This window comes from Neltuma alba, unplaced genomic scaffold, assembly GCF_004799145.2.
Source record: "Neltuma alba isolate B1F8T4 unplaced genomic scaffold, ASM479914v2 tig00012957_pilon, whole genome shotgun sequence".
Lineage (NCBI taxonomy): Eukaryota > Viridiplantae > Streptophyta > Magnoliopsida > Fabales > Fabaceae > Neltuma > Neltuma alba.
The window spans coordinates 303,533-374,630 of NW_021637317.1; the positions used below are offsets into that span (position 1 = coordinate 303,533).

The window sequence follows — 71,098 nt, forward strand, 5'->3', positions numbered from 1 at the left end:
AAACTTTTAAAAAATAAAAATATATATTAAATTTGGACTGCTCAATTTTGAGGTGGACAGTTCAAAATTTTATATTCTTCACAGGAATGAAAGGCACGCAAACTAAATTCATGCATATATGTTAACCCATTTGATTATTGTTAATTGTCAACAAGTATACTATTAATCATATAAATAAATTGATTTATCTATAAAATTTTATGCAATATACACAATAAGTTAGATGCAGGTCAGTTCAGAATGTTGTGAATTTGTGATGGGAATGAAAATGGAATCCCCGGCCATAGTATCTTGAACACGAAAATATAAAAAATCGATACTTTAAAACTATTGAAAGTAAAAGGAGGAAAATGTAATTACACCTTAATGATCATCTTAAGTAAGATACAATGACGAGGATAGAATAACTACTCCCTCCGTTATGAATCAAATGCAAGAAACAATTTAGGAAGAATCTTTAATATCGAGTGTTTTAAAAAATAAACTACGATATTTAATATAAAAATTAGTTTAACTTTTATTTTAGTTTTAAATATAACTCAAATTCATTTTGTCTTTTAAATTTATTTATTTTTTTCAAACCAACCCTTATAGTAATGGTTGTTTAAGCTAATATATCTAATTAGTAAAAATATTTTAAGAAAGACAACACTAATTTATAATATTTTTAATATACTTGAATTAGTCAATAAACTCTTATATTAAGGACCGAAGGTAACACTAATTAAGAGTCTTGCAACTCAATGACAGAAAACATTTTTTAGAGTATTTTTAAGCGTAATTTATGCGTTCGAATTCTTCATAGAGAGCATAATGCGTGAGTTATAAAAAAGAAATAATTAAGAAAAATAATGGACCGTGGGCTGGAAAAAAAAAGTACGAGAAATAATGGGGAGTTTTATGAAAAGTTACACTACTATCTTGTAACAAAAGAAAAAAAAGTTACACTACTATCATCTTTTAAATAAATAAATACTAGACTTCATTTTCTCATGGAGAGTAAACATTGATGGTGGCTTTGTTTAATAGGACAATTACAATTAAGTCCTAAAAAAATTATTAAAAGATCCCAATAATAATCTGAAACTGAATGGTAACTTTTAAAACTTGTTTTGTAATTTTTTTTTCTCTCGGAACCTAACCTAATTGTAATTCTGTCTTGTTTAATACTCCCAATACATCCAAACGTACACAAAGGCTCAAGGTCAACGAAAAAAGGAAAACACGTACAAAAGGTTGAAATATTACGCGCAAAAAAAAGCGAGGATGCCACTGGGCAAGCTGCTTGGTCTGCGTTTCACTTCAAATAAAGAATCTGATTCAGATAAAAAGTGAGGAGCAAGAATCTTTGGTCTCCTCATTTGGCGTTATGTTTAAAATGACTTGCAACGTAAGCTGCGTTTAATATAACTTTTATAATTTATACGTATTAATTTTTTGACCAGAATTTTAATATATTAATTAATAATCAATTAGTAGAAACAATGAAATAATTTGTCGTAATAATTATTAATAATAGAAATACTTGTATTGCAAAATCCATTTTTTTTCTACTTAATTTTTTAAAATTACCCCCCAGAAGATACGTAGTTAATTAAGATAAACAAATCTTCCTTCGGTCAAAATAATAATATTATTATTAATAATAATGATAGGTTTCAGTCCATGCCGCGCTCTCTCGCCGCTCTTTGGTCGCTCGCTCTTCTTTCGCCGCTGCTCTCCGGGCTCGCTCTAACTCTCAGCTTGTGCTCCAGCTTGTTCATCATCTTCGGTTAGGTTTCTCTCCTTCACTCTTGCTCACTCTCAGCTTTGTCTTTGTTACGTGTTAGATTGTTGTAATTAGTCTGTACTGTTAGCTAGGAGGGAAGATATAGGTATTTCTGTTAATAATGAGAAACAGAACAGGCTACTTACAACTGAGAGTATCGGGTTATAATAAATGCCCGACTTGTACTGATATTAAATGTCTTAGTGGATCATCACCTTCTTTTATTCCTCTTTCACGTTATGGTCTTTACCTCGCAGACTTGAGTTTGGTTCTGCTTGTTCATCTGATTTGGTGGATGGAAATGTTCACCTGAATTAAGTCCTATGCATTCAAATTTTAAATGGGTCTTTGAGCGATTTTCTTTTGCAAATCTAAAACTATGGTGAGTACTTTGCATATAAATTTGATATGTTTTTTGATTTTTCGTTTAAGCAAGTCTTTCTTATAGCTGTACGGCAATTGAAGTAGTCTTTAGATTCGAACCCGTTCTTAAATTGATGAACTGTGTCACTGTACGGCAATTTAATAGCACCAGTTTGGCTCCGTAGTGGAAAAAGGACCCAATTCAACTGCCTTAGTTTAATGGGGATGTGTAAATACTCTGTATATCATCTTATATTGCTACCTCTGTTTCTGTTTGGGAGTTTGGTGCATAATGATATTCAATGATTTTGTAATTGCATACGGGGGTCAGGGACGGAAATCAAAAGATAATTATGATTAGTTTCACGTATACTTTAATTAAGTAGGACGAAAGATATAGCCCTAGCATGAAAATTGAAACTATTTGGCTGGGAAAGAGGAAGTGCTAATTCATTGTAATGTTGTTGATTAATACCTTTCAAAGTGAGCAACTGATAGTTGGAGTCAGATATGATTTGTTCAGCTTTACTCAATCTTGCAAAACCTTTTCATATTTTTGGTCCTTTGGTATAGATTTTTATGAAGTGATCTGCACTTCTTTAGTTCTAAATTTACTATCCATGTCTATGCTGTATTTAGGTTGAAAAAAAAAATTTAGAAAGAGATTGTGCTATATTTGGTTCTGTCATGCTGATGTAGATGGGAAGTGATTCAAACTTCAAAATTGTGATATGATGCAATAGTTAAAGCTTTCACCCCAGGATGTGAAATTCCATCGCTTTGAGGTTAAATACCTTGTGGGCTATGCATCATGAATTTTCTTTACTCTTGCAAAATACTGGAAATGGCAGAATGCAAAAGTGCCATTATCACGGCAAGTGAAGAAGCTTGTAATTTGATTACCTTTAATTTTATTTATAACCTTTTATTAAATATTTCTTGGTTCCTTAGTTCAAGAAATTCATTTGAAAAAAAAGGGTTCTTTGTTTTTTGGTTCTCAAATGTGTTTAAAATTTATCATATCCTATATCTGATTTTGATAGCTTTGCAAGTTGTAATATACATTTTTCTTGGAGTTTTTGGAGACTTTATTGAGTGCATATTGAGGGTAAGAGTATTACCTGTGTTGTTTGTGATCTTTCATTGATGGTAGTTACGTAAATTTCACAAAACCCAATTAGTCTTCCTTCTCATCATCTTGTGCGACTCTCTCTTCCCAGTTGTACAAGGCTAAAGCTTTGAAACAGAGCAAAGAGACACATGGAATAAGACAGTGTTTCTACATGGCTCCTCACTATCAGCTTTGAAGCAGAGTTAAAAGACACACGAAAGAAGACTGTTTTCAACATAGCTCCTTATCCCTGGTTTGTTTTTCTTGATTATGCTGAAATGGGCTGCTAGATTTTTCTAATTGGTTTTGGTCCTGTATGTCTTGTTTGATTGTGGCTGTTCTGTGAACTCAGATACTTGGTTTTGGGTTTAGGATTCTTTGTTTATGGTATTGACCTCCTTTCACCTTTTCAGAACTCATTTGCAAATTGAATTTTTCCAAATGATTTTTTTATTTTTTTTTTGTTTTTAAATATGTTTTTAAAACTATTTAATATTTTGTTTGAAAACTTATCTTGGAAAACAATTTGTCAAATCTGTTTCAAGACCGTAAAAATGAAAAGTAGAGTCAAACGTGTTCGAAGTTTCTATACGCCTTATGTTTATTATGCACTATATCTGACTTTGATGAGCTCTACATTTTTTTACATATCTTTTTTCTTCTTGGAGTTTTTGGAGGTTCTCTGACTGCATGTTAAGGAGCTAGAATATTACCTTGTTCCTTTCAGATTGCTCTTCTTAAGAACATGGCTGCTGCTGGGGAAATTGGGGCTGCCGAATTCCTTCAGGTTTGCTTTTGTGTTCTTTATTTGAATTCACACAATGCCAGTGTTTCATATCACCATACAATACACATCTGTTTTGTTGGGACCTTCTAAAACATTGTACGGCTGTAAAAAATTGTGGGCTGGTTTGTAAATTTCAGTTTCACTTGCGTTTCTCAATGGCCAATTGAATAACATTCTGTGAGTCTTGTTTCTGTTTTATGTTTAATCATGAAATATTCTAATGCTATTATGGTTATTTGTTTTATGTATCAATGGTTTCAGGGTACATGTAGACAAAGTCTGTTTTTTGTGAAGAAATCTTATTGGCAGAGAACTAATGTGCTTTGGAGTACGGTTTGGAGTAGAAATCAAGTACGGGGTTTCACTAGGAGAGCCTTATCTTTGAGGTGCCATGCTCAAACAAATCCCCAAGCTGTGGTTGCTGGGGGTGTCAGTAGTGCTGTAGATGATCAGTCTAGCTTGGTTGAGAAGCCTGCCTTGGAAGTTATTCATTTTTACCGGGTTCCATTGATCCAAGAAAGTGCAACTACTGAACTACTCAAGGAGATTAAAACTAAAATCTCTGATCAGGTAGTATCCTTGCAAACAGAGCAATGTTTCAATATTGGATCGATGCAAAACTTCAAGTCAAAAACTTTCTGTACTTAAATGGCTTCTTCAAGAAACTTATGAACCTGAAGCATTGCAAAGTGAGAGCTTTCTTGAGAAAAGAAAAAAGGAAGGTTTGAGTACTTTTATAACAGAGGTTGGCCCTAGGTTGTCATTCACCACAGCTTGGTCAACTAATGCTGTTGCAATTTGCCGTGCATGTGGATTGACAGAGGTGACACGTTTGGAGCGTTCAAGGAGGTACTTGTTATATACTCAGGGTGACTTAGAAGATTTTCAGATTAATGAATTTGCAGCAACGGTGCATGATAGAATGACTGAATGTGTTTACATCCAAAAGCTAACATCTTTTGAGACTAGTGTCGTTCCAGAGGAAGTCTATTATATACCCATCATGGAGAAGGGGCAAAAGGCATTAGAAGAAATTAACCAACAAATGGGTTTAGCCTTTGATGAGCAAGATATAGAATACTATACTAAACTTTTTAGAGAGGACATTAAGCGTGATCCAACTAATGTTGAATTGTTTGATATTGCACAATCCAACAGTGAGCACAGCAGGCACTGGTTTTTTGCTGGAAACATTATCATTGACGGGCAACTCATGGATAAGTCACTAATGCAGATTGTGAAAAGAACTTTACAAGTAAATCCTAATAACTCAGTTATTGGATTTAAGGATAACTCCAGTGCAATTAGGGGTTTCCCAGTGAAGCAGTTGCGACCAGTGCAGCCTGGTTCAGCCTGTCCATTGAACTTGATGGCACGGGATCTAGATATCTTATTTACAGCTGAAACTCATAATTTTCCATGTGCAGTTGCTCCTTATCCTGGCGCAGAGACAGGTGCAGGAGGTCGCATTAGGGATACACATGCCACAGGAAGGGGTTCTTTTGTTCAGGCAGCTACAGCAGGTTATTGTGTTGGGAATCTCAACATGCCTGGGTCTTATGCTCCATGGGAAGACTCATCATTTACTTATCCTTCAAATCTAGCATCACCTTTGCAGATCCTCCTAGATTCTAGCAATGGTGCATCTGACTATGGCAACAAATTTGGAGAGCCTTTGATTCAAGGCTTTTGCCGAACTTTTGGAGTGAGACTTCCTAGCAAGGAAAGGCGAGAATGGCTGAAACCAATTATGTTTAGTGGAGGCATTGGACAGATTGACCATATTCATATATCAAAGGGAGAGCCTGACATTGGAATGTTAGTTGTTAAGATTGGAGGCCCTGCTTATCGTATTGGTATGGGAGGTGGGGCAGCCTCGAGCATGGTCAGTGGCCAGAATGATGCAGAGCTTGATTTCAATGCTGTACAGCGTGGGGATGCTGAGATGGCTCAGAAATTGTACCGTGTTGTTCGTGCTTGTATAGAAATGGGAGAGAAAAATCCAATTATCAGCATTCATGATCAGGGGGCTGGTGGGAATTGCAATGTTGTAAAGGAAATTATATACCCGAAGGGTGCTGAGATAGACATCAGAGCAGTTGTGGTTGGTGATCACACAATGTCTGTTCTTGAAATTTGGGGTGCAGAATATCAAGAGCAAGATGCAATCTTGGTGAGGCCTGAAAGTCGTAACCTTTTACAATCAATCTGTGATAGGGAAAAGTTATCGATGGCCGTGATTGGTGCTATTAATGGTAGTGGACGTGTTGTTTTAGTTGACACCTTAGCAACTCAGAAGTGTCTATCAAATGGACTTCCTCCTCCTTCCCCTGCTGTGGATCTTGAATTGGAGAAGGTACTTGGTGACATGCCTAAAAAATCTTTTAATTTTTCCCGAGTTGTTTATGAGCAAGATCCATTAGATCTAGCTCCGGCAGTTACAGTAATGGATTCTTTGAAGAGGGTATTGCATTTGCCATCTGTTTGCTCAAAGCGTTTCTTGACAACAAAAGTTGATAGGTGTGTTACTGGTCTCGTTGCACAGCAGCAAACTGTAGGTCCTTTGCAAATTCCTCTTGCTGATGTTGCAGTTATTGCTCAGACTTTTAGTGATGTGACTGGAGGTGCATGTGCCATTGGGGAGCAACCAATCAAAGGTTTGCTAGACCCCAAAGCAATGGCAAGGTTAGCTGTTGGAGAAGCACTTACAAATCTTGTATGGGCAAAGGTCACTTCCCTATCTGATGTTAAGGCAAGTGGTAATTGGATGTATGCTGCTAAGCTTGATGGGGAAGGAGCCGCCATGTATGATGCTGCTCTATCTTTGTCAGAAGCAATGATTGAACTTGGTATTGCTATTGATGGTGGGAAAGACAGCCTTTCTATGGCGGCCCATGCTGGAGGTGAAGTTGTTAAGGCTCCAGGAAACCTTGTAATTAGTGTTTATGTCACTTGTCCTGATATTACAAAAACAGTTACACCTGATTTGAAACTTGAGGATGATGGTATTTTGCTTCATATTGATTTGGCAAAAGGAAAGCGACGGTTAGGTGGGTCTGCTCTTGCCCAGGTGTTTGACCAAATAGGGGATCAATGTCCTGATCTTGATGATGTTCCTTACTTTAAAAGTGTCTTTGAGACTGTCCAAGATCTTCTTACAGATGGGTTGATTTCCGCTGGACATGACATAAGTGATGGTGGGTTGCTAGTTTGTGCTTTAGAGATGGCATTTGCTGGAAATTGTGGGTTTACTTTGGACTTGACATCTAAAGGAAATAGTCTATTTGAAACCCTCTATGCAGAAGAACTTGGGTTAATTGTTGAGGTAAGCAAGAAAAATTTAGATACTGTGCTAAATAAGTTGAACAATGCTAGTGTTACTGGTGAGATTGTAGGACATGTAACTGCTACTTCACTGATAGAAGTAAAGGTTGATGGTGTGACTTATTTAAAAGAAAGTACTTCTATCCTAAGGGATATGTGGGAAGAAACCAGTTTTCAACTGGAAAAGTTCCAAAGGTTGGCATCTTGTGTTGAAATGGAAAGAGAAGGATTAAAACACAGATATGCACCTTCATGGAAACTGTCCTTTTCTCCTTCCTTCACTGACAAAAAGTACATGCTTGCAACTACAAAACCAAGGGTTGCTGTGATCAGAGAAGAAGGCAGCAATGGAGACAGAGAAATGGCTGCTGCATTTTACGCTGCTGGTTTTGAACCATGGGACGTTACAATGTCAGACCTTCTTAATGGGGTGATCTCTCTGCAAGATTTTCGTGGGGTTGTTTTTGTTGGTGGATTTAGTTATGCAGACGTGCTTGATTCTGCCAAAGGATGGTCTGCTTGTATAAGATTTAATGAGCCTCTCATAAAGCAGTTTCAGGAGTTTTACAACCGTTCAGATACTTTCAGCCTTGGAGTTTGCAATGGGTGTCAACTAATGGCTCTGTTGGGATGGGTACCAGGCCCACAGGTTGGAGGTGTTCTTGGTGTTGGTGGGGACCTTTCACAACCAAGATTCATTCACAATGAGTCTGGGCGATTTGAGTGCCGCTTTACAAGCGTGACAGTAAAGGACTCACCTGCAATAATGTTTAAAGGGATGGAGGGTAGTACTCTTGGGGTGTGGGCTGCACACGGTGAGGGAAAGGCATATTTCCCAGATGAGGGTGTGCTAGATCGTATTGTTCATTCTGAGCTAGCTCCTGTAAGATATTGTGATGACGGTGGCAATCCAACTGAGAAATATCCTTTTAATGCAAACGGCTCTCCTCTAGGGGTCGCAGCTATTTGTTCTCCAGACGGACGACATCTTGCCATGATGCCTCATCCAGAGCGTTGCTTCTTGATGTGGCAGTTTCCATGGTATCCAAAGCAGTGGGATGTGGACAAAAAAGGGCCTAGTCCGTGGCTGCGCATGTTCCAAAATGCTAGAGAGTGGTGTTCTTTAAATGGTTAGTTTTTTTTTTAGATTTTTTTTTTTGAAATATTCCCTTGCTTTAGTTCTTGACTAATTCCTTTTGTCCTTTATCTTTTTGACAGATTGCTCAGCTGCCAAAAAGTGAGATTGAGATTGCTCAGTTTTGGAGATATATAAAGTCTACTGTAGACTAGCTGATTTTATGGACTTTTCTATTTATGAAACATATTGCTGGATGTTTCAGTCTTCTTCCATGGGAAAGTGAAAATAATATCTAATATGATATTTTTATCTTGTTTCAACAATTTTGAGTTGCACAGTTTTCAAATATCTTACAGGCATCTTTGAGAGAGAAGCATTTTGCCTCTTTTTTTTTTTTTTTTTTACTTTTTTGAAATAATATCTGAGCCAGTGTGGAAAGGCTCCCCCACCCCCTCCCAAAACTAAATAATCTGTAATTTTTGTTGGCAAGTGTTCCCCATGTGAGAAAGTGTCATCCATTTTTTTCGCTCAATGAGCTATTCAAATTTCTTGGCAGCAGAAGCTACAAGCAAAACAGATTGGTGCCCTTTCAAGTGGTGTTAAAAAAGTTTTCCCTTGAAGGTTCACAATGCAACTTAGCTGATGGAAAGGAAGGGCATCCATTTGGACTGAGACAGATTATCATTGTTGCTTTTTGAGTAATGGCATTCTACTAGTGATGAACTGAGACAACCTCTTGATTCATACAGCGAAAGCCACATGACTTGTTACGAGGAAATTTCTTCCCTTTGTAGAGTAGGAGGAAGGCCTTTTCCCTTCCAAATGCAAAAGTAGTTACTGTTTCCGTTGGATGTGTCGTCATTTTCCTTCGAGTGCAATTTTACTAATGTCTTAATTTATATTTTAAGCAAACAATTTCAACACATTTTGTCTTATAGTTCATGTTTTGCGACCAATATTGAGTATTTCTTATCTTATGTTTATTCTATTTCGTTCTATACGTGTAGCTCTGTTTCTCTTTCCGTTTTTTCAAATAGAATGAATTTTGTTTTAGTAATTGTGATTTATAATCTCTTGAAGGGAATAGTCCCGGAAGGAGGGGGGGGGGGGCTCTTGAAGGGATGAAAATCTATTATCAATCGTCATTGGCCCCAATTTATCTGATTACGTAACTGGACAGATCTAAAGCTGAAGCCTAGCATGACATTTGGTTGGGCACAGTGAATATGAATCAACGTTGAATCTTACGCACAAATGTCATGGAACTGAATTTTATTTTATTTTATTTTTCTCTGAGTCTTGATTCTGGCATCGTTATTAATGGGATATCTTTCTCTTCCCCCCCCCCCTATTCTGGCATCTTTATTGATAGAGGATTATACGATGTTGATGCTTCATTTACTTAAACAGAAAGAAGTAACATCTCCCCACTAGTATTAACACAGGATGAAAGGATTGATCTCGACTTAAAATATTTAATTTCCTATCTATTTTTGTAAATTGACTTGATTTATTTGCCTTCCTATCGGTATTATATATTTTTTGCATTGTATATATATTATCATTATTATTACATCTACCAACAAGGGCTTGGTCAAAACTAGTAAGGGGTTTGTCCAACTTAACTGGTGGTCTCATGTTCAAGTCCTGGGTATGCAACTGCTTTAAAACTAGTTGACTACCGCAAAAAACATCAGGGGTGGCCCAAAAGGTTAAGGAAAAAAAAAAGAGAGGAAAAATTTCACTTAGCCCCATATTGTAGAGATTTAATATCCAAATGCTCGTATGAAAGTCTGAAAAATGAAATTAATTTGTTAAGTTAAAAGACAAAAATAACCTGCAAAAAGAAATATCAATAATTTTTAGACGATGATGATAAAACTAACGTTCGTTATTGAAAATGATTTTAAAAAAATTACTCTCGGGTCGGAAACGAGCCTCTTCTCTCCAGCCTACCAAATACCCAATGCTGCAAATGTCAGCTTTTTCCGTAGACAAGACCCAAACTATAGCTTTGTTTCCATCGGTTCTATGAAACGCTCCGTAACTCATTGTCCCCTTCTGGAGGCGGCCATGCACTCCAAAAGACTCCTACTTGCTCTTTTTCTGCAAATATCACGGGGGAATTTCTTTGGTTGGGGTGGGATGTAGGCAGTGATTAATTCAAACCCTATGATGTGAGGGGGAAAAAAAAAATCAATTTGTACTTCGTACAGGTTTATTAGAATTTTATCGTTCTCAGAGCAATGATTGATGATGGCTTAGATTAGCTAAATTTGATCTCATTCAAACTGTATCAAGGACACGGGCATCACACTTTATATGTTGCTCTTGTTCATTTTATTTTCTGGGCATTTGGGTCGGGTTCTTTTTCGTTATTTGATGCATTTGTGCTCAAAAGAAAAGTATTTGTTGCTTGCTGGTGCATCTCATCTAGAAAAGGATGAGATAACTTTGAATAGATTCAGTTGTAGAGATAAGGCAAGGGTCTCCAGAACCTACCATTGTTCCTTGTCACTAAATCTCCGGTTCTAATTATAAGATTTTGTTTGTAGGACCGGACGTAGTACATCTTATAGTCGGGTACCAGAATTAGTTGCCTCTCCACATATGAGGTCTTGTATTCCTTTAGATATCAATAGAAAATTTGATTTAAGCTAGTTCGTGATATATATAGAAGCTTGTATTAAGGCATTTCGATTTGGAGTACTTTTTTATTTATTTTGGTGATTTGGAGCAGTTTGTGTACAAGAAATTTTTGACATCTTAATTTTATATGCACATTCACAACTAGAATACAAATATTTACAACAAACATTGACTGATTCACAATAAAGATAAGTTACCTTACAACTAAATATAAGTATTGACAACTAAAGTAATCAAATTCACAATTGATGATTCACAAGAGAGATACAAGAATTTACAATCATTGGCAATAAATGAATTAGCATTCGCAAATAGAATACAATAATTTAGAACCAAGATGAGAAATCCGCAAGAGGGATATAGGAATTTACAACCATTGGCAATAAGTGAAAGAATTAGTATTCACTAGTGCGGAAGGCTTGGGAGTCTCTAACAAAACCTAAGAGTATTGGAGGATTGGGGTTTAAGGATTTTCAGAATTATAATTTGGCTTTGATTGGAAAACAGCGTTGGCGCTTACTAGCTGAACCTGAAGCTTTCTGGGCTCGTATAATCAAAGGAATTTATTATCCCAATTGTTCTTTTATAGAGGCTAAAAAAGGAGGAAGGGCTTCTTGGGCTTGGAATAGTTTACTTGAAGGTAGAACTCTCTTTCAAGATAGTGTTTATTAGAGGATTGGTAAAGGTGATAGGGTTAATATGTGGCAAGATCCTTGGATACCCTCCTTGGATAAATTCTATCTAAAAGTAGACAATGTCCCTGATGAATGGAAAAATGTGAAAGTAGGGAGTCTTATCAACCAAGGAAAATGGTCCCTTGAGAATTTTGATTGCCCTCATCATACTGTGGATTCTATTCTCATTGTTAAGCTCCCTAGATTGGACCTACAGGATAAGCTAATCTGGATTAGATGCTCTAATGGTCAGTATTCGGTGAAAGAGGGCTATAAATGGCTCCAAGCTCATAAAATTAAAAAGAAGAAGGTAGGTCCTACCTGTTCCTATTATACTAAACCTCAAATTTGGAAGCTCATTTGGGGCTTGAAGATTTAGCCTAAACTGAAACATTTCTTGTGGAAGGCTTGCTCTCAAGCTTTTCCTACCAAAGAGGCCCTTTTAAAAAGAAAATGCGTAATTTCTCCCCTTGTGTGCATTGTGACAGCAGTACTGAAACCGTTGAGCACTGTTTGCTTTTGTGTGAGTGGGTTAAAAAAGTTTGGTTCGCTTCTCCTCTTGCTTTGGTTATTAATGATTTTACCATTACTCACTTTGAGGATTGGTTACTGGATATCTTGCTGGAACTTAAAGATGATTCTTATTTGCAAGCTTTAGTAGCTTATATTTGTTGGTATCTATGGAAAGCTATGTGCAGTGAAATTTTTGAACATAAGCCTGTTGAGTGTGATTGGATTCTGCAATCTGCTGTTACTGCTATACATGAACTTTAGAGGTCAAGGAAGTGGGTCAATGATACTACTGCCTCTCCCCATCAAAGTCATGTGCACAAGAACTGGTGTCCACCTGATTTTGCTTTACTTAAACTTAATGTGGATGGATCTTTTCATGCAGATACAGGATGCTGTGGTTGGGGTTTCGTGCTACGAAATTCTCAAGGTGAAGTGATTGATCTGTTCTGTCAAAAAGGAGCTGCATTTTCTGCCTTTTATAGTGAAGATGAGGCCTTGCATAGAGCTGTGTTTCTTTGCAAGGAGAGGGACCTTGGTTAGTTAGTGGTGGAATCTGATTGTCTCCCGCTTGTGCAAGCTGTTTTGGGTCATGCTTCTTGTCCAGATTGGAAGGCAGAGGTGTTAGTTGCTGAGTTGCAATTTTTCTTTGCTTCTTGTCCTGTTTATCAACTTTCTTATGTTCTTAGATCTTGTAATTTGGTGGCCGACTGGCTTGCCAAATCAGGTTGTAAGGGGATGAGCTCCTCTGGTTGGATTTTTTGTCCCCCATCCCCTCTTTTTACTCTTCTTGAACATGATAGGACTGGTTGTAAAGAGGGAATAGGCTAATTCCCTTTTTCAGGTTTAATGAATTTTCTTTTTGACCAAAAGAAAAAAGGCATTCACCAGTGCAATATGAGAATTTACAACCAAAATAAGGAGATTTACAAGAGAAACAGGAGAATTTATAACTGGAGTTAGACTATTTATAAGTGAAGTTATATTGGCAATAAGTGAAGTCTTTGTGTGTTTCCGTCCCACATAAGATGCAAAATAATTACTTCATATATTACTAGTCATATATCATCTGTTGCTTCGCATCGTTAATATGTCAATTTCAATTAGTTACCAAAAATTAAATTGAGTATAAATTTATAACCGGAGTTTGCAAATTTACTACACAAATAAGAATTTTCACAACATAAAATTACCATTTCCCTAGGTAACTAGATAACTTATTTTAATATCCCTCATTTCTTTTTCAGGTCATTTTGGTCTTTTAACTTAATAAATTAATTTCACTTTATCCTCACAGGAGTGCAATGAATAAGAGATAAGTAACATTTTCCCGAAAAAATCATTATTATTCCATCTACCTAACATGTCGACTTGCCTGTGCATAGTGAACGCTCCATAACTATAACTTCGTATTATTTCGGCGAGGTATGCCATATTGGTATAGAATTAAGGCGAACCAACGCGTAACGTGATAAGAAGCCTGAACGTTTGAGCATGCATATCTATATCTCAAGTGCTCTCTGATTTTGCATTATAATTTCTCCAGATCTGTTCTTGTTTACAATTTAATCAGCATATACTGGATCCGGAGGTCTAGTTTTTATAAACACCTCACCTGATTCATTATGCTTGCTTTTTATGCATTTATCATTTTTTTTTTGTCGTAATATATTTAACACATTACATTTGTCAAATATATGTGGCAATTAAACTTTTTTTTTTTTACCAGAAGGCAACTAAACTTATGGGTACCAATTATTTCGACTAAACCTTGTTGGAATGATTAAGACTTCTGAGGTGAGATTTGATGCTTCTACTCAAGGATGTGTATATGGGGGCACATAACTAGACAGGATTAGCACATTTCAAGTAAATACACAGTGCAACTGAAACTTTTGGGATGAGACTAAAATATTTCTGCAAATAATGGGTGATTTGGAGCACAAAAGTGGGATAAAGCTAGCTAAAACGAGAGGCGGCTGTCAAAACTCAAAACAGAGCTCGATTTTAAGCAGTCCTATCATGTAAAGTACTGCACGTGATAAGCTGATGTTCTATTGATATTTTAACCTTCTGAAGTGGTTGGATTTAGGATCAAGGATGATTGATGAAAACCTGTTGGTCAATTCCTGATAGGAGCTTCTCTAATGAATTAGGGTCGGACTCATCAAATACATGGTCTTCAAATTGAAGAGTATCTGGAAAACCCAGATTCACCTGTCCTTCCAAGCCTTGGTAGGCTACACCACTTTCTTGGTGAGAAAACAGAGTAGATAATTGATTATGATAAAGTTGTGTATTTGATGCATCTTGCTGCCAAGTAAAATCTATCCCATCTGTGTTTCTGCTTGTTGAGGCTTGAGAACTGCCACCAGAAATGGCAGCACCAACAGGAGAGTTGGCCATCATATTACTAAGTTTATCTATTTCATCTTGTAAGCTTGCAACCTGCACATAGCAGAATTGAGAATTATTTCTACACAATATTATGGTATGATGCAATGATTGGTACCTAAATCGGATGGGGAACTGTATCCCAGAAGCTAACTAGCTGTTGAGATGAGAGAACCAACTTATTTAGATAGCCATCGAGCATCCAATTCTACCCAATATGAAACTTGGTATTCCATACTACTAAGTCTCCATCATATAATAAATTCTGAGGATGTACCTGTTGCTGTAGGGCAAAGATTTGAGCAACACAACCATATACGGGATCATGCATCCGAGCGAGTGCCTCGTAGGACACAGTGATGGCTGCATCACTTCTGCTCTGCACTGGTAGGTGTAGCAGAAGCCTAGAGACATTACTAGCACCAAAAACCTTGTGAACTGCTGCAAAATGGGTTGCAGCCTGATCATAGGAGAAGTAAGGAGCAAATATGCAATCAGCAGTACACTTTCTCCTGAGGAACTTGCATGCTCCACATGAAGAGCCAAGCCCTGTCGCTGTCCTAACCATGTACTTTTGCATGTCAGTGCTTGTTTTTTCAGTAGTTTGTCTTGAGAACCCAAAGTTTACTCACTTTATAGTGATCACTTAGGAGGGCGAGTTCTGTCTTTTTTTTTTTTTTTTGGGGTTGTCTCCACGGGACATTTTTAGTTTTAAAAGTGTGCTATTGGATAGGTCTATTTTTTAGCCTACCTTGTCATTGTCATTTAGGGAAACCTTTCCTCTTTTACGCCTCGAAATGACTATTCTCCATTATGTTCAACTGTTACAGAATGACAATTTGGGATCAGAAACATGAGAAAAGGTGGGGAACAGACGTTGACATACACTTGACAGGTATGATCATGAAGAAATATTTCAGCTTCTTACCTTAACTGGGGAATATGTATCTTTCCACGGAACTAGATTTATATGAACACATCTTGAAGATACTCACGTGTACTTAGCAGAAAAAAACCTCAGAATGATGAAATTTTCGAAGTTCTTTTGTTTCCTCCGATCTTGTTTTTTTGGACTAATTATATGGCTGCTGAGCCAATCCAAGTTGTTTAATAAACGGGTCCAGTGAAAGTTAACAATCCATTCCATGAATTTATTAATATATTCGTATACTCTGAACCTAAATAAAGTGGCATGGTCGGTCCATGGGCTTGAATTATCGTGCATGCTTTATTTAAACTAATTTTCTAACACAGAGTGCATGACTCATTGCGGCCTTTTGTCTGTATATTGATGTTCATTACTCGGTCAATCATTTGTGTGTTACTCTCTCTCTCTCTCTCTCTCTCTCTCTACACTCGCACACATGTTCATATCATTCTACGCTAATTCAGGTTTGGCTGTTGGCCACTTAACTTTGGTCTTTAGTGGTAAAATAACCATTGATATTTTCAAAGTGTTAAATTTCTGACTCTTTCTGGCCACTAGCTCATAAACACGTCCATCAGCAACAGTTCCAGATTGCTGAACTTATTCTCAGAGCTCCAATGCGGTGCAAGAACAGATACAAAAGGTTTATTATTATTCGAAAGGTGAAAGGAGTTCATTAGAGACAGTGCCTGTCACACTTGATGAATTTCAGGTTTCTGTCACGGTCAAGAATGAGAAACATTTCCCTTTTTGTGATTCGTTGTGTTTGACACATGGAAGAGAAGGGGAAGGGTTTTATGGGATGGTGGATTTGAACTTTCGGCTTTCGAGTTTAACGATGAAAGTGTCTTTCTCTGTCATGCAACAATTCATCATCATCATCATCGTTATCTCTAGAAGCAGTGCTCGTTATTATAGCTTGCTTGCCAGCTTCCATCCATCAATACTCACACTCCCATTTATACTCATGGACCTTATTTCATGGTTTTGTTTTGTCATCTTCCATAGCTAGCTATGCCGGTAAGGCAAGAAGGTGCACAATTCCTTTTTCTACGTGTTGAATAAGAGACTTTCTTAACCTACTTTTACCCTCTTTTTGTTGGTTGTCACCCTGTGTCTGCTCCATATTCAAGGACTTTGTCTCTTTTTTTTGTCATAACACACTTACCTATTATATTTAAATAGAGGATTCGAACTCACAGTTGCAATCTTACGTTTGAGAAAGATTTAGGAGAGAATTTGATGTCGTTAATTAAGCTATAAGACCTATATTATATTCGTGAACTCTTTGCTTCTAAAGATGTGAGAATTAGGAACTTCTTGCATTCTCAATTTACATGATGATATTTCCAAAGCTGCAATCTAGAGAGTCTATGTGGCCCCCTCGCTTGTCTGCATTTATAAGGACTTCGTCCATTTCGATTTTTTATTTTTTGGGAAAGAGAGACGGGGTTTATAGTGAGATGAAGAAAAGTATCAGAAGTGGCAGCCGATTTGTACTTGTTTGGTCAAAAAAATGTAAGTAAAGATGAAGACACTACCGTTTGTTGTCTAAGTGTACTGGTGGTATAGCAGCCTCTGTTGTCATATTTACAAAAATTATTAACTAAGTTAATTATTTATAAAATATATTCTTTAATAATTTGCATTGTAGCTTTGATAGAAATCCTTTTAATACATGCAATGAAATTATTTTTAAGCATGAAAATCTTGGTTATGATAATCTTTGGGAAAATTACTATGTAATCCCACATGAATAATCTAATAACCAAAAAGTCTTTGAGAGAATTGCAATCAGATCTTAAGAAAGGGATTTAATTACCCTAAAATTCATCGACAAGTGAAGAGTAAGTAATGACAAGTTTTAGAATATAGAATGACAACATATTCAATTTGGTTACTTGTCATTGGGATTTTTTGGTAATTAGATTTGTTTCTTGGAATCTCTTGATAATTCTCTCAAAGTCTTTTGAGTTGTCAATATATCATACTACTCATTTATTGTAAGCCTTTTAAATGAAATTGTTTATATGGGGGTTGCACAATAATTTTTGGGTTAATATCGTCTTTAGTTGCTTTCAGTCTCTAGAATGACCTCATTTTCATTTAGTTCCTTAAATTTAAAACTGGTGATTTAGGTCCTTAAAACCTTGTTTTAGGCCAAAAACACTATTATGGGAATTAAAAATCTTTAGGCAGACCAAAATGAAATTAAATTTCAGGACCAAAACCACTAATTTTAAACTTCAGGAACAAAGACCAAAATGATGTCAAACTTTAGGGACTAAAGATATTATTAACCCATAAATGTTTTCATAATCTTTTGTTTTATTGTAATTAATCAACTTAAGATTAGAATGAAGTACTTAATTATTAGTAAATAGAAATAGGCATACTAAAGTCATAGAACTTATATTTAATATTTTTCTATGCCTTCAAATTTTCCTGATATGTATAAGGAATTTCTACCTGCTTTTGATTTAAATTACGTTTGAATTCGAAGTTGAATATATGTTCTTTGCATTTTGTTTAAAAAAATCTTTATTTTAGTCCTGCCTATGTGTTAAAATATCATTATCATGTTAGATTTATTGTAGTTAAATCTGTCTGTTGTGGCTGTAAATGTGCATAAAGGACATTGATTGTATGAAAAGAAATGAAATTGACCCTCCTTGCAAGTTGCAACTTGCAACTATGGATGAGTAAATTGATCAAACTTTTGACAGTGTCCACGACAAAAAGTGTACAATGAGCTGGCCTGGAAGTAATTCTTTCTAGCTGTGCAATTTATATCATGACAGTTATTTGTATGATTCGATCATGTCAAAAAAATTCAAAATTGTTTGTAAGTCCTTTTCGTATATCTTTATTATAAAACCTTTCTCGTGATTCTTAATATATTAGTAAGATTCCAACTAAAAGCATATAAGTAATGTAATGTGACTCTCCAGAAAATTTGAAAATCATATATGTCAATGTAACTAACTAGACGTTCACCAAAAAAAAAAATGTAACTAACTAGACGTGACTTCTTTTGGGTTTTGATGGTAAGCTTAGAGCTTGAAAAGCCATGAGGACGATCGAATCTTAATGTCAAAAAGGCATATCTTATGCCATTAAATTCAACGGTCTTTGGCACCAGGCATGACTTCTATAGGCTGTTTAGAGTTTAAATAAGAATTAGATAATTAATTTAGAAATATTAAAAAAATTAGTTAAAATGATTATTTGTACAAATATGTGTTGGTCTCCTCAGCTAAACTATTTTCTTCAATAAAGTGTATTGGATGATTGGAGTTGTTCTTTGATTAGAATTCTTTACAATCAATAGGAATCTTTTGAAAAATAAAAAATAAAAGAAAAAATAGACTAAGATCTTATATCTTAGATTAAATTTAAACCCGATTCAGTTCTTATATTAAAGAACAAAATAGTATTTTTTGTTAATGGTTTTATGACCTACTGGAAAGAAGGTGAGATGTTATGAATTTGATCTTACAATAAGTAAGATGAGTTTTCTATAAAATTTATAATGATGAGAGACAGAATAGATAAAGATCTTATATTTAAGATCAAATTTGAACTCCAATCAGCTTTTATACTAAGGAACAAATTAGTATTATTTATTAATGGTTTTATGACCTACAGGTATGAAAGTGAGATGTTATGAATTTGGTCTTATGATAAGTAAGATGAGTGTTTTTTTATAAAATTTATTTAAATGTAACTAATTTTTAATATATATATATATATATCTATCATACACTTACTGATTAAGGAAAAAAATTTATTTAATTTAATAAAAAAAATCTTTGTTATAGTTAAGTCTCACGGCGGTAAAAGTTACGGGGCTCAAGCATCCAAAACTTGGTAGGTGCGTGTGAGAACGAGAGAGAGGGCGTTAAACTGCTAATTTTAATGAGAAAAAAATCATTCTTATGTGCCACACAAAAATAAAAACTAATGAAAAAGTCCCTTGAAATTTATTTGTAGACAAGTTTTAATGATGCTTGAAACAAGGGTATTTTGCTAAGCATATGCTAAAACTTATTTACAAACAAGGGACAGGAATTCAGAATATTTTGATAATTTTGAGAAACTTTTGGGTAGTTTGTATTCTCTTGTGTGAAAGCTGAGAGTAATTTTCTCATTTTATCGGCACTCGGAGAACGTGTTAACAAATTCTCCCCCTCACTTTCGTTTTCCAGTTTCACGGACGAAATGAAAGGAATTTGAGGTCGGATTTTTTTCTCTCTCTCCATTTTATATTTATTGCTTTTGAACGAAGATAAATACAGAATATATGTGATGCTCACTTAACTGATAACTCCACCCTTTTTGTAGTTATGCCTTTTTAAGTTGACAAGAAATAATAAAAATAAATAAATTCAGACTCATGAAAAATTCCAAAAACTCATATTGTAGTGTGGGATCTATGATGTTGGAGAGACAGCATTCTATAGCCAGAGAATGAAGAAGCTCATCAAAAGTTGTGGTAAACATTAGCTTTCTATAATAGAACAGAAAATTAATGTTGGATGAATAAAACAACCTCTGAAATTTGAGTGCAGGAAAAAAAATGTTGTCTGCATCGTAAGGGGCTGAAATGATGGGGATGAACTCACTTTTGTGAAGCCATCTCAGTCACCAAATTTCTAATTTCTGTTAAATGAAATGATAATGTTGTTGAATTGAAATTTTTGAAAGCTATGTTTGTGGGGTACTCACTACTTATGCACCTCATAAATGATCACTCCAATATTTATGTAAATGACCACTAAAATTAGTAAATGGTAAATGTAATAATAATAAAAATACTAACATCAAAATAAATATAATATTCTAGTGTTGAAAGCGACATAACATATATTAGTCGTTAATATAATTTTCAAGTCTTGGCTGAAGAGATTTCTTTTATGATTCTTTCATAGTATTAAGGTGTTTTGTTCTCTCAATCAAATTATGATTAGTAGATTTTTCTTATGACTTATCCGGTGTGGTTAATTAGTTTTTTCATTGACACTTTTAACTTATTTTTAAATTTAAAATGCTCTTCTTGAAATTTGATTAGGAAAAAAAATAAGAGAAATTAATCTTTTAATCCATTTAGAACCATTTAAAGTATTAGTCCTTATGTGTTAAATATATTTATGAAGTTTAGAAACTAAAGTTTTAAATGGTTATAATTATAGGGACTGAATATAAAGACTGGGTTTTAATTGAATCAAAACTATAAGAACTAAATAGCAAGCACCGAATCAAAGTTTAAGGACTAAATTACAATTAAGTCAAATCTATAAAAAGCAAAAGATCAATTTTAGAGGATATGATTAAAAAAAATTGAGAAGATCAGTGAGAATTAAGGAATGGAAGTATATCATTAATCCCTCATGAATAAATGATATGTAAAAGCTTTTTGAAGAATTCATTCCAAATTTGGTAGGGGACATTAAAAAAGGTGCTTAATTTTTCTTCTTTTAATTACTTAAACTTGGGTCCGCGGCAGGATATAACAGAGCACAATTATATCATGTCATGTATGGGCTATTAATTATTATTATTAAGGAATTTGACCTTCTAATTTAACAAAACTACAAAAGCAACCGATGGGTGATTAAGTTGCCCAAAAGAATGGTAACCATAACCAATGGTTTAAATGAAGCAAGTCCTCACGGCTTCTCTAATTGTGTGGTAACAAAGTGGCTCCGCATTGGTGGAGCAGGATAAAGCTGCAACCACAACCCCAAGGTCAAGCTTCAAAGGGTGATGTGAGAATTTCCATGCACCTGCGTGCTTGCCACGTGGCATCCAGGGCAATCTTCATTGTGTGGATGTTAAGGATCCTACCACTAATCCGCTGGATATGCATTTTTGTACACTCGTTTACACCAACCCAACTATAAGTCCTTCCCTCCTCTCTTCACCCATCCCTGAATTCGCCATTCTTCCTTCCCCCAGCAACAACAACAACCACCCCTCTGCCTTCCCTCACCAGAAGAAAGGAACAGTACAGCCATGGCTGCCTCCCTCTACACTGTCGGAGCAGTCAACAGAACTCCTGTACGTGTCCCCACCTCTCCAACCTTAATTTTCTGTATACGCATGTTTTTTATATATGTGGTCTCAGATGCTGTGTTTTTGGATTTAATTAGAGAGTAAGAACTAATAATTGAGTGGTGATGATGTTGTTGCAGTTGAGCATTAATGGGTCTGGAGCTGGAGCTTCGGTTCCGAGCTCAGCTTTCATGGGCACGAGCTTGAAGAAGGTGTTTGCTTCGAGGCTTCCCAACAACAAGGTTTCATGTGGGAACTTTAAGGTGGTTGCTACTGCAGAGAAAGAGATTGATGAGGAGCAGCAGACAGACAAAGACAAATGGAAGGGTCTGGCTTACGACATGTCAGATGACCAGCAAGACATCACCAGAGGGAAGGGAATGGTGGACACTCTCTTCCAAGCTCCCATGCAGAGTGGAACTCACTATGCTGTCATGAGCTCTTATGAGTACATCAGTGCCGGTCTTCGCCAGTAAGGCACACTTTACTCTTGGGAATTCAATTAAATCTATCTGTATCACATATTGATGAGTCTTTTTTAATATCTGAATTTGGTACATGTTATTTTGTGATGTCTTAGGTACAACCTTGACAACAACATGGACGGCTTTTACATTGCTCCTGCCTTCATGGACAAGCTTGTTGTTCACATCACCAAGAACTTCATGACCCTGCCTAACATCAAGGTACGCGTCTTACAGACATATACAAGATAACTAGTTGAATTGGGAGATATATAGAGATTCAATATGAACTAGTGCTTTTCATTATGATTCGCTCACAGATTCCTCTCATCCTTGGTATCTGGGGAGGCAAAGGTCAAGGAAAATCTTTCCAATGTGAGCTTGTCTTTGCCAAGATGGGAATCAAGTAAGTTCTTGACTATATATACCATACTAGTACAAAATTCATCAGAACCTGAACTGCACAAAATCCTTAACAACCTCATTTACATGCTTTTCTAAGACTATATTAGACACTTCTTTTTAATAGGCACATGTTTCCTTCTATCAGAAGTAATCCCATTTGAGGTACTGCCGAACACTAAACACAGTTACCTCTTTTAGTGAAGATTTAAACTTTGGTTTATCATATTTTAAGAAATCAGTACCTTTTACTAGACACAGTGTCCCTTACTCTTTTCAAGCTCTTTTCAAATGCCATATATCACTCTTAAAATACCAACATATTCCTATATTCCACACTAAGCTGAACCAAGTAGTCGGGATTTCAATTGACAACCCCAAATTGCAATATTAGAATCTTCCAACACTTTAGAAGATCCACTTGAGAATCTTCTGCCTCAAATTGCATATATCACTTGAGAAGATTCGTACATGTATCAAACACTTCTATATTAGATTCTTCCAAATATCATGTCTCAATGCCAATGTTGTGGCTTTTATCTTTCTCTGCTTCCAAGCTATGCTCTGATACACACAAATACTCTGTTTCTTGACACGTCTAGATGTTATATATTTGCAGCCCCATCATGATGAGTGCCGGAGAGCTGGAGAGTGGGAACGCCGGAGAGCCAGCAAAACTGATCAGACAAAGATATCGTGAAGCAGCGGACATAATCAAGAAGGGAAAGATGTGCTGTCTGTTCATCAACGATCTCGACGCCGGAGCTGGTCGTATGGGCGGAACCACCCAATACACAGTGAACAACCAGATGGTGAACGCCACCCTCATGAACATCGCCGACAACCCCACCAACGTGCAACTCCCAGGTATGTACAACAAGGAAGACAACCCACGTGTCCCCATCATCGTCACCGGTAACGACTTCTCCACCCTCTACGCTCCCCTCATCCGTGACGGTCGTATGGAGAAATTCTACTGGGCCCCCACCAGGGACGACCGTATCGGTGTCTGCAAGGGAATCTTCCGAACCGACGGCGTCGCCGACGAAGACATCGTCAAGATCGTCGACACCTTCCCCGGCCAATCCATTGGTATATATAAATGCGTTTATCATTCACATATATACACATTAATTCTCTTGAGTATACACATATATATACATATAACATACTGATATATGTGTGTGGGTTTATTGTGTAGATTTCTTCGGAGCATTGAGGGCGAGAGTGTATGATGATGAAGTGAGGAAGTGGATTTCTGGGATTGGAGTGGAGAGCGTGGGAAAGAAGCTGGTGAACTCAAAGGAAGGGCCGCCGACATTTGAGCAGCCAAGGATGACAGTGGAAAAGCTGCTGGAGTACGGAAACATGTTGGTGCAAGAACAAGAGAATGTGAAGAGAGTCCAATTGGCTGACAAGTACCTCAGCGAGGCTGCCCTTGGTGAAGCCAACCAAGATTCTATTTCAAGAGGAACTTTCTATGGTTAGCTCCCCCTCCCTCGTGCTGGCCCTCACATGGGGAGGTTTGCCCATTTGTTCCTTCTTATATTTATCCTCCGCACCTACATTTTGATTAACGAAGAAAGCCAAATAAATTAGCTCATTATTAAAAAAAAAATACGGTTAGATATGAGGGAAAAAAATGAGTTAAGGTATGGGAAAATAATAAAAAAAAGAAACTGAAAAATACAAAATCTCAAATTAGGTTTAATAACAACACTTTATTTGGTATTTACAACACTGAATTTGTAAATAATAACAAATTTTTATTGATATTTCTTATTTGGTATTTAATAATTTTTAACTTCTTTTTTTATCATTTTTTCTTAAGGTATTATATTTAAGATTCAGAACTAATTTTCTATCTAATTCGAGTTTATCTTTAGGACCAGGGGAGTAACAAAATGTGTTATGAAAGAAATCAAAATTAAGAAAGATGGTGATTAGAGGATGGAATTTGAGGAGGTTGTGTTATTTGTGATGCAGGCCAAGCAGCACAGCAAGTAAACTTACCAGTTCCAGAAGGATGTACTGATCCAACTGCCTCAAACTTTGACCCAACTGCAAGGAGTGATGATGGAAGCTGTTTATATCAATTCTAAGCATTCTCTCGTTCGTGTTAGCTGGAAAAGTCGTCCAAGTTGCTGTTTTTATATTTGAGACAATATCAAAATAATATTTTTATATTTTACTTTTTCATATTTGGATGAGTATCCTTCATGGTTTTTGTGTAATATTGTAAGTTGACCATGTCTCCTTGAAATCGTCATCTTCTCTTTGCTTCCTATATACATGTGTCTCAGCTCTTGATTTAATCCTTTTTATTATGCCTTGCATCATAGGATGTGCTTCTGAGAATCAATTAGTTGTCCAAAAGAAAAATCCATATTTTTTTTATAAATATTCTTTTTTACCTCTGCCCAAACAATCATATATGCTAATTAAGGGAAGACTTCACTAATTATTTTATTTAGCCCGGTTAATGAAAAACATGATTGAATAAAATTTTAAGAAAAATAAAGAAATGGAAAAAAATAGCAATATGGTAATTTTCTTGATATTTGACTTCTGAGTCGTTTGAAAAATTTGAAAGGAAAATTTATTCAATACATTGAATGATCTCAACAATAATATATAAAAGAATTGTGTAGACTGTAGAACTGAGAATTGTGTAGCCTGTAGAACTGAGAATCGTTACAGCACAAGATGAACATAAACTGTTATCGTATCCGATACAACTATTCTCCGTTTTTTTTTTTTTTTTGCCCCAGCACGTATTCATATACATAAACTAAGATAAGAACATGATAATGATAGGGCAGCCAGCCAGCAAGCAAGCAAACAAACAAACAAACATATCTTTTACAGATAATTTCATCGGAAATTATCCGATTCATGAGGATTACTGCCAATAAATAAGAAATTTGAAAAACTAAAGCAAACGAGTTATTTAAATAAAAAAAACGACCATGACTATAATAATTAGTAATAAAACAATAATACCTACTTTTTAATTTTCATTTTATCTTGATTACAAAAAAATTCGATAAACTGAAGATAAAGTCGACACTGACGAAATCATCTTCGTAATTCCCAGAATGATTACGAAAAATGTCAAAATTAAGCCCTTGGCCTCATGAGTCATGACTGAGTCATTGAAATTAAATCTGGAAATCTCAATTCCGGGTTTCTGCTTTTATTCAATTTTATTTCTCGAGGCAAATACCATGCCAATACTTTACATATTAAGTCTCTTTATTTTTTACCATCAATTCATTTTATCATTAATTCCAGTAGTAGTGTAATATAATTCTATCTCTTGCCTGATAATTAATTTGCTTAAAATTTTCTTGTTAGATGCAGATAACTATGATCTACTCAGATACTGACTACATCTATACGTGCTTATCAGAAAGAATTACAGATAGGTCTTAGAAACAGACACTCAAAAACAGTTTCGCCATTATATATATATACATATTTATATTTTTATAGACACACACACGCACACCATTTTAAATTGCAAACATCATATTCCAATCTCGATCTAATTAATCATGGGATCAAGCTCAATTAGTGAAGAAAGGACGAGGACGGGGAAGAACATGAGAGAAAAGACATCATCGTCATGGACATGGAAACAGAACAAGTTATTTGAAACTGCGCTTGCCAATGTTGAAGAAGACAGACCAGATCGTTGGCAAGCCATAGCTCGATATCTGGGAGACAAGTCAGTGGATGAAGTGGTACTGCATTATCAGATTCTTTTGGAAGATCTTGCCAACATAGAATCTGGCCTCGTCCTCATTCCTGATTATGATCATTTCAGTTTCCATGAACAAGACAGTTAATGATGAGGTTATATATTTATATATAATCTCAAACATGCTTTCCACCAGTTTTCATCTCATTTCTGCGTATAGGTTTTTTTTTTTTTTTGGTTACTGTTTATTTTGTTTCGATGGAATAATTTTGTTATATTGTTATTATTCTTTCTCTTTACCGCCGATAGGATAATTTTGTTTCACTGCATTATATCATCATTTCTGCTACTTTTAATTTTAGCACTAATTAATTACAAGCTAGAAGTGTTAAATATGTTGATAGTACATTATAAATAAAATCAATAAAATAATTAATTAAATAAGAAGTTCATTAATAATTATAAAGCTACAATATACATTTGGTCTTTTAACTTTACATAAAGTTTCAATTTGGATCCTTAACTTTAAAAAGTATACTCTTAGTTCTTTAACCCTAAAATTGTTAGTTTTAAGTGATGATTTTTGTAACAATCATGATTATTTTGAAAATTAAACTTAATATTATAGCATTTAGTAATGTTTTACCAACAATTAAGAGTTCAATATTATTATTTTTTGTTAACAGTTCTAGGATTAGAAGACTAAAAGTTTACTTTTTAAAGTTAAGGGATCAAAATAAAACCTTGCATGAAATTAAAATACAAAAAATATACTTTAGCCTAATTATAAAAAAACACTTTGGTACAAATAGATTAATTGGCCCACGGTTTGAAACAAAAACTTTTGAACTCTTCCATGAGAAGCTAAAAAAAAAAAAATACAACGGCACGTTATATCATTGTCATAATTTTTTTAATCAAAACTAAGTACAAAAATATATAATTAATTAAAAACTATTAAAAAAAAAAAACACTCTTGGTCCAGTGCCCGGCTCAATACATCAATTTGATGACCTCAAGAGGGCTTCATTAAAAATTGTACACTTATTATTGGAACCTTAAACACCAACAAGTGATCCCAAAAGGAAAGCCGGCCGCGGAACATACAAAGTCAAGGAGGAAGCAAAGAAAACCAAGTTTTTTTTTTTTTTGGGTAACTTCGCTTTACAGATTCATACAAAATGTCTTTTTAATATAAAAATAAATTATGCGAACTTCTCTTAAGCTTAGTGGAAGTTTTTTAATTGTGAAAATAGAGAAAAAAAACTGTTATAAAATTGAAGATATTTACATTTGATGAGTCTATTTTATGCCCTTCATTTTTTGGCTTTAAAGCGTGGGGGGGGGGGGCTAAAGACATCATAAAAAGGCCGGTCGGCTGAGTATTCCAAGGAAGAGGAGTTCATCCGTACATCGCCTTGATGGATAAAACCACGAGAAATGCTTGAGTTTGATGCAAACAAAGCAACAAAAGAGCGACAATGGAAATGAAATCTGAAAGCAACATAGAGAAAGATGGTGGCTTAGGCTGGGGAAAATCCTTACCAGTGCCCAGTGTGCAAGAGGTGGTCCAGAATGACTCTCACACTATTCCTCGCAGATACATCAGAGACCCCAAAGACAGACCAGTATTGGATGAGCTTTCTCCGACTTCTGCAGAAATTCCCATCATAGATTTCTCATTGCTCGCCAAAAGAGACCAACATGAACAACAAAAGCTCCATTTCGCCTGCAAGGATTGGGGTTTCTTCCAGGTACTCCCATTTATGGTTCAGTTGTCGTTTAAGAATAAGATTCTTTGATTACTTATAAAGCTATTTGTGCAGATAATAAATCATGGGGTTGCAGAAGAGTTGATGCAGAAGATGAAGGATGCAGGAACAGGATTCTTTGATCTGGAAATGGAGGAAAAGCAGAAATATACAATGGCAGAAAATGACATACAGGGATATGGGCATGCCTTTGTGGTTTCGGAAGATCAGAAATTGGATTGGGCTGATCTCATGTTTCTCGTGACCCACCCTCCTCAATACAGAAACCTTAAATACTGGCCACTCACAGTACCAGGTTTCAAGTATGTAACTGATCACTGACCTTGTACTCCTACACTAATTGTTCTCTCATGTTTCATGTTACATATCAATGTCTTTCCCCTTTTCTTGTTCAAAACCTGTGTGGTCAGGGAGACAGTGGAAGAATACACAATCGAAATAAGTAGGGTATGTGAAGAGATATTTGGGAATCTCTCAGTATTGATGGGACTGAAAGAGGAAGGCCTCAAAGAGTTGCACCAAGATATCAAGCTAGCAATGCGTATCAACTATTATCCACCATGCCCTAAACCTGACCTTGTTCTTGGTATCAGTCCTCATTCTGATGGTGGCTCCATAACCATTCTTCTGCAAGATGACCACATTACTGCTCTTCAGATTCATCACCATGGCCATTGGATTCCTGTCAAACCTCTTCCCGGTGCTCTCGTTGTTAACGTTGGCGATGCTCTTGAGGTAAGCCCCAGCAAATTTCAATTCGTCCAAGACTGGCACAGACCATGACCCCACAAGTTTTCAATCTTATGCTACACACACACACTCACACTTACACACACTTTTCACTGAACCTATACAAACTTCATACTACCTCTAGTCCCTAATACTATTACCAGTTCTAAATATAAGAGTTATATTGTAGTGTAAATTACACTACAAATTAGTTCTTATATTTAAGACCGGAGGTATAAGAGCTAGTAAAGAGTTGAACTTACTTCTAAATATATGACTCAAATTTATTTTGCCCATCTTATTTATCCAAACTAACCCTATTGATTGTACATATAAAGAGAGTTTGCATTAAAGATAATTTCAATTCAAATGATTTAAGAAGGTATTTTAAAAAAGCTAACATATTTTTAATAAATAACTAATTTAAATAATTTTCTTAATCTATCTAAATTAGTTAAACAGATCTTATATTAATGATTGGAGATAATATATTAGTTAATCCTAGTTCTATCCTATGAGATTGAGAAATGCAGGTTTGGAGCAATGGGAGGTACAAGAGTGTTGAGCACAGAGCGGTGACAAATGAAAGCAGAGGAAGAATGTCAATAGCAATGTTTGTGGCTCCACATGATGAGGCAGAAATGGGTCCATTGGAACCAATGCTGCGTCATGGTCCTGCCTTGTACACAACAATTAAGTGCATTGATTATGCCAGGCACTACTTGAGCAGGAAACTTGATGGCAAAGCCCTTGACTTTCTTAAGATTCACGCCAACTCCTAAATACCATCAATTTGAAAAACACACGCCCAATACAAGTTCTAATCATGTTGCATCTCTTTTTCCACGCTCTTTCGTCAATATACCGTCTCAGTGCCTCTACTTTTTAATATAAAAGTTTGTTTAACTTTTATTTTGATTCTAAATATAAGACTGTAATCTATTTTATCTATCATATTTGTTTATTTATTTATTTTCTAAGTCAATTCTTATAATAAAAGTAGTTCTAGCTAATATATTTAACTAACAAAGATATTTTTAAAAAAACATCTCTTTATTATAAATAATTAACTTAACTAGATTTTTTTAATCTATTTATCAATTAGCTCTTATATTAAAGATCGGGAGTAGTATTATAAAAATATTTTCTTGAATTGGTCTGGAGTACCGAAATAATGTGAAATTAAGCTTATCTCAAAAGTTGCAAGTTGAAGGCTCATTTGTAATGGCTTTCCAAATATGGCCTAATCATACACCCAATCCCTATATTTTATTGACAAATTAGTTATTAAAACCTATGAATATATTTAACCCGAGAGTATCACAGTATAGTTACTATAAAGCAAGGCGGCAATATCAACATGAGAGACACAAGGAAAAAATGGATAAAGAGAAGAACAAAAATGAAATCTCATGCACCGCCAGCCTCCAAAAGTGAAAATTAACTGAAGTATCATATTTTTTGACCGAAAACTAAAATAATACGTTCTGTCTTTAATATAAGAGTTAGTTGGACATTCAATTTGGTCCTACATGTAAGACTTCAATTCACTTTGTCTCTTATATTTATCTATTTTTTTCAAGCTAGTCCTTGTAATAGTTATATATGTTAAATGTTTCATTAAATGGTAGTTCTAACTAATATACATGATTAACAAAAGTATTTTAGAAAAGACAACACCTATTTATCACAAATAACTAACATAACTAATTTTCTTAATCTATTCAAATTAATCAACTAGCTCTTATATCAAGGATTGGAGGTAGTGTCATATCCAGTTAGTCATTTTTATATTCAGAAAGTATTAATATTTTGTAAATTTTGTACAAATAAAGTATTGGTATTTTAATTTTGGTACCTTCTCGCTAATAAAATTCTTGATGGAGGATTTTTCTCCCAATTTCTTCTTATATTGTTAACAATTAGAAGGGTTTGAGTCCTACATTCTTTCAAATTTCACTGAACATTCAATTTTAATTAGCCAAAACCTACCAGTGGTGAGACTGATTTTGCTTTTTGCGTAACATCCAATGCAAAAATTTTATTAAAAAAAAGTACAAACATAATCAAGTAACTAGAATCGTTAAAATTGTCTATATGAGTTAAACAGGCCACCCACCTTGAATCGTAGATTGAATGAATTAGCCAATTTAACTCGATTTGATAAGTTGAAAATCATAACCCAATCAATCCACATAACAGTTAAAAAAACAAAAAAAAAAAGGTAAAATGTGCAATTTTTATGAGCACATGCTTCAATATTTAAATTTAAACACTATTTCCATATATCATTATCATAAACCTTTTTTAATTAAAATATAATAAGTATTTACTTTCATTAAAAAGTATACACTTGCTTATTGTTGGCACGTCATACATTGGATTCTTTAAAATGTTTTCAATTTTCAAATATGCATCGCTGTCTCTAAATCCATGTGACCACCTTCATTCCCTCACTTGAGAAACAATATAGTATCACCCAGCTTGGGCACATTTGACGATTTTTAATGAGGAATCTGATCACTAAAATGTTTCCAAATTACACACAGATGCCTCTTTTATTTATTTATTTTTTTTATTTAGAACCTCGAAGAAGAAGGTCGGCTGACAAACCAATGAAAAAGGGTCCAATCCTAACACCAGATGGTACTATAAAACAACAAGGCAAAGCTTTATTTTGAAGGTGAGAAAAGGAACCAGAGAGCAATGGAAATGAAATCAGAAAGCAAAAGCTGCAAGGAAAAAGACGAGGGTTTAGGGTGCGCAAAATCCTTACCAGTGCCACGTGTGCAAGAGATAGTGAAGAATGATGCTCACAATGTTCCTCACAGATACATAAGAGACCAAGAAGAGAGACCAGTTTTGGATCAACTTCTTCCAATTTCTTCTGAAATTCCTGTTTTAGATTTCTCATTGCTGGCCAAAAGAGATCAACATGAACAAAAGAAGCTCGATTCTGCCTGCAAGGAATGGGGTTTCTTCCAGGTATACCCAGTGAAAATTTTTATTCGGAGTTTGTAAGATTATTTGATACCTCATGCATTCCAAAATTCTAAGCACAGCCTCTGAAAATACATATATAGATAATAAATCATGGGGTGGGAGAAGATTTAATGCAGAAGATGAAGAAAGCAGGGAGAGGATTCTTTGATCTGGGAATGGAGGAAAAGCAGAAATGTTCAATGGCAGAAAATGACATCCAAGGATACGGACAGGCCTTTGTAGTGTCAGAAGATCAGAAATTGGACTGGTCTGACATTATGATCCTCATGACCAACCCTCCTCAATATAGAAATCTCAAGTACTGGCCACTTACAGTAATAGGTTTCAAGTATGTGTTACAATGCTCATGTTCTTTACTTTTTCAGCCATTGTTGCTATTTGTAGAAATTGTTTCTTCTTTACTTTTTCAGCCATTGTAGCTATTTGTAGAAATTGTTTCCAAAGTTTCACTTTTTAAGAAAAAAGAAACCCACATGAACAGGGAGACATCGGAAGAGTACACTAGAGAAATAAGCAGGGTAAGTGAAGGGATACTTGGGAACTTATCAGTGTTGATGGGAATGGAAGAGGAAGATCTAAAAGAGTTGCCCCAAGTGGTAAAACTAGGAGTGCGTATGAACTACTATCCACCATGTCCCAACCTGATCTTGTTCTTGGTATCAGTCCCCATTCTGATAGTGGCACCATAACCATTCTTCTGCAAGATGATCACATCACTGCTCTTCGGATTCATCACCATGGCCATTGGATTCCTGTCAAACCTCTTCCTGGTGCTTTTGTTGTTAATGTTGGTGATACTCTTGAGGTACCCACAATTTCAATTTATGGTCTTCTAATTCAAACATGGTATATTAGCTATGAGATAATGATTTGGATACAATAATGCAGGTTTGGAGCAATGGGAGGTACAAGAGCGTTCAGCACAGAGCAGTGACAAATGAAAGCAGAGCAAGAATTTCGATAGCTATGTTGGTGAGTCCACATGATGAAGCAGAAATGGGTCCAGCGGAGCCAATGTTGCGCAATAGTCCTGCCATGTACAGAAGCATCAAGTGTATTGACTATATGAGGCATTTCATGGGCAGGAAACTTGATGGGAAAGCCCTTGATTTTCTTAAGCTACAAGCCAACTCATAATACCAATTTAGAGTAGGCCAACTAAAATTATGTTACCCCTTTTTACCTCTAGTTCTTTCATATTCGAGAAGTTAACAAGAGATTTAGCTATGCCAGCTCAACATACATGGGCTCGAGTTTATAAGCCTTACCTTGAATATTTTCTAGGTACGCTCCTAATTGATCAGGCTTAGAGCCGAGCTGAAAGCTCAAATAACTTTTTTATTTAAAAACAAAACAAAACAAAGCTTATCGTTGTTCATTATAATTATAACAAATATATAGATTCCAATAAACAAAAAATCAATGTATACATTAAAGGACCAAAATAAGTGCTAAGCTGAGTGATACAGGTACAAGACTCTCAAGTCCCGTTTAATACAAAGCATTAACAATGAGGGATAAGGATTGAAATAGAAAATGCAAAACTATAGTAAAAAAGTGTTTAGCATGAATAATTGTATGATATTTGAGATTAGACAAACCTATATATGTGGGATTGGCGAATATCATGAGGGGAGGTGGTATTCTCCAATCCTATCTATATGGGATCGCCTAATCCTATGTGATCAGAAATCATTCATGTCAAGCATCCTTTTAACATATTTTTAACCCCAATCTCAATCTTTACCCCTCATTTTTAATACTTCATACCAAACGTAACCTTAAAGATCACGCCGAAAAGCCAATTTACACTAAAAATCCCCAATTTACAAAGGCTTGCCCTTAAAAAAAAAAAAAATTGAAGCTAAAGGTCCAACAAGTCAGACCCAATTGATAAGTCTAACTTTTAGCCTATATTGTATCAAATAATTCAATCCTCAATACTTATAATCAAGCTTAAATATTAGACTAATATTAGCATCTTTCATTTTCCAACTAGAAAGTACTGATCTTAAGTTCATTTTCTAACTATGTGCTTCTTTCTTCAAAGCGTTTAGTATTGTTCCCACATATAATTATCATAAGCTTTTTCAATTGAGAGAAATTAATAAAATTAGTAAAACTGTTTATTTGTAACAAACATATATTGACTTTTCTACATTACCATCTCATGTACATTAGAACTATTTTTTTGTGGAAATTTCTTATAATCAATAAAAATATTTTAGAGGGAAAAAATATGTATTTGAGAGACAAAATAAACTAAGGTCTTATATTTAGGATCATATCTAACCCCAAACTAATTCTTATATCAAGGACCAGAGATAGTAATTTATTTTAAAAATGTTGGCATGTTTCAACGAGGAATCTGATCACAACAATTTAGACATTACACATGGATTCCTCTTCTGTTCTTAACTAGAATATCCAAACTGAAGGCCGGCTAAGCAAACCAATGAGACGGGTTCGATCCACCACTAGATTGAACTATAAAACAAAAAGGAAAAGCTTGATTTTCCAGGTGAGCAAGGATTTAGGAACAGGGTAGCAACAATTGATGTCAGAAAGCAAAAGCAACGGGGAAAAAGATGGTGGTTTGGGGTAGGGAAAATCCCTACCAGTGCCACGTGTACAAGAGATGGTGAAGATGACCCCCACAATGTTCCTCACAGATATATGAGACCAAGAAAGAGACCAGTTTTTAATCAACTTCCTCATATTTCTTCTGAAATTCCGGCGATAGATTTCTCATTGCTGGCCAACGTGAACAAAAGAAGCTCGATTTTGCCTGCAAAGAATGGGTTCTCTTCTACGTGCATCCACTCAATATATCACTTGATGTTTGTAAGATTCTTTGCTTCCCATTGTGCTGGAGAATTCTAAATGCGGTCTCTGAAATTATTTATATAGATAATAAATCATGCAGTGGGAGAAGAGTTGATGCACGAGGAGGAGGATGCAGGGACAGGATTTTTTGATCTGGAAATTGAAAAGCAGAAATATTCGATGGCAGAGAATGACATACAGGGATACGGACAAGCCTTTGTTTTGTCTCAAGATCAGAAATTGGATTGGCCAGACATTATGATCCTCATGACCAACCCTCCTCGAGATAGAAATCTCGAAGTACCGGCCACTTACGGTACCATGTTTCAGGTATATATTATGTCCAAAGTCTATTCTTTACATTTTCATTGTTGCTATTTGCTCTCATTTTTTTAACAATAAAGAAACTATCATGGGCAGGGAGACATTAGAATACAATGCGAGAGAAGCAAGCAGGGTAAGTGAAGAGATACTTGGGAATTTTATCAGTGTTGTTGGGAATGAAGACGAAGTAAAAACAGCTGCACCAAGTGGCAAGACTTGGCATGCGTATGAATTATTATCCACCATGCCCCAAACCTGACCTTGTTCTTGGTATCAGTCCTCACTTCGATGGGAGCACCATAACCATTCTCCTGCATGATCATATCACTGTTCTTCCAATTGCCATTGGATTCCTATCAACCCCCTTCCCAACGCTTTTGTTGTTAATGTTGGCGAGCATCGGGCAAAAAAATACCAACAATTTCAATTCATCCATCTCCATCCTTCAGAACTCATTTGGTCTGTGAGATCATGAATTGGACCCAAAAATGCAGCTTTGGAGCAATGGAAGGTGCAAGAGCGTTCAGCAGAGAGTAATTACAAATGAAAGCAGCAGAAGAATTTCAATAGCAACGTGTGTTCCCACATGATGAAGCAGAAATGGATCCAGTGGACCTAATGCTGCTTGATGCTTCTGCCGTGTACAGGAGCATCAAGTACATCGACTATGTAAGGCACTTCGTAAGCAGGAAGCTCGATGGAAAAGCCCTTGATTCTCTCACATTCGAGCAGTGATCAAGTTAAATATTCTGCCGCACCTTTTCCTCCTCAATTCTCTCACATTCGAGCAGTGCTCAAGTTAACAAGAGACTTAGCCGTACTACCAACCTCCATATCAAATGAATTAACCCTTAATCCTTATAATCAACCTTAGTATAGTGACATCTTTCAGATTTTAACTTAGTAGTGTACATACAATCTCCAGTCATGTAAAGGCCAAGAAAACAGCGCTAATGACAGAATGAAAAACTACTGAGAGAAGGAAAAGTAGATTAACTGAAGGGCAAAATGGAAATCTCATGCACCACAAAAAATTGTGGGTCTCAAACACAAGGGATCTCGCAACTTAGTAGAACATTCTTTTTACAGTCACAATCGTGAAGGAAAAAACCACCTACCTTTACAACCTGATAAAAAGCTAGGGAACAAATTTATCTCTTCTTGGGCATCAGGCGTCATCATTCACAGCCCCGGCGTCAGCTAACGTGATTCTCATTCTAGACATAAATATATACCCTCAAACTAGCAAATATACAGTTTTGAGTACACCCCATGATTCCTTATTCTCGATCAGCTCCCACCAGTCAGAACCAAACTGACAGATGGAAGCCGCCAGATGCGAAAATTAACAAGAGAAGGAGCTTGTATTATACTCAGTTAGCCATACAATAATTTTACTTCCTATACGACCTGTGCAGGATGAAGAGTCAGACTAATCCTCCTTTCTGCATACATTCAAATGCAAAAATCATGTGTTAATACGTGAGAGGAAGCAATTGAGAGGTTTTCCAATGAATATTTGACAGACTGATATTTTTCAGGACTAAATGATAAGTGAACAGACACCATAAAACTTCCGTTCTGTTCTTTGAAAAAAATTCATTACACAGAAATAGAAGTGATCAGAATGCACTGGATAGTCTACTCTGCATATTCTTTAGGATGGAAGAAACGGATTTCATCGAGCATAATATTAACGAAAATGATTAATGAATAGCCCAAGCATTAACAGAGCGTGTTCAGATTCATGATACTCAATTCATAAGTTTGACCCAAAATGAGAGGAGGGAAATTAGAAAAATGACTCGTACCTCCAGCAGCAACCAGTTTCTCTACACGTGCAACTATGTGCTTCCCATAAGTATACTTCTTTAACGCATTCAGGTGAACCTTTATTCGATTAAGGATGAGCTCAAGCTGCTGGTCATCACAAGTTTCCAGCACCTTCTGTACAACATAGTTCGCAAACTGATCTTTCATCATCACCTACAACCAACAGACCAAGCAAAAGATGAGAAAATCTGATATACAACGAAATTACACAAAATCTTAACCTTAAGTAAGAACATAATATAATTACAGCACCAAAATCAAGAAAGAGTTTCTGTGAGTAAGAGTTAACCTTCCCATCCTGTTCCCCATGTTAAAGCTTGTCTCTTGCTAACAGATTTCAAAAGAAATACACATGATGCAACTAAATTGTTATATTATGAATATTATGCCAGCATGAATGCAGAACTTCTAACCATGACAAAACAAATTCAGTTCCCCTATAACCATGATCAACCATCTCAACACTTGATCGATTATCAAAACCTCTCATTGAGCACACTCAATGATCTGGAATGCTGTTTTATCTCCCCTTGTAGCATCACATGTATACTTTCAATATTGGGAAATTAAGAGATCATAAAAACCACTCTGAAAGGCACATAAGTGCCCATTTGGTTTCACAACAAATAATTATATTTGCATTTAATGAGATAAAACTCCTCTCACGAGTTTACCTCGTAAAACATAAAATCACTTTTTCTTGGCCAATAGTGTAAAATCACTTAAAATAAGCAAATCCAAACTAGCACTAAGTGGGATATGAGAATTAAATGAAAGCATTGGACATCATAAAGATTCTAAACCTCAGAGAAACATGATACAAACAAGAAAAGAGCTTCACTTCCCCAGTGATAGGGACCACAAACCTGTAAGGGCTCATTTTCATCAGTGGAACCAAGCATCTCATTCACTAGGGTCTGGCGTTCTGTTGGCGTTCCAAAAGTTAGACACTTCTCTATAACATTAGAGGCAAACTTCTGCTGGCTCATCTGCACAATTTGCCCAGTTAATTGCTTCACAATAGCTGAACGTTCATGTGGCTTCCCATGCTCCAGCACGTGCTGAATTTTATGCAATAATCAGAATAACCCAAATGAGCTCAAAGAAAGTCTGAATTCCATGCCGAGCAACTAGAAACTTTAGAAAAGAGTATAGATATTTTAAAGCTAGTTCAGTCTAAAAAGACAAAAGAAATTCAACTCTGAAATAAGCACGCATTCACCAACTATTCCATCAAACACTCTGATCAAATTATTAAGCATCAAATTTGGGCCATCTATCTGACTTACATCAATTCGTAGTCTCCCTCCCTAACTACCTTAATTCACACTTCAGAAAGTAGTCAGAAATTGTTCTATTATAAGAACAATGACCCTAACGTTTTAACAGTATTCAGTCGATCAATCCATGTCCTTGCTTCTTCAATAGCCATCAAACCAAGGCAAACATCATTGCTACCAAGTTTGATCCCTTTGTAGCTTGCACAATTATGAATAGACCTTTTATTCTTGTAAATAGGAATTAAAGTGCTTGTCATTCATTCATCAAGCATTTTCTTGGACCATAAAATCTCATTAAATAATTTAGTTAGCTACGACACACCCTTTTGGCCTTAACACTTCAGTGGGGATTTCATCAAGTCGTTGGTTGAGTATGGGCAATCCATATAGCCGACATCACCTAGTAGGATAAGGCTTTTTTGGTTATTGTGCAAAAGGATAAAACTTATGGGCCATACAATGAAATTGTGGAAAAGAGTAATTGAACACTCGTATTTTTGAGAACCAATTTGGAAATAAGGTCTACAATAGAAGTGGTCTCTTTACTAAAGACATAAATGGAAAAGTTCCAAAGCAAAGAGACTTGGATATGGTTTCCATCGACTTGGAAAAAGCTTATCATCATGTACCAAGAGAAGTGCTTTGCAAAGCTTTAGAAAAGAGAAGTGTGTTGCATGTATCAAAGTTACATAAGATATGTACGAGGGGGCAACAACTAATGAAAGAATGTGTAGAGGTGAGACAAGACTTTTCTATAAGGATTGGCTTGCATCAAGGATCAATTATACAAGCTGCATTTTCTTGATTCTTCAAGAGTAAGACAAAATATATGCATTGCAAATTTAATAAGAGGCAAGGTAAAGGTTATTTGAAGGTTAAAATAGGAGATCAAGTCATATCACAAATGACAAAGTTCAAATATCTTGGATCAATTATACAAGATGACAATGAAATTAATGAAGATATTGCACATAAAATGCAAACTAGGTGGTTCAAGTGCAGAAAGGCTACAAGAGTTATTTGTAACTGAAAAGCACCTAATAAGCTTAAAAGAAAGTTTTGTTAAGCAATTATAAGATCAACAATGTTATATGGCAATAAATGTTGGACTTTAAAGGAACAACAAGAACATAAAGCTGAGGTAGCAAAAATGAAGATGTTGAGATGGAAAAAAAAAAAAAAGATTCATAATGAACATACGAGAGAGAGTTAGCGTGGCATCTATTGAAGAGTAAATGATAGAAAATTGTTCAAGGTCATTCAGACATGTACACATAACACCGTTGAAGGCACTAGTGAAGAGTATAGAACAAACAGTTTTGAATCTCGTAAAGAGAGGTAAAAGACTACCAAAGAGAACACTCAATGAAATTCCTAAATAGGACCTGCTAGCTAACAATATATCCAACAATTTGGTCATCGATAAAGCTAACAGGCTTGTGCAATCTATGTAATCGACTCCACCTAGTGAGATAAGGCTTCCCATTATTTTGTTATTGTAATAAAGACTTTAATTTAATAGCCACCATAATTCAAGATAAACTATAATCACTTGCTCAAAAGGAAACTTTAATCATTATTATGCATGGTTATACAATACTTTTTGTCACTTGTCAACTATTGTCATAAAGTTTCTTAACCTTCTCGTGTTAGGAGCATAACAAGGTCGGATAAAATGCCCTTAATCAAAAGTGAACTATACAGGAATATATAGATGTCTAATGGCACAGTGAATTACATTTTTCATATATTTTACTTGGCGATCAACCAAATGAGAGCAGCACGGGTACTTGAGATGGGTAGCTAAGATATAGTTGTAGTAATAATGACCAAGCTTGATCATACAGGTCAATGAACGTACACAAAAGTATTCCTCCTTTCGTGCACTTATGGTCTAACAGGAGAAACTTAGGATTCAAAACGATGGTTTCTGGTCCAACAAGCCAGGTCAAACCAGGACTGACAACTAAGTTTTTCAGCATATTGGATATGAATCCTTCTCTTCACAAATTTTTTAATTACTCAACCATCATAGATGTTTCATACAATGTACAAATACACTTTTACTCGTAATGAATTAATAAAAATAGAAGACCAAAATTGTTCAAAATAACAATTTAATATGCGATTGCCAACATATTAACCAAAAGATCACGAATTAGCCCCAAGTGGATACAAGTAAGAAGACTGAGAATTATAACAAACCTGTACGACATAATTCCCATATTGGTCCTGTGCTAACAAGCAAACAGACTGCAGAATCTCATCCATCATTATCTGCTGCGTTTTGGGATCATGGCAATGCTCCAAGACTCTCTGTTTACAGAAAACTATCAAGTTCAGGTTTACCATTATTATCTGTCAAAGTATCAATACAGCCAAATAGTCCCCACACACAAATTATGGGGAAAAAAGGTGTCTTTGACCTGTATCACACGGCAGCCATATGGATGAGTTGACAATGTCACAACTTGGTCATAAAATGTAGAAACTATAAAGTGGATAGCATCTTCAGGTACACATTCAATACACTTCTGGATTACATGATTTCCATTTTGATCACGTACGCAGCGCATGATATGACCATCCAGCTCTGTTACCATTTTAGTCTGTTGATCCAGGTTAACAACTTCTATAGCCTAAAAAGCAACACAAACAGCATTCATCATTTACAGCACCATAGTAGTCAACATATCTGCCGAAATGCATGAGGAATAATTGCACATGACTGAGTCAAACCAAAACAAAATTGTCTCTCATCTGCAGATACTCACCAAAACTGTTAAGGCATTCTAGCAATTTCAAATTAAGGAAATAAGAAACTAAAACATCTGATTGCTACCAGCTCCACCCGCACCACCCACGAAGGGTGGCCATAAAAATAGCATCACAAATGTACCAAATTGCAGTGGTTTTAACAGCATGGCCCCTCCACAGACCTCTTAATAGTGACATAGTAATATAGACACAATGTAGAAGTTGGAGGAATATTTGTGTGACTTGTCCTCAATTTCCTCATAGACAGTAACTTGAAAAGCCTTCCTCTTTCCAACAAATAGAACATAACAAGTCCACAACATAGTGCTCTATGAAAAGTGACATACGATTAAAGGAGCCAACGGCGGATAAAACAAGAATACCTTCTGGATAACTCGGCAGCCATACATTTGAAGACTTAGGGTCAGAACATGACCAGTAAGCTGCTCAGCCAGTTCTCTTATTTGTGCTGATGTTCCATGCTCAAAAAACTGAATAAGAACCAGCATGTGTTAAGCACGAAGTCCAACAGGAATATCTCATTCACTTGAGCATACTATAAAAATGTTATACAAACTCAAATGGCACATCAAGGATGTTTCAGATATATATAAAAGAGAGAAAATACTACCTTCTGAATTACATAATTACCAAAAACATCGGTCATTAGAGAAAGAGCTTGTGGCATGATTTCATTGAACACCATGTTTTTCTCTTCCATTGTGGCGGTCTCAAGTTTCTGTTGGATAAATCGGCTTCCATATTGATCAGCACTGTGCAAGAAAAGGAAAAACAATAAACACCAATTAGATCTTAGTTCAAAATCAACAAACAAGAAAACTATGATCACTAGTATGCACCTGAACTCAACAACATGGCCAGCAATTTCTGAAAGTTCAAAACATTTGGTTTTATTACTTTTAAATTCGTCCAACAAGGATGGTGCAAAATTCTCATCCAAGTTGCCAACAGAATCGGAATGCCAAGCTCCCATGAAACCACCAGTCACATTCCTCATTCCAGACAAACGCATATTCCGCTCACTTTGCCTCATAGGACTACCTGGTCCAAGGGGCGAGTTTGGATAGAAGGAGCCAGCCAATGGGCTCCCTGGATAAGACACTCCCACACCATATGTTGGATTTCCAAAATAAGTGTGGTTCAGGCTAGGAGACTTGTTAAGGTATGGAACAGCAAACTGCGACTTTTGAGGAGCAATCAGTGACTCCACGTAAGCCTTTTGGAGGCCAAGCAAATCTGTAAATGAATTATTTGAGCATTCCTTATTTATTGCTTGGTCATTAAGGGCTGCAACCTGTGCAGCTGCAACTTCACCTGATAATAAATATTGAAGATATAAAGGATCCACTAAGGGGGCCTGATAAGAGCTACCTGAAGCATTATTTCCCATCCTGCTTGCATTTTGTAATTCTGATGCTGATAATAAATTTGGTCCTAAAGCTACACCTCCTCCCAAGGCTCCGGAGTCCATGCTATTTGCTCCTAGTGCAGCAGCAGCAGCATTTTCAAAGAAAGGGGGCAAATTACCACTACCAAGCTGACTCGCCATCATTGGTGGTGAAGAAGTATTCACAGCATACCCATTCAACCCATAGTTTTGGTATGAGATAGTCCTACCATCCAAATTTTGATGATGAACAAGTGAGTTCCCTCTACCAGTAAAAGTTGGTGTAGCAGGTCCTTTTAAACCTGAGTTAACAGAAATCCCAGCAGAGTTATGGAGCTCTAACTGCTCACTTGCGTTTGCTAAAGAGTTATTTAGATCCACTCTGAAACCACTGCTATTATTCACTTTCAAGTGAGATGCTTTTGTCAACTGGGGAGCAGAGTGAAGCTGATAAGGAAGGGGTTCTGGCTTGTTGAGGAATGCATGATAATTGATAGTATGAGAGTGCTCAGATTCATTACGCCCACTGGAATGTTTCTCGTCATTTGCTATGCCATTCGAGGACAGATTCATGCCAGCCAAAGCAGACACCAGATCTGCAGGCTCGTTTAAACTGGATGATACAGCATTAAATGAGTTTTGACCACTGGAAGATTTTTTATCATTACAGTTAGACCTCCCATCCCCAATGGGTGGAAGACAAGGACTAGGAGCTCTAGCTAGAAGTTGAGAGTCAGGTGTAGTGCTCCTTGACAAGGAAGCTCCCAATGCAGAAGCGTATGTTTGAGAAGCTGATCCACCAAGATTTTGGGCACCAGATATGCCCAGTGTGGTCCCACCAGAACGCAAAGCATCTGCAGCCGCCAAATCTTGGTGCAGCTGAGCAAAATGGGTTTCTGGGTTATCAGCACTGTCATCAAATACGTTATAGCTAGGCTGGCGATGATTAGATAGAGATGATGAACTATTTATCTCATCCTGCTTTGGAAAAATGGTAAAACAAAAGCAGGAAAAGTATAAGTAGAATGACAATACAGGAGTAACATACAGGCAACAAAATTATTAAGCAAAACAAACGATGTTAGTTCATACTCAATTAATAATATCGATAGAAATTCACAACGAAAATTATTCCACAAAATTGTAGCTCAAATGAATGAAACTTGATACATCTACCTACGAAGTCTTCAAAGCACGATCAACTTAGAACATGAAAACCGGGTAAAAAAATTAGAAATTCGCTGAAGATTGAAAAACATGGGAATGGATAGTAAAGATACAATAGAATAATCAGGAAGGGGGAAAAAACGTGGGACAACAATAACAAAAAGCAATTATTAGCCCCAAGTCAATCCATCTATAAAGAACGCGTCAGAACATCCCAATTCAGTATGTGAAGCCATTTCACTGGAACTCAGTGCAGAAGGATGTTATGCATTGCTTTCCTCCTCATAAGGATTAGGTCACTCACTCAAATCCCGTCATTATACCTTTATAGAAGGCTGTGGAGTTACTATACGCATGAAAACTAGAAGCATACAAATAAACCCAAAGATGAAATTCAAACCCCACAGCTAAAGAAATCCAATCCAAACCAAAGTACCTACAACTATCAATTTAAACAGTCTAAAAAAGACAAATCGGCATAAAGCGTAAGAAATTGACAGAAGCTCACTTGAATTAACTCTGTAATGCTCCTCTGCCTGCTCCCAAGTCCCATCGGCGGCATCCCGATCAACCCATTGCCGCCCCACTCCGCCGCACTCTTTCTTTTATTCACAACATTCTCGTCCTTCCCATCAAAACCCGGAGGCTGCACCGTAAAAAGCGAGCTGTCTCCATTCCTCCTGTCTCCAATCCCGCCACTTAAACGTTGAGTGAAACGCCAGTCCTCTTTCGACACCAACGGCGGCGGCAAGCGTGGGTTTGGATTCGCATTCGAATAGTAATAATTTGCATACGCTGGATCAGCACGAAGCTCCTCTTCGCTCGTGAAACCCCTTCCTCCGCCGCCACCTTTGCCGAAACCTGATACCATCGTCGAAGTGTCAAACAGGGCACCAACAGCAGAAAGCGAGCCCTCGACGGTGGGAGGCGCCGACCCACTTCTGTACATGTTAAGCTCCCTCTCGCGCTCACTTGCTTCTTGATGCTGCTGCCGCCTCTGCTGGCGAATCAGCATACTCAAATCTTCGCCGTAATCAGAGTTTTGGAACATCGATCGAATCGCTACACCTGACATCATCTTTGAGTAACTAGTATCAGACCCCGAACTCATCGGTGAACGTTAGATAGAACTCAGTGAAAAAATATAAATACACACACAGTAACTGCACAAAGACTGCAACTTTAAGCACATAATCAGCTAAAAAATGGTTAAAGTGTGAACAGTTTTCTCGCTAAAGCTACAAAAAGTTTATATTTTTGAGGATTATGGCAGCCCATTACTCAGTTTTTGTCAGGGGGGCGAATGGAAAATCTGCCCTTGTATTGTGAAGCATGGAGTTTGCACTCGCGGTTTAAGACTTAGATGGTGATATGAGGACCGGACTCAGAGCAAATAACGATGAAGATCGACCACGGTTTCATCCATGTTAGGAGAGAAACAGAGAGGAGACTGCGAATGGTAAAGGGCGGTGTGGAAGTGTAGTGATAAGCACGAGTGCTGAAGCCAAGCCGTTAGATTTTAAGTGACGGTAAAGATGATGTTTGCGAAGATTTCTTATTACAAAGTACTAGGGTTTTTATTAACTCGTCCAAGATGATGTTTGTATAATTATTTTTTTGACCGGAAAGTGAATGTATAATTATTTATTTTCAAGCGTATAGATGAGATGTATTGCTTTATGAAGGCCCAAATCCTCCCAGTAGTGCCTGTACAATATAAAACATATTATTGCGAATGAAATAATATTGGAAAAAAAAATCGATTTGTTATCAAACTAGTTTGACGGATTCTTCCTCAGGTTAATCATTTTTTTTAATTTTTAAATTGATTTTATGAGCCTACCACCAAACTCGCTGAATAATATTTTTGTTTAATATTATTTAAAATTCTTTCAAAAATTCGAATTATTTTTGTACTAAAAATAATTGTATATATACCAAGATGAGTTGGTCCCAATGGAGAAGTTTACAAACTTTTTCATTATTTTTCAGAACATATGCATTCCTTCAAGGAGGAAAAATAAATTTCAAAAAGAAATTTTAAGAGTACACCACCTTTTATTTTTAATCTGCAAAATTATTTTGTTAAACTGAAAAAACAAGTTATACATAACTCTCTAAACTAATGTTCAAATTAAATATTTTTTCTCAATAGAGAAATGTATGTATGGTTCAATTTTTCTGCAATAATTTCTTTTAATTTCCTCAATATCTTTTTTTTTTTTTATGTTGCATGTGAATTGTGAATGAGTGCCTTGAAGGGGATGCAGAAGGAGGGGAGCAAAGAAATTCAGTCCGTACGTGCTAAAGTAAAAGGAAAATACATATAATTTTAAAGTTTTGCGTTGATTTTGAAAACAGAGAGAGATGGATAGGCATACAATTCTTAAGACATTTATTGGTAGTGACTCATGAATAATGAAAAGATGACTCTTTACAAAGGACAGCAAAAGGATTTGAGAAGAGAAACAACTGAAATAAATACGTAAAGTAAAATAAAAGATTATATATATAAAAGAAAAGGATTAAAAATGTAGTTGTGTCGGGACATTCTAAGAAAGGAAACTGTTAACAGCAGCAAGAAAAATAGCATGGGATGAATAACCTTATTTTCAGAAGTTCGTACGAACTCTTGGCTGAGACAACCATAGGCTGAAGGATAGCTTTTTTTGTTTATTTGGGCCAAAATTAGGTTTCAGTTTAGATGTCTGAGTGATAACAAGATTCGGTACTTCAATAAAAGATACGATGCTGCCTTAGATTGTTCTTCAGATCGGGCTAAGATTGTTTTTTTTTTTTTTGGAAATAAAAGCAACCTATTATCTCAGATCCTTAATATAAGAATTAGTTGCCTGATTTGAATGTATTAAAAAAATAATTAAGTTAATTATTTATCATAATAAGTGTTATTTTTTTAAAAATATACTTACCAATCAAGTATATTGATCAGAATTACCATTATTCTGAGATTACTTTTAGAAAAATAGGTAAATATGAAAGTGGATTGATGTCTTATATTTAAAATTAAAATAAAAGTCAAGTGAACTCTTATATTAAAAACAAGAGGTAGTATAATATAAAAAAAAAAAAACAAGAGACGAAAGCTGCAATTAAAATCCAAGACGAAAAATGAGAGAATTATCATGTCCCAGTAAGGGATTTAATCACCAAGTATCCCAATGATAAGTGTGCTGCATGTAATTATTTTATTTCCTACATTATTGACAGATTTTTAGGTGATTCAATTCTTTTCTCAGCACCTAATGATAATTTTCCCATGAGAAATTAAGACCAGAAAATCAATTCTATATTCTTAGCTAACAATGTTTGTTTGAATTGCAGGTGAGAAGTCCCAAATTGACTTTTGGGCTAATAAAAGTGAGTTGGAACCAAAAATTATGTTTTGGTTTGCAATTGGAGGCGAGTTTTTTGGGCCAATGAGTGAGTTAGGTTAGAAGCCTAACTTTAGAGATTCTGTTGTTTAGCTTTTGTATTTTTCTTGTAATATTAAATCAAATTTCTACCAAAGTAATTTTCTTATAAAAAATTATCAAAACAAAAATCATATTACATATAATTAAACATATATTAAACCTTCTACTTTTTTCGGCAAAAAAAACACCCCTCTACTTAAAGCCTCAACCATGAGCAGCACACTAGCACCATAATCTTTCCCACGTTACCTCAATAAAATTCAGATAACTAAAGTATACATTTGATCTTTTATTTTTAATACAAGATTTCAATTTAATCCATTGACTTTAAAAACATATTTATAGTTTTTCAATCCTAGAATTGTTAACAAAAAAAATAGGTTGGCTTGCAGTGGGTCCTGCCAATTTAAACCCATTGTCCATAGAAGGTTTAATTAAATTTTTATAGACAAAATTTAATTTAATTTATTTTTCATAAAATTACATAATTAATTAAATTAACTCTAAAACCTGTAAACATAAATATATAATCTATTTTACATGATTATTTTATTAACACAAGAATAATAAATTAATAAGACAAAGTAAGAAATCAAATTATTAACACGAAACAGATTTATATGTAGATTAAATTTAAAATGATAAAATTTTACTAAAATTAAAATAAAAAAGTGAAAAAAAAAAGGTGCGCCATAAAAAACTCGTATTTTGGTTTGGGGAACCCAATCCATATTATCAGTTTTTTTTTTTAGTGAAATAATCATTCTGGGGATATCATTGAAGAGGCCAGACTTTTAACTCACAAGGATTGACATATTAAATTCTATCATGTCGGCTAGAAACCACATAGATGACAGATTAGATTGTAATTAAAATTTTTGTATCCTTAGTCAACTTTCACTTCTTAATGAATAGGCCCGTAGTTGATGAGGAATTTTTTTTTTATTGCCTTTCCTTCCTAGTGTTCCTTGTTTGTAATTTTGCTGTTTTTATATATACAGTAACCAGTTCCTTTTTTTTGGGGGGGGGGGGGGGGGGGGGGAGATGATGATGATGCGTTTTGAAGTAAACCCTGCACTGGGGGAAAATGGAAGATGATGATGAAGTTGGGAGAGAGGCCGAAAGAAGAGAGAAGCCTGACACCGAAAACCTAGAAGCTTATCCGTTTGGATATCATTGGGCCTAATGACGAAATCCATTTGCCGCATTACACTGTGTGTTAGAGAGAAATGATCACGCTCCTAGCAGTCGCGTGCAGAACATAACGATTGACGATGCTTTTGGCCCTGGCGATCGATGGCTCAGACATCCTTGATTTGAAGGGAGCGAGGGTCTGCGCGTGGCATGAATACGCCCTCTGTGGGAGCATCCCGCGAAATGTCCAAAATGGATTTGCAAGATATTTATGCTTTGACCCTTTTCCATGTGTTTTTTTTTTTTGGCTCGCTCTTCGAACTTTTTTATTAAATCTACATGTATTGGACCCAAAAAAACAAAAAATGTATTTGCAGGTCATGTTAGTGCATATATGGATTAAAAATATATTGGATGATTTAAATTGTAGTAAAATTTTAAGATGTTTAACTTTTTTCACTATAAATTATAGATTGAATAAAACAATTATAAGAGTTAGGAAACTATAAAAATGAGTAGTTTTACAGTTTTCAAATTAAAATATAGGTATTGATTAATTCAAGAAAAAAATTAAGAATAAAAAAATTATATTATTTCAAATATTTGTTGACCAAATTTCAAATATTTTATTGCATCATTTCACTCACGCAGAAAAAAATATTGAAAAAAACCATCACTTTCATGATTCAAGCCGGTTCCCATCTCCAATAATTGTTTTGCATCTATCCACTATCTTTAAAAAAAAAATGATTTCTTGTAGTTTTCATCATAAAAAACTCATAATGGTCTTTGATTATAGATATGCATAACGCAGCAGGCTCAGCAACTTGTTTTGCTTTTATGTTTATTTTTTATTTTTGTTTTTGTACTTCAATACCATTCAAAGAGATATACATAAATCCATGTGCTATGACTTCCGTTTTTTTTTCCCCCTCTAGTTAATACTATTATTTATCTTTACAATTTCATCAAATTTTGATTTCAATTCTTATAATTTCAAATCATGATTTTTAATCCCTATAATTTTGTAAAAATTTTGTCTGAATTTAATCGCATTAACTTAAACCAATACCTTATGAAATTATAACAATTAAAAACCGTGGTTTGAGACTACAAGAACCAAAACCAAAATTCACAAACCGTAAGAACTTGTGACTTAAAACATTAATATGACTGAGAACATAACTTCTTTTATTTTTAAACTGCCCATTATATATTATCACCCAACAAACAACTACTCGTTTTGTTGCACAAGCTGTTAATAAAATCTATCAATATATCAATTATCTAAAAAATTAGATAGAAATAAATAGTTGAAGAAGGGTAGCTGATCAGTGCATGGTCCAGAATGATCACGGGAGCATGATGCGTTAGCTAATTTGCACAAGTCTTTTTTTTTTTTTGTTGCCCACCTAATTTATCGAAGCTTTGCTTTGACTACACCTGGATCTGATCTACATCGCGCATCTGGTTGTGGTGGGTGAATCTCCCAATGGGAATTTCTACATCCGCTGAGACTCGAACTCGAAATCTCACTTAAAAGATATCAAACCACTTACCACTTGGACCAACCCCGTTAGTATTTTGCACAAGTCTTTCTCTCTCCAAACAGATTAAGAAAGTTAAATGCTGATGAACTGGCCCAATTACTTCGCAATGAAGTATACGTCAAAATATTTGGGCCATTGCAAAAGGATCTTTTAAAACGAAAACAAAAGCAAAAGATAACTTTCCAATACTTTTTTATTTATTACACGCCCTACATAAATTCTTACACATCTATATATTCCTTTTAGCTATTCTCACCGCTTCTCGATATAAAAATTATTTAATTAATTTAATTAGATTAAAAAAATTAAATAAATAAATAAATTATAATAAATATGATATAATCTCTCTAAATTACCTATATATAATATTAGATTGTATATATTAGTTTATAAGCTAGATAAATTAATTTTAAAAAGAATGACAAGTATAAACGACAAAGTGAATCAAGATTACGTATTTAAGATAAAATATTAAAATTCAACATTCAACTCGTTTTTATATTAACTATTGGAGTTTGACCTTATTTTAATTTTGGTCTCTAAAATTTGAAATCAATTATTTTGATCACTAAAATTGAAAGTAATAGTTTTGGCTCTTAAAATTTAACCTCATTTTGGTTTTAGATTGTATGTCAGCATCAAAACATCTTAAGCTATACCAAAATAAAATCAAACTTAAGAGACTAAAACTATTAGTTTAAAATATTAGAGACTAAAAGTAAAATAAGGTCAAATTTTAAAAATAGTAATGGATTCAAAATATTAAAAATAGTAATAATTAAGAGTTTGTTATGGAATAAATAATATACAAGAAAAATTATATGGCTTAATTTGATAGAACAAAATGCAAATTAAATATATATATAAAGCTAAATATAAAAGTTGTTCACACACACACACATGCATATAGTTATGCTTGGGACTGAGGCCTGGACAAAATTAACGCGCACGCACTCACATATTCTATGTAAGATTAAGAAAATACCACACGCAAATACATAAAATAGCCTCGGATGGGGTGTGTGAGTGTGTGTAGTGTATAAGTAGGTCTTTGGGCTGTTTGGGTACCACCCACGTTAGTTGGTTTTCCCTTCAGCCTCTAGTCCGAAAAAAAAAATACATAAAATAGCCTCAAATACATATAATGAGCCGCTCCCCTAAAAACAGTATCCTTATTTTAACATATCAAAGTGTAGGGTTTGCTAGATCCCTAGAATCATTGTGTTCGGTGAAAATTGCTCTTAAGGGCGAAAGATATTGTTTATTGAAGACCTCCGATTTGTATAATTATTAATGAGATCACGGTCTAAAGGGGAATTTACCTGGTATGTCGAATTACCATCGTGCTACTGATTACCTCAAATGAAAAAGAAATAATACAAAGGGTCTTTGCATAATTTAAAAATATAGAAAAAGAAATCTACGAAACCTTTGTATATATCTGTTTTATCAGTTTTACAAGGAATCTTGCAAAGCCTAAAAGCACATGGATTCCACAAATTTCACAACAACAAAAAACTTGCGTATGAGCATCATGCTACTACCTCCAATTACTTAATATAAAAGCTAAATAACTAATTTATAAAAATTAAAAAAATTAATTAAATTAATTAGTTGTAATAAATGAGTGTTAGTTAGTTATAATAAATACACATTATTTTTTTCTAAAATATCCTTGTTAATCATGACATTAAAGCTTCCATGAAAAACTCTTAACATATGTAATTGCTATAGGAGTTACTTGAAAGAAAAATAGATAAATATTGGAAACAAAGTGAATTGAGATTTTATTTTTAGAATCAAAATAAATCTTTAACTAGTTTTTATATTAAATACAAAAATAGTATAAAGTAATCCGTTAGCGATGAAAGAGTCTGTTTCATATCTTTGTTAAACGCAATAAGAGGCAAATAGTACAGATTATACTACTATTATATTTTGCTTGCCCCAGGCTTATTATTATTAATTTATTATGATTTTCTGGGCATAAAATCATTATTATTATGAGTTTTAACTTTAAGCATATACTACTACTACTACTACTAATAATAATAATAATAATAATAATCAAAAGCAATGCATCTGAACCACTTTATTCTCTCGGTGGGGCAAAATTATAAAATATTTTTCAATCAGAAAGATCATATCTGTAGGTATGCCCATAGATTAATATAACAGCGAAAGGATGAGGAACAAGAAACAGTTTACACTTTGCAGCACATAATTTTGATTCCCTTCTACTGGTTTTTTGTGCCCATGTGATGCCATGTGATAACTCTAACCTATGAATTAAAAGTACGGAAAATAAATGCGATATTATTGAAATTGGATCACTATATATATAATAAATTATAAGTGAGTTAGAGGACTAATAAATCATTTAATTGGTACAAACTAACATATCTTACTATACGTAAAATAAAAAGTGTTAAGCATATGATTTTGGAATGAAAATATGACGTGTGATTTTTATTGAAATAAATCTTCATTCATAATACGCATTTTGTTAAGACTTTTATTGGACAATTACACACTTCTGTTATCTTGATTAAAATACTAGGTGGAAGAGTCTAAAAAGTTTCAAGGCACGTAAACCTATAATCATATAAAAATATGTGTGTGGTATTGCTTTTCAATTAAATTAAGACAGTGGAATTGTATAACCCATTCATCCTTCTACAAGCTCTTGTTATTAATACTTTCAATTCAAAATTTAATTATTCTACTTTAATTAAAAAACATCTGAAGTATATAAAATAAAATACCTAAGTTTATTCTTCAAATTAAAGAAGCCTATATTTTCTCAACATATCATCACAAGGTGCTAACCTCAATCAATACTTAGAAGAAAAGAAAAAGTAGATTCATAGAAAAAGGAGAAAAATTAAATCTCATCCACCACAAAAATTGTGGATCTCAAACACGAGTTCTTAACATTTTTCTTTACAGTCACAATCATGGAGTGAAAAAAAAAAAAAGAAAAAACCTACATGCCTTTACAACTTCATAAAAAAGCTAGTGCATAAACTTATCTCTGCTTGGGCATCAGGCATCCTCCCATTCACAACCCCAGCCTCTGCTAAACCTGACTCTGATTCTAGGTATATATATTCATATATATAACCTCAAACTAACAAATGTACATTTCAAGTACAAGGAAAATTCCTTATTCCCAACCGACGCCGCCGGTCTGCTCAGAATCAACAGACGGCGGCCGAGCGTTTAAAAGTAACAAACGAGCTTGCAATATACTTACTTAGTTAGCCGTACAATAACTTTCATTTCCTATACCGTCTGTGCAGGATTGAGAGTCAGACTAATCCTCCTTTCTGCATAACCATCAAATGAAAAATTGGTATGTTATGTACTGCAAAGCCCGAAATTGAGGAATACTTGCATTTACTTGGCATTTGACAACAAATGAAAACTTTATCACAATTTCTCTGCATTTGCTATTAGGTTCGTCAACCAAAAACAAGGCAGATGGATATTTTAACTGCTCAGCACTAAACGGTTAGAGAACAAACACCAAAAGAATTAACGTTTAGTTCTTTGAAAGAAAATATACCACAGAAATAGAAAATGATCAGCACTCACCTGGGAGTCTGTTTTATGTATTATTTAGGTTGGAAATAATAAGGCAAAATAATCTATCTTGCAAAAATAGAAATGAAAATGGGAGAATTGTAATCAAGTCCCAAAAAAGAAATATAGTTACTAAATAGTCTTAATAACAACCTAAGCAGCCTAACAAGAATAGAAAATGACAACTTCTAACTTATTATTGGGACTTGTTGGTAGCTATTTTCCTTTCTTAGGACCTCATTGTAATTCTCCAATAGTCCAAGAATTACTGGAGCAACAAATTACTCCGATTAATGATGCTCTATTTATTATCAGTGTAAAACAAAATGAGATAAAAATCAGAAAATGACAAATACCTCCAGCAGCAACCAGTTTCTCTACACGTGCAACTATGTGCTTTCCATACGTATACTTCTTCAATGCGTTCAAGTGAACCTTTATTCGATTAAGGATGAGCTCAAGTTGCTGGTCATCACAAGTTTCCAGCACTTTCTGTACAACATAGTTTGCAAACTGATCTTTCATCATAACCTAAAACCAACAGAAACCAATCATAAGGTCAGAAAAGGTGAACTTAAGCAATATACAAAATAATGTTATCATAATTTGTTTCTTTAAACTCCTATCCTTTAGGTTAGCCATATGATGAACAGGATAAGTAATTTGTATTCTACCTATCATTACTCAACAATAACTATGTTTCAATTATGCATTAAAAGAAACTACAACTTTCACATTTTATTTTTTATTCAAGAGTCCAAAGCTCATTTTCAAACTACAAAATTGCCTTTTCAATTTTAATTGCACTTCATTTTGTTTACTGGATGATTATTGAGAGTTGATAAAATCCGTTGGAAGGCACTAAGGATGCAAGAATATGAAAGAGCATCTGACGTCATAGAGGAACAGAAGATTCCGGAGCTCAGAGAAACAAAATACAAAAATAAAAGATTTATCTTTGAAACTTCAGTCCGTCAATTGTAGAGGCCACAAACCTGTAGGGGCTCATTTTCATCAGTGGAACCAAGCATCTCATTTACAAGGACCTGACGTTCTGTTGGTGTTCCAAAAGTTAGACACTTTTCTATAACATTAGAGGCAAACTTCTGCTGGCTCATCTGTACAATTTGCCCCGTTAATTGCTTTACAATAGCTGAGCGTTCATGTGGCTTCCCATGCTCCAGCACATGCTGAAATTTTTATGCAATAATCAGAAGAGAAACAGATCAGCTAAAAGAAAGGATGAGAATCATTACGACATATAAAAGTTGTTAAAGCCAATTAAACATCAAATTGAATCCATCAGCCTTCCATCCTTTCATAGTCTACCTACCTACTTTAGTTCACACTTCCACAGTATTCAATAAGTTTTCCTTTTTTTCCGAGTGCACTCAGTAAGTGTTCCTTTACAGGAATAGTGATCTTCAAATCTACTCAACAAAGGATTTTTCTTAAGCCTACATGATGAAGAAAGATGATATAATTGTTTCAAGCGATGAGCAAGAAACTCTGCTGGGAGGGCCATCACATTATCTTTTGACGAACGTATCTCATATGTAGCTATTTATGAAGCACAAAGCCTTCAGAAAAGAAATTGTCTCAATCAAATATTTGCCAGACCCCTATACAAGACACAATGCAGCACTCATAGTTACTCTATTGTCACCATCTGTCAGTCCATCTTCTTGCTCCTTCGATAGTTATCAAACCAATGCAAACATCAATGCTACCAAATCGTCGCTGGCGCTAGATCAATCTTTCAATATATTTAAATATAAATATAACAAGCTAGAAAATATTGATTTCCCTAAAAGTTTTAATATCAATATATCTCAGTATATATGATATTAGTTAAGCAAATTTAATACTTTATCCCTCCAGTGTGTTAAGAAGATTCAATAGTTACCATCATCCAATACAACCTGTAATTATTTTTTTAAAAGGAAACTAATTATCATCTATGGTACAAACGGTTGCAAATTGGTATAATATTTTTAAAACTAATTCGCATACACCTTCCCCTATGACAATATATAGCCACTCCAGTATATATATTCTTGAGAATCCCCACGTATCCACTTATTCTCTCTCTTTCTGCCAAGGAGAAATTCCACTACCTTAGCTGACTCAGCATACTGCTATTATCTTAATCCTACCACAGCTGTAAATAAAACATTTAACCTACTTAATAAAAATAGCAACATAATAATATATGGTTAGTCAAGACTCTTTATGTCAAGGATCGTGTTGTCATAAAGTTTCTAAACCTCCAACATTAATAAAATAACACGGACGATAACATATGCTCCTAACCAAAATAAATACACAGGCTTGCATTGATGTCTAATTGTACAGTGAATTACATCTCCTATTTTGCTTGGCGGATTAAGCAAATGATTAATAATCTTAGGTAATCTAGTAGCAGTAATAATAGTGAAGAAGTCTGCACATGTTATATTTCACTTCTCCAGAAAAATGGTCACAATAGAGGATTAAGGTTGATCGTACAGATCAACGAACATACAAGCAAATCTTCCTACAATTGGCAAAACTAGTTGAACAGTAGATGCAGCCCGACTTTGAAATAGAAACATTGGTTTATGGTCCAACAAGCAAGGAGAAAAAGGCTTTAATAAATAGCATTTTCAGCATGTTAGAAACGAATCCTTTTTTGATAAGTCAACCAGTTTAGATCTTTAAGTTCATATGTTTAAGACATGTACATTCACTTGCTATGGATGCATGAAAACAAAACAAAAATGTTCGAAGTACCACTTGATTTGAAAGAGCACGAAGCTGTCCAAATGTTAACATCTCAAATTGGCATCAATGGATACAAGCAAGATGACTCGCAGGTACAACAAACCTGTACAACATAATTCCCATATTGGTCCTGTGCTAACATGCATACGGACTGCAAAATCTCATCCATCATTATCTGCTGTGTTTTGGGATCATGGCAGTGCTCTAACACTCTCTGTTTACAAAAAAAGCCATCACGTTCAGACTTATCATTCTTATCTTCCAAACCACATTCCAGCAAATATGTGTCAACATGCATTGAAGCTGAAAGGAAAAAGTGTCCTTGACCTGGATCACACGGCAACCATATGGATGAGTTGATAATATCACAACTTGGTCATAAAACGTAGAAACAATAAATTGGATTGCATCCTCCGGTACACATTCAATACACTTTTGTATTACATGGTTTCCATTTTGATCACGAACGCAGCGCATGATATGACCATCCAGCTCTTTTACCATTTTAGTTTGCTGATCCAGATCAACAACTTCTATAGCCTAAAAGTTGACACAACAACAATTGTCAATTACAGGATACTAATAGGTCAATATATCCGTCCAAGTACACGGGGAATAATAGCACACAACAAGGTCAAACAAGACAACACACTAATGTCCCATTCAAATCTGCAGACACTCATAGACATAAGGGCTTTGTTGCAGTTCTGAAATTAGGGAAGTGAAAAATTAAAATATTTGGTCACTCCCAACTCTACCACCATCATTCGCATAACAAAATGCTAAAAAACAAACAAAACAAAAAACAAAAAAAACAAGTAGAAGAAGAAGACAAATAGTAAGCAAAAATATATTAATTAATCGAGATGGTTTTGACAGAGTGCCTCCTTTTGCAATCATTTAATGGTGATATCTCAACACTGCACACAAACTTAATGTAGAAGTACAAGCAATATTGAGGCGACATGTTCCTAACTTCCCCATGTATAGTAACATTAAAAGCAATCATCTTTCCAACAACCACGACAATCTGAGTCCAAAACATAGAAAATTATTAAATGCAAACAAACTAACCATGCAATTACAGGAAACAGTGATAGTAAGGTGGATAAATTGGCGAGCATACCTTTTGGATGACTCGACAGCCATACATTTGAAGACTAAGGGTCAGAACATGACCATTAAGCTGCTCTGCTAGTTCTCTTACTTGTGTTGATGTTCCATGCTCAAAAAACTAAACACGAATCCACATGAATTAGGCATATAGTCTAAAAGGAATAATTCAACCACTAGAGCATACTCAAAAATCATCTATAATAGTTCAAAGAGAACATCAAAGGATATTCCAGGTAGACATAAACAAGAGAACATACTACCTTTTGAATAACATAATTACCAAAGACATCAGTCATTAGAGAAAACGCTTGTGGCATGATTTCATTGAAAACCATGTTTTTCTCTTCCATTGAGGCTGTCTCAAGTTTTTGTTGGATAAATCGGCTTCCATATTGGTCAGCACTGTGCAAGAAAAGAAAGGGGGGAAAACAAAAATTAGATCTCTGTTCGAAGTCAAGAAGCAAAAATAGTATGGCCAGCAGCATGAACCTGAACTCAACAACATGGCCAGCAATTTCTGAAAGCTCAAAACACTTGGTTTTATTACTTTTGAACTCATCTAACAACGACGATGCAAAATTCTCATCCAAGTTCCCAACAGAGTCAGAATGCCAAGCTCCCATGAAACCCCCAGCCACATTCCTCATCCCAGATAAACGCATGCTACGCTCACTTTGCCTCATAGGACTACCTGGTCCAAGGGGAGAGTTTGGGTAAAGGGAACCAGCCAGTGGGCTCCCTGGATATGACACTCCCAAACCAAAAGGATTTCCATAATATGCATGGTTCAGGCTTGGAGACTTATTAAGGTAAGGAACAGCAAACTGTGATTTTTGAGGAGCTATCAACGACTCTACGTAGGCTTTTGGAGGCCAAGCAAATCTGCAAATGAATTGTTTGAGCATTCCCTATTCATGGTTTGGTCATTAAGGGCTGCAACTTGTGCAGCTGCAACTTCACCTGATCTCAAGTATTGAAGATACAAAGGGTCCATCAAGGGTACTTGATTAGAAGTACCTGAAGCATGATTTCCAATCCTGCTTGCATTATGTAACTCTGATGCTGACAACAGATTTTGTCCTAAAGCCGCACCTCCTCCCAAGGCTCCAGAATCCATGCTATTCACTCCTAGTGTGGCAGCAGAATTTTCAAAGAATGGAGGGAAATTACCACCACCAAGCTGACTAGCCATCATTGGTGGAGAAGAAGGATTCACCGCATACCCACTCAGTCCATAGTTTTGGTACGAGATACTTCTACCATCCACATTCTGATAATTAACATGTGAATTTCCTCTGCCAGCAAGAGTTGTAGAAGGTCCTTTTAAGTATGAATTAGCAGAAATGCCAGCAGAGTTATGAAGTTCCAACTGCTCATTTGCATTTGCTGAGGAGTTATTTAGATCCAATCTGAAACCACTGCTATTGTTCACTTTCAAATGAGGTCCTTTTGTCAACTGGGGAGCTGGGTGAAGCTGATAAGGCAGAGGTTCAGGTTTGTTGAGGTATGAATGATGTTTGTTATTATTAGTATGCTCAGATTCGTTGTGCCTGCTGGGAAGTTTTTCATCATCTGCTATATCATTTGGGGACAGATTCAAGCCAGACAAAGCGGACACCAGATCTGCAGGCTCATTTAAACTAGAAGAGATAGCATTGAATGAGTTTTGACCACTGGAACATTTTTTATCAATAGAGTTGGACCTCCCATCCCCAATGGGTGGAAGGCAAGGACTAGGAGCTCTAGCTAGAAGTTGAGAGTCAGGCGTGCTGCTTCTTGATAAGGAAGCTCCTAAAGCAGAAGCATAGGTTTGGGAAACTGATCCACCAAGATTTTGAGAAGCAGATATGCCTTGTTTATTTCCAGCAGAGTGCAAAGCATCTCCATTTAACAACTCTTGTTCCAGATGAGCAAAATGACTTTCTGAGTTATCAGCAACCTCATCAAATACACTATAGCTAGTCTGGCGATGATTAGATACAGATGATGCGCTATTTATCTCATCCTGCTTGGGCAAAATGGAAAAAGAAGGCAGGAACAGTATGAGTTAGTAGAATGACCATATAGGAAGTAAGATGTCGGTTGCAATTTGCTGATTAATGTTATGATGTTAGCTCATACTCAGTTAATGATAACAATAGAAATTTACCACAGCTCATGTGAATGAAGCCCGGTAGATTACCAACAAATTCTTCAAAGAATGATCAATTTCGAAAACAGGAACTGACTCCCCAAATGACAGGTAGAAATATGCTAAAGATTGCGCAACTGAAGCATAGACACTTAGGATGCAACAGAACAGTATGAGAGAAAAAACACCACTAATAAGAAAAAGGAGTGACTAGCCCCATGTTAATTGATCTATAAATGCAGCCTCGATACACAACAATTAATATGGAGAGCCATATTACTGGAACTCAGGGCACCCGGGTGTTATGCTTTAGTTTCCTCCTTACAACGGTAAACTCATTCACTCAAATACCAGCATAAGCCCTTCACAGACGATACTTGGATTACTATGCAGATTAAAGCTAAAAGTATGAAAATGGAACCGAGAATGATAAAACTGCAATGACAGACACAGAAGAAAGAGATTAACTTTAAATTAAAAAAAAAAAAAACTAATCACGAGAATCACTTTACACAGGTTATAATCAACCGAATCATATAGTACAAAGAGGAGCAATAGATTGAACGCTCACATGAAGTAATTCTGCAATGCTCCTTTGCCTCCTCCCAAGTCCCAGCGGCGGCATCCCAATCAACCCATTGCCACCCCACTCTGCTGCACTCTTTCTCTGGCCCACCCCATTATCCTCTTCCCCATCAAAACCCGGAAGCTGGACGGAGAAAAGCGAGCTGTCTCTATTCCTCCTGTCCCCAATCCCACCGCTCAACCGCTGTGTGAAACGCCAGTCCTCCTTTGACACCAATGGAGGCGGCAAACGCGGGTTGGGATTCGCGTTCGAATAGTAATAATCTGCATACACTGGATCAGCCCGAAGCTCCTCTTCGCTCGTGAAACCTCTTCCTCCGCCGCCGGCGCGGCCTTTGCCGAATCCCGATGCCGCCTTCGAAGCATCAAACAAAGCACCAACAGCAGAAAGCGAGCCTTCGACGGTGGGAGGCGCCGACCCACTTCTATACATATTAAGTTCCCTCTCGCGCTCACTCGCTTCTTGCTGCTGCTGCTGTCGCCTTTGTTGGTGAATCAGCATGCTCAAATCTTCACCATAATCAGGTGTATTGAAAATTGATCGAATCGCTACATCTGGCATCATCTTTGAGTAACTAGTATCAGACCCCGAACTCATCGTTGATCGTTAGATAGAACTTAGCTTAGTGGGTGAAAAAAAATATACACAGTAACTGCACAAAGTCTACAACTTTAAGCACCTAATCAGCTAGAAATGGTTAAAGTATAAACAGGTATATCGCTAAAGCTACAAAAAGTTTATTTTATGAGGATTGCCGCACCCCATTATTCAATTTTTTTATAAAGGGAATGGAAGAGAAAAACTCTGCTTGTTGTGAAGTATGGAGTTCGCACTTGCGGATGAAAATTTAGATGGTGATATAAGGATCGGACTCAAAGCAATGACGAGGAAGATCGGCCACGGTTTCATCCATGCTAGGAGAGAAACAGAGAGTCTGCAAGTGGGAAGGAAGGAGGGCAGTGATAAACACGAGTACAGAAGCCAGGCCGTTAGATATGCAGGTGACGGTAGATACTGCACGCGAAGATCTGTTCTCTACATTGAGGTCTAGGGTTTTATTTATAACGACGTTGGTGTATTACGGTATTACCTTGGAGTTTTTGGGTTAACATCAGACATGATTTTATAAAAATATATTAAAAAAGATTATTTCAATTTGTGTGAAAATACTGTACTTTTAAAAAAAAATCTAAATATTCTGCAAGTTGGGAGGAAATCATGGGCAACGGGGAGAAGCTGATGAAACAGGTTATGAAACTGAAATTCACCTCCAAAACAATACTTCTAAAGCATATTTGGCACCCAAGTTCATTTATGTTCTTAGATCCAAAGGTAAAAAACAAGTTATGAAATTTTATTCTTATAATCACTGACAAGAATGCTCTTCATTTTCATTAGAAAACAAAATCCTCCCACCACTATCTAGAGATGTCATCTCTTGGAGCTCCGATGCCAATGACAAAGTAAAAGGCCTTAGGTCGCCAAGGAAGAATTTAAACATCACAGTTTACAACCACATATTAAGTCCTTAATGCTTCTTAATTTCGCAATGCCAAAAATCATATACGAAATATACAAGTTTTCAAATGCCAAGTTTGAGTGAGTATATCATTTTAGTTACGCTAACTTTTGGATTCATGAAAAATTTGTTAACAGCACTTTTTGCATGTTCAATTTTATTTACTTATTATATTATGAAGGGATGCGTTAAACGGTAAACCTTACATTGAGTTGCTTATATATATATATATATATATATATATATATATTAAATTCATTATTTTGTTATTATTAATTATTATTAAAATGTGCATATGTATTTGTAAATTCATCTACGAAACACTTGTATATCTTTTTATCAATTTTTATAATGTAAATTATGGTGTAAATTTTCATAGGAGCACTTGTTATTTTGTATTGTTAGTTGCTAAAATATGTGTGCGCGCTTATAAACTTACTTATAAAATATGGACACTTGTTATTTTACTATTATTAATTATTAAAATGTGGATGTTGACTTATAAATTCATTTATAGACTTAACCAATTTCACATAGGTTTTGTTATATATGTATATATATATAAATATATTTCAATTACTAGTTTTTTTTTGCATTTTTTAATCCAGCTGCGAGCTGGGACTCTCAAACTAAATGCTCATGAATTTACTATAAAAACTAAATTTATTGAGAAAGAGGGCTCTCCTCCTCTTTCTTTATTCTTTTTCTTCATTTTTTTAACCATCATATAGACACATTTCAGCTATTGAGAATATAAAATTTTTAAATTCTATTCATAAAAAATTTTAAAAGTCTTTAGTAGATTTGTAAGCGGTTGAAAATAAATTTTAATAGCTTATATTTTATTATTTATTTACTTTTATAATTTGATATTTGAATAAAAAACTTTAAAAGATTGAAATCTGAACTATTGATTTAAGGATTAGAAGAAGACTGGAGGAGAGGATAGAAGAGAAGAGGGGAAGGGAAGGGGAGAGGCACCTCTCCCCTTTAAACCTAGGCGTATAGAACAAAAAGATATAACTATAAAAGAAGAATTAAATTATTCGTTTATCAAAATATTAGCATCACATTAAACTTAGACAGCCAATTATGTTCAGTTGACAAGCTAATTAAGAAGAGATAAACAGCCATATTATAATTGAAAACAAAACTTCGGTTTTGATATAATTATTAAAAATTAAAAAGGTACTGAAATATATTTAATTATCATTTCAATCAAAAATGCTTTTTTGTTAACAATTCAAGGTCTTTAATTTAACATTTCATAAGATATGATTGTCCTTTTTTTTTTTTGCAATTTAATAAACCAACACGCAAAACAAAAGGAAAACCAAACCTGATGCGGCACACGGCTTATAATCATTCGGCACCAGCAGTTTAATTTTTTTCTCTGTCTGCTCCCTTTTGAAAATTACTCCTCTCTGCAATTTTTGTATAGTAGTAGTATAAATAAAACTAAATTATGTCATAGGAAAAATAAAACTAAATTATCACTTCCAAGATGATTCTTATCTACATGTTCATATATATACTCTCATTAAAGTTATTGATGGAAAATGACTTGGGAATTCCTAGTGTATTCATTTCTAAAATGAGAAATGAATAGTTGAAATTTAATTTGAATGACGTGCATGGAATTTGAAGTGATTTATTTTTTATAAGGTGATATTTAATTACGCATGACACCTCTTGAAATAAAAATATTTAAATTATCCATGTAATTTTAATCTAAATTGCTAGCATAAATTAAATATAAACACTCATGTTCCTCCACGATGTGACTCAATGAGCATCATCATTTTCATTTAGGGACAAAGGATTGTCCAAAGCATGCTTTCTAGCAGGGGTGCATATGTAGCGAGGAAAAGCATCTCATTTCTATTTTAAGATTATTAATTTTTTTTTTCAGGCAAAAAGAGAGCATTTTTCCCGCTAACAATAAAAGATTAGTCTCAAAAAAATTACTATTAATCTATAATTTATTATAAGAAAATAAATAGTCAAGGATAATATGATGATGAAAAGGGGCAACAAAAAAAAGGATCGAACTGGACAATTCAACAGAAATTTGTATATTGAACTGAACAGAAGTTGAATCAATGTTGAACCAACCAAACCCAGGTAAACTAGTAATGAATCCGTTTAAATAATTATGCTGTTATTGGTCCTATTTTTTATAATTTAACTCCTAACATCTTATTTACCGTAGATTTGAATGAATTTTAATGATAAATTTTGTATTTGATTAATCATAAATATCAAAATTCTCAATGCTGTTGTGCGTTATTATTGTTACAATCAAATCATTGATATATTTTCTTAGATTTTGTTATTAGTAATTATTAATGTGGTTGTACTTTTTTATTTTTAAATAAATTATATTATTTTAATATGACCAGTTTGACTATGTGTTAAGCTTATTTTAATACTAAATATCTTAACCAATTTAGTATCTAGTTTGGTTTGGATATATAATGTTTCCCATATAGTGGATCAAGGTATTGAGTTGTTTCTCTTGATACCCCAACACATCGACAATTTCATTGGAAAAAAAAAAAAGGAGGAATTATAATCAAGTTTCACAGAAAAAAAATAATTACTAAAAGTCTCAATAACAACCTTAACAACCTATAATGACAAGTCCTATAGTGAGAATGACAGCCTCTGAGATTTATTTTTCAATTATTTTCCTTACTTAGGACCTCATTGTAATTCTTCAAAAAAAAAAACTCCGACGTTATCAAATAAATATATGAATGATCAAATTTCTATGACTATTTCATCTCCTCTCGGGATTAAATATATCGCCCACAACTCTTTCTTCTCGGAAACTTTGAAATTATATTATATCCTCTCACATCATAAATGCAAGCAATTAAATAACTAATTTGTATAAGTTAGAAAGACTAGTTAAATTATGTGTTGATTTTTCTAACAAATCTCTCTGGATAATTTGCATGTGAAACTAGTGAAAAATATTTTTAATATATGTGATCAATTGGAAAAATTTAGAAAAAATATGAATATAAGTTTGATTAATACAATGAATTAAAATCTTATATTTGGGATTAAAGTAGATCCTCCTAATTTCTTGTTTACTTTTATACTTCTCTAATTTTACTTATAAATCATTTTCAATATATTTTATCAGAACTAGGGTTAAGGTGTATTTAGAGTTCCAAATTATTTTTTCAGATATATCTAATACTGTGAAATATTTTTTTAATCGTTCAGTATTATAAAGTGTTTTTTAGTATATCTAACGTCTCAAAATGTGCCTAAAAATATTTTTTTTGTGCATCCAGCATCAAGGCAAGAAAAATAATTTAAGATATTGAACGCACTTAAAAAAATATTTTGGGGTATTGAATACACATGAAAAAATATTTCGAAGTATTGGATACACTTTAACCCTTACAATTAAGAAAGACTTTGAACCTCATCAATTTTATCTTAAAATTTAACTATTTTTTATTTTTTATTTAATACAACTATAACTCATAAGAGTAAAGACTACGCATTAATATATAAAAAATAAAATTATACATTCACATAACGGTAAGACTTATAAATAGAACAAAAAACCTTTCTTAAGATAGAAAAAATATCAACTCTCGACTCATTCAATAAAAAACAGAGTACAGTTTTTTTTTCCTATTTGTGAGCCGAAGGAGCTGGTCCAATGAGTGAAGCCAAGCCCAAGACAGAATCAACACACGCACGCGCACTTACTATTTATGACTGGAAAAAAAAAAGAATAAATTCCCTGATAAAAATATATTACCGTCACATACCAAATTAATAATTAATACTTCATGTGATAAGTCGTACCTAACCTTCTGAAAACAATCCTCATAACAAAATACTAATTAAAGTTTAGGGTTTGCCAGATCCCCAATTATATATTGTGTAATCTCAGAACTGTGAAAGGTGTCAGTCCCTGTTTCAAATCTTGGTTGAAATTAAATACGGCAATTAACTAATTAAGCAGGGTTAAATATTATTGATTATATTTATTTCTTACCGAATAGTCCTTATATTTATATTATTAGCCGTGTGGTGTGGCACATATATATACTAAGAATCAAGAGCCATGTATCTGAACCATATGTGTTATCGATTCTCTCACATGGTGCGGGGTAAAACTTTTTTATTTTTTTTTAAATGGGTTTACTTTTGAACTGAAATAATAAATAAATGAAAGTAAATAAATAAAAATAGAGAAAAGATAAGGAGGAAGGAACAGAATGCAGTGAGCAGCATGTAATCCGGGAGGGCCTTTAAATATGGTTTTCTGAGCCCCATGTGACTGCCATACTATATTCCATGTGACCCTATCAGTTTACAGGACAACAAAATTAATGCCAGATTCAGTCCTTTGGAAGAAGCTCATTTGCCTGCGGGCAAATTAACCACAACTATTAAAAAAAAAGGATGAAATAAAAAATATGGGAAAATAAATAATTAATGGAAACAAAATATGTGAAATTCTTTTTCTCCCCTTATGTATGTTGATCAGGCCCGTGAGGGTTGTAGGCTTCTCTTTTTTTTTACTTTTTTTTTTTTGCTGCGCATAGATTGAAAAATATCCTTCTATTAAAAACAATCATATTCAAGACACGTACTAAATGTAGCCCCTCTTATGAAGATTTAATGGTTAATCATATTGTGAGAGAGTAGCTTTTTATACCAGACTCAACCCCTTGTTGGTCAGATTATAGGCATTTATCAAGTCATATGAAGAGGAAAAAGAGTTTCGGAGTATCCTGAAAAATATTTTGTAAATTTCAAAATTTTAAATCATTCTTATTGACAGTATTAAAAAGAAAATAACAATATATTTTTTTATAATTCTTAATTTGAGATTTTAAAATTCAAGAGAAATTTTTTTGGGATTTTTGAGTTTTACATATTTTGTTTTCCTTTTTGCCCCCTTAAGCACACACAAACAAAATACCAACAACACTCATGGCCTGATCACATGTTATTGGGCTTCTTCTGGCCTAATAAATGCTGTTCCTCTTTTTCATGAAGCCAGCCCCTCCCCAATTTGAGGGGAGAGAAAAAAAAATCAAAGTTTACGAAGAACAAGTAAATAACAAAGTTTTTTATAATGTTTTATTTTTTAGGGGACACAGAGCCCAAAAACTATGCTAACAGACACACTAAAAGTGAACATCCAAAGTCTTCGGACACGGATGACTAACATGCTCAGTGTTAATTACGATAAATATATGGCTCTCGTGCTCTCTGCTCAGGGAAAGAGCGCTCAACGTTTTTCCTTTCCTAATGAAGAAGAAGAAGATTTGCTAGCCAGGAGCTCAAAGAAAATTAAGAACGGGAAAGGAGAGGTAGAAGGAGATATGCAGCATTGGCCCAAACTGGGAACGAAACCTTCTACCTATGAAACAGGAGGTCCTTCCTTTGCAGACAAGCTAAAAGGAATAGATATGCCTCTGAACCAGTTTACTGAAGAAGGTGATAGAGGCAATGATAGTTTATCAGATGATGAGATTTCAGATGACTCACAACCGAATGGTAGAGAGGAGCCTATATGCAGAACAACGGAAGATCCGAAGAGAAATTTCCCCACCTTCACCTTCTCCAACAAAATGAAGAAAAGGCTCTATAGGGCGTGGAGTAAAGCGGTGATTGTCAAGCTGCTAGATAGACACATTGGTTTCAAAGCTTTGGAATCAAGGATACAAACGATGTGGGCAAAACGGGGAATCACCAAACTGATCAACATTGGTTACGGGTATTTTGTGGTGAAACTCTCTAACAAAGAGGACTATTTCAATGCCTTGACAGGGGGTCCCTGGATGATATATGATCATTACTTGACTGTAAAACATTGGGAACCAAATTTTAGACTAGATAGAGCTACCATTGACAAGGTGGCGGTGTGGGTGAGACTACCGAAGGTTTTTCTGGAATACTATGATGAGGAAGCACTGACTTTCATTGGTAACAGGATTGGGACGACTCTAAAAGTGGATATGAATACTTCATGTCAACTTAGAGGGCACTTTGCCAGAATTTGTGTGCTAGTTGAACTGGGTAAACAATTCATGCAAGGTTTTTGTCTGGACGGTGAAGAGTACTATCTTGAATATGAGGGATTACACTTGCTCTGTACAAATTGTGGAAACTATGGGCATCGACATGATTCTTGTCCACTAAAGAGAATAAACACTGATGCTGCAATGAATAACCAAACTGTTCAAAATCCCAGTTCGAATGATCAAGGAGCTAAAGAGACTTCATGTATGCAAGATCAATGGAAGGTTGTCCAGAAACCACGCAAACAGAGGAAACCAAAGGAGAAACAAGGAGAAGCAACTAATCACGCTAATTCTGGGTCAAGGTTTAATATCTTGATTAATGAGGAAGATAATCAAGAGGAGAAAAAGGATAATGGTGAGACACACCAGATGAGTATGGAAGATGATATGACTGTAACAAAGCTGACGAGTATGAGGCAGCAACGTCCACTAAAAACGAGAGCAGGAAAAGAGAAAAAGGGACCACTGTTACAAAATATGACAAAAAGAAGGAGAGCGAAGGAGTAGCGAGGCCACTACTAACGGACGTGCCTCAGAGTGGCAGAGCAAAAAGAGTGGAGAAAAGAACAAGAGATGCTGATGAGGCTCTTTCGAGGCAGAACGATGAAGTGTTGATGATTACCATGGGTGAGAATAATACGGACGGACAAAATGAGGATATGGAATTTGAGAGAAACGATGTTGATCTGGCTGGTGAAATGGCAACAAAGAGTGGGGAAAAGACAAAAAATTCCCACTCCAACATTCCAATTGACCCGGGTGAAATGGAAATAGCAGAAGAAGGGGATATTAGAATTGGGCCGGTGGATAACAGCCCATATACAGTTTCTTCCCAATCCAGTGAGCAAAGCGGTGATATCATTGTGCCTGAGACCCAAATGGTCTTTGGGCCATGAGTGAGCTCCTTTTCTTTTTGCCCAATCCTTTTTATGGATAAAATTTTTTATTGGAACACAAGAGGATCCAGTGGACCGGGCCTCTTTAGAAATCTTAAAACTTTGTTGAATGGACCAAAGCCTGCTATGGTAATTCTTGCTGAAACGCACTGCACAGACCAGATTCGTTTCCAAAATTTCCATGGTATGGGTTATGATTGCCTCAAAATAATTCATAGTGAGGGTCGTTCTGGGGGTATCGTTGCAGCTTGGAGAAGCAGCTCTGTGCAAGTTAACATTTTAGAGGAAGATCGTCAATTCCTGCATGTTGAATGGTCTCTTGAAGGATCTCCGTCTTTTCTTCTCACCGCCATATATGCTCTTCCCCATTCGAATTTTCGACAGCTTCTGTGGGGCAAACTGCGTCTCTTCTCTATTCAGAATTCAAAGCCTTGGGTTGTTTATGGGGATTTCAACGACATCCTGCACCCAACTGAACGAATTGGAGGAGTCCAAATTAATCTATCTAGAATTCATTGGTTCCAGGAACAGATTCATGGTTGTGGATTGTCTGATCTTGGCGCTAATGGTCCAAAGTTTACATGGAAAGGGTCGAAATTTAATGGGTGTTTGCGTCTTTATGAACGATTGGATAGGGCGCTTGCTAATACGAGCTTCATATCCTCCTTCACGAGCTGCTCTGTCAAGGTATTGCCAAGAACCCAATTCTCTGATCATAATCCTCTTGTTTTATCTTTGGGTTTTCTTTCTTCTACTGTTACGGTGAATCGCCCATTTCGGTTTGAAGCGATGTGGTTATCGCATGATTCTTTCTCTGATCTCTTGAAAGGTAACTGGACCCCTTTAGGCGATATTAGCGATAATCTGGAACATTTTAGTAAGGAGGTGCAGAGTTGGAATAAGGAAGTGTTCGGTATGGTAGAAAAGAGGAAGAGGAATATCATGGCTAGACTTAATGGAATTCAAAACTCTCTGTCTTACCCATTCTCTAGTTTTTTGTGCCAACTGGAGGTTAATCTTCAACAAGAATTAGATGAAGTTATGAAATTAGAGGAATTAAAATGGTTCCAAAAATCTAGAACAAATTGGGTTGCTAAAGGTGATAGAAACACTAGATACTATCATCTTAAGACAACTATGAGAAGAAGGCGAAATAAGGTTCTGACCTTGAAGGATAATTCCTGTAGTTGGGTTGAAGATGAACTGGTTTTGAAGAATCTTGTGACCGATTATTTCAAGAAACTCTTTCAGTCAGAGGGGCAGAGTCAGATAAATTTACAGACTGAGACAACTTTTCCCAGGATTGATTCTGCTAGAATTAAAAATTTATGTACTGTTCCAATAGATCAAGAAATTCATGATGCTCTCTTTTCTATGGGTCCGTATAAGGCACCAGGGGTTGATGGTTTCTCCCCTATTTTCTTTCAAGCTAACTGGCAGGTTGTGGGGCCATCTTTATGTCAATTTGTCCAAGGGGTTTTTGCTAGGAAACAGACAGTGGAGGAAGCTAACAAGACCTTGATCTCTCTCATTCCTAAGAGGGATCAACCACAAATAGTAGAGCACTTCAGACCTATATCTTTATGCTCTGTTCATTACAAGTGTATTTCTAAGGTGATTACTCTTAGATTAAAGAGTCTTATGGATGATCTCATCTCTCCCTTTCAAGCTGGGTTTATTCCTGGTCGACATATACAAGACAACATTATAGTGGGGCAGGAGATTCTCCATACAATGCGAAAAGCAAGAGGAAGAAGAGGACTCATGGCTCTAAAAATCGACCTAGAAAAGGCCTATGATAGACTCAGTTGGAAGTTCCTACAACAAGTTCTTCAGGATATAGCTTACACTGTGTCTCTATATAATGTTTTGTGGAATGGGGCTAAAACAAACTTTTTTGTACCTCAAAGAGGTCTCCGCCAAGGAGACCCCATTTCACCATTTTTGTTTGTGTTGTGTATGGACAGGTTATCACATCTAATCAATGATGCTGTCAATCAAAGTAGATGGCAACCCATCCGAGTTACTAAGAATGGGCCTAACATCTCGCACTTGATGTTCGCTGATGACTTGCTACTCTTTGGAGAAGCTACGGAACACCAAGCAATCTGTATGATGGACTGCTTAGACCGTTTTTGTGCTGTGTCAGGTGAGAAAGTTAGTAAGGCAAAGTCTTCCGTATTCTTCTCTCCTAAAGTGACTGCTTCGATGAGGGGAAGAGTGAAGGAAATTACAGGAATGAAAATTTCCTCTGAAATTGGGAGATATCTCGGCTTTCCTCTTACTGAAAATAGGAGGAATAAAGAAAATTTTCAGTACATTGTGGATAGAGTCAAATCTAAACTGTCTTCTTGGAAAGCTGATTGTCTTTCTACAGCAGGGAGGATCACTTTAGCTAAATCAGTTTTGAATACTATTCCCTTCTATCCAATGCAAGTTGCCAAGATTCCTGCAAGTATTTGTAATGACATAGAAGCTATACAGTGCAATTTCATTTGGGGAAGTACTCAGGAGTACAGAAAATTTCATCCAATAGGGTGGGAGCAAATTGTTTTGCCAAGGAACTATGGAGGACTTGGTTTTAAAAGGCTGTCTCTTATGAATAAAGCCTTCGGAGCAAAGTTAGCTTGGAACTTGGTGGCTGGATCAAATAGCTTGTGGGCTCAAGTTCTGCAGCATAAATACATGATGAGGAGCGAGGATACTCTTTTAAATGTGCAGCAAGGAGACTCTAAGCTTTGGAAGTTTATCTGTCAACAAAAAGACATCATTGATCAAGGCACCAGATGGCAAATTCGAAATGGTCAGTTCGTAAACTTCTTTAACCACTACTGGCTCTTTAAGGAAAGAAAAATTAAAGATCTTTGTCTTCGAGAGCTATCACCAGAAGAGGAAATCAGTACGGTCGCTGATTGGGTTTCTCATGGCGCTTGGGATTTTACTCGGCTAGCCAGCATTATCAATAGAGAAGTAATGCAGCAGTTAATTGCAACTCTTCCACCTATCAC

At 35.3% G+C, this 71,098-nt stretch overlaps 7 protein-coding genes and 1 pseudogene across 13 annotated transcripts; 5 read left to right on the plus strand and 3 right to left on the minus strand.

The window, feature by feature from the left end:
* Nucleotides 1-1,677: 1,677 nt before the first annotated feature.
* LOC114732946 (probable phosphoribosylformylglycinamidine synthase, chloroplastic/mitochondrial) lies at nt 1,678-9,427 on the plus strand. Its single transcript, XM_028920347.1, is given in 6 exon segments — nt 1,678-1,771; nt 3,352-3,495; nt 3,970-4,029; nt 4,291-4,637; nt 4,639-8,483; nt 8,572-9,427. Coding segments are annotated over 4 exon segments (4,257 nt in total). The 5' UTR covers nt 1,678-1,771; nt 3,352-3,495; nt 3,970-3,987; the 3' UTR covers nt 8,595-9,427.
* A 3,452-nt stretch (nt 9,428-12,879) lies between these two features.
* On the plus strand, nt 12,880-24,748 carry LOC114732947 (ribulose bisphosphate carboxylase/oxygenase activase 2, chloroplastic). 3 transcript variants are annotated; one of them, XM_028920349.1, is made up of 7 exons: nt 12,880-12,885; nt 21,761-22,112; nt 22,221-22,326; nt 22,425-22,510; nt 23,126-23,598; nt 23,708-23,989; nt 24,493-24,740. In XM_028920349.1, exons 2-7 carry the CDS (start codon nt 21,766-21,768, stop codon nt 24,606-24,608), a joined length of 1,410 nt encoding a protein of 469 aa, XP_028776182.1. In that variant the 5' UTR covers nt 12,880-12,885; nt 21,761-21,765; the 3' UTR covers nt 24,609-24,740. The 3 variants fall into 3 exon arrangements, with proteins under 3 accessions (XP_028776182.1, XP_028776183.1, XP_028776181.1); XM_028920350.1 differs by lacking the exon at nt 12,880-12,885 and adding an exon at nt 21,507-21,646 and having other exon boundaries at nt 21,781-22,112; nt 23,708-24,029; nt 24,493-24,748; XM_028920348.1 differs by lacking the exon at nt 12,880-12,885 and adding an exon at nt 21,507-21,646 and having other exon boundaries at nt 21,781-22,112.
* Nucleotides 14,181-15,291, minus strand: LOC114732948 (LOB domain-containing protein 29-like). The gene is made up of 2 exons (XM_028920351.1): nt 14,936-15,291; nt 14,181-14,712 (listed from the first exon to the last, which is right to left on the minus strand). The coding sequence occupies exons 1-2, from the start codon at nt 15,236-15,238 to the stop codon at nt 14,359-14,361; spliced, it is 657 nt and encodes a 218-aa protein (XP_028776184.1). The 5' UTR covers nt 15,239-15,291; the 3' UTR covers nt 14,181-14,358.
* A 2,942-nt stretch (nt 24,749-27,690) lies between the features above and the next one.
* On the plus strand, nt 27,691-29,513 carry LOC114732960 (protein SRG1-like). The gene is made up of 4 exons (XM_028920361.1): nt 27,691-27,963; nt 28,036-28,283; nt 28,392-28,716; nt 29,244-29,513. The coding sequence occupies exons 1-4, from the start codon at nt 27,691-27,693 to the stop codon at nt 29,490-29,492; spliced, it is 1,095 nt and encodes a 364-aa protein (XP_028776194.1). The 3' UTR covers nt 29,493-29,513.
* A 1,903-nt stretch (nt 29,514-31,416) lies between these two features.
* Nucleotides 31,417-32,132, plus strand: LOC114732961 (S-norcoclaurine synthase 1-like). The gene is made up of 3 exons (XM_028920362.1): nt 31,417-31,695; nt 31,794-32,027; nt 32,124-32,132. Exons 1-3 carry the CDS (start codon nt 31,417-31,419, stop codon nt 32,130-32,132), a joined length of 522 nt encoding a protein of 173 aa, XP_028776195.1.
* A 135-nt stretch (nt 32,133-32,267) lies between these two features.
* Nucleotides 32,268-32,879, plus strand: LOC114732938 (probable 2-oxoglutarate/Fe(II)-dependent dioxygenase). Its single transcript, XM_028920333.1, has 2 exons — nt 32,268-32,518; nt 32,602-32,879. Exons 1-2 carry the CDS (start codon nt 32,345-32,347, stop codon nt 32,848-32,850), a joined length of 423 nt encoding a protein of 140 aa, XP_028776166.1. The 5' UTR covers nt 32,268-32,344; the 3' UTR covers nt 32,851-32,879.
* Nucleotides 32,880-35,839: 2,960 nt separating this feature from the next.
* LOC114732980 (pumilio homolog 1) lies at nt 35,840-44,777 on the minus strand. 5 transcript variants are annotated; one of them, XM_028920402.1, is made up of 10 exons: nt 44,590-44,777; nt 43,817-44,376; nt 41,594-43,122; nt 41,365-41,506; nt 41,117-41,224; nt 40,403-40,615; nt 40,182-40,292; nt 37,563-37,757; nt 36,675-36,849; nt 35,840-36,308 (listed from the first exon to the last, which is right to left on the minus strand). In XM_028920402.1, the coding sequence occupies exons 2-10, from the start codon at nt 44,357-44,359 to the stop codon at nt 36,265-36,267; spliced, it is 3,060 nt and encodes a 1,019-aa protein (XP_028776235.1). In that variant the 5' UTR covers nt 44,360-44,376; nt 44,590-44,777; the 3' UTR covers nt 35,840-36,264. The 5 variants fall into 5 exon arrangements, with proteins under 5 accessions (XP_028776235.1, XP_028776233.1, XP_028776236.1 ...); XM_028920400.1 differs by having other exon boundaries at nt 43,817-44,386; XM_028920403.1 differs by lacking the exon at nt 44,590-44,777 and having other exon boundaries at nt 41,594-41,990; nt 42,126-43,122; nt 43,817-44,583.
* Nucleotides 44,778-52,267: 7,490 nt separating this feature from the next.
* LOC114732981 (pumilio homolog 1-like) lies at nt 52,268-60,613 on the minus strand (annotated as a pseudogene).
* Between the last annotated feature and the right edge of the window lie 10,485 nt (nt 60,614-71,098).

Excerpts from the sequence above, each read along its gene's own strand:
- LOC114732948 (XM_028920351.1), bottom strand. The coding sequence starts at position 15,238 with ATGCAAAAGTACATGGTTAGGACAGCGACAGGGCTTGGCTCTTCATGT. Across the intron at positions 14,713-14,935 it reads TCTTTGCCCTACAGCAACAG|GTTGCAAGCTTACAAGATGA; the intron begins GTACATCCTCAG and ends TGCTATGTGCAG.
- LOC114732947 (XM_028920348.1), top strand. The coding sequence starts at position 21,602 with ATGGCTGCCTCCCTCTACACTGTCGGAGCAGTCAACAGAACTCCT. Across the intron at positions 21,647-21,780 it reads GAGCAGTCAACAGAACTCCT|TTGAGCATTAATGGGTCTGG; the intron begins GTACGTGTCCCC and ends ATGTTGTTGCAG. Across the intron at positions 23,990-24,492 it reads TTCAAGAGGAACTTTCTATG|GCCAAGCAGCACAGCAAGTA; the intron begins GTTAGCTCCCCC and ends TTTGTGATGCAG.
- LOC114732960 (XM_028920361.1), top strand. The coding sequence starts at position 27,691 with ATGGAAATGAAATCTGAAAGCAACATAGAGAAAGATGGTGGCTTAGGC. Across the intron at positions 27,964-28,035 it reads AGGATTGGGGTTTCTTCCAG|ATAATAAATCATGGGGTTGC; the intron begins GTACTCCCATTT and ends CTATTTGTGCAG. Across the intron at positions 28,717-29,243 it reads ACGTTGGCGATGCTCTTGAG|GTTTGGAGCAATGGGAGGTA; the intron begins GTAAGCCCCAGC and ends TGAGAAATGCAG.
- LOC114732961 (XM_028920362.1), top strand. The coding sequence starts at position 31,417 with ATGGAAATGAAATCAGAAAGCAAAAGCTGCAAGGAAAAAGACGAGGGT. Across the intron at positions 31,696-31,793 it reads AGGAATGGGGTTTCTTCCAG|ATAATAAATCATGGGGTGGG; the intron begins GTATACCCAGTG and ends ATACATATATAG.
- LOC114732938 (XM_028920333.1), top strand. The coding sequence starts at position 32,345 with ATGTCCCAACCTGATCTTGTTCTTGGTATCAGTCCCCATTCTGATAGT. Across the intron at positions 32,519-32,601 it reads ATGTTGGTGATACTCTTGAG|GTTTGGAGCAATGGGAGGTA; the intron begins GTACCCACAATT and ends ACAATAATGCAG.
- LOC114732980 (XM_028920398.1), bottom strand. The coding sequence starts at position 44,419 with ATGAGTTCGGGGTCTGATACTAGTTACTCAAAGATGATGTCAGGTGTA. Across the intron at positions 41,225-41,364 it reads GTAATTATGTAATTCAGAAG|TTTTTTGAGCATGGAACATC; the intron begins GTAGTATTTTCT and ends GTTCTTATTCAG. Across the intron at positions 36,850-37,562 it reads ATGAAAATGAGCCCTTACAG|GTGATGATGAAAGATCAGTT; the intron begins GTTTGTGGTCCC and ends TGTTGGTTGTAG.